Source organism: Aphidius gifuensis, linkage group LG2, assembly GCF_014905175.1.
Source record: "Aphidius gifuensis isolate YNYX2018 linkage group LG2, ASM1490517v1, whole genome shotgun sequence".
Lineage (NCBI taxonomy): Eukaryota > Metazoa > Arthropoda > Insecta > Hymenoptera > Braconidae > Aphidius > Aphidius gifuensis.
Window position 1 is genome coordinate 640,962 of NC_057789.1, and position 51,213 is coordinate 692,174.

A 51,213-nucleotide genomic window follows, 5' to 3' on the forward strand; every position below is an offset into this window, starting at 1 on the left:
AAAAGACAATAAATAATTAATGATAATTATTGCTATGAATTTAAATTTAAAATAATACAATGTTTTTTTTTTTTTTTTCTCATCGCAGATTTATCCATTATTTTACAATTGAATATATTCTATTTATAAAAAAAAACAACTTACACTTATTAGTTATTACTTATTACAGATGAGAAAAAAAAAGAGGCAGCTGCGAAAATGTGTTTGAAAGACAGAGCGAAATATATGATCATTGCCGCCTAAAATTATCTCACGTCAAGTTAGATATTAATAAATTTTTAATTGGTTGGTCAACAGAATATTTGAATATGGAATGGCCAATCAATAATCAGAGATTTTTGCGTTTTTACAAATGGCTGCTATAATTTTAAATGGCGTCTTTGCTTTGAATACCGATAAAACAGCGTACTTACTACCAACAAACAAAAAAATATATAACAAAAGAAAAACAATATAATAAAAAACAACAAAAAAAAAAGAGGGGCTGATTGATATAACTATTGAAAGTAATAACAAAGCTTTTTTTTATTTAAATAATTGGCTACTCCGGTAATTGTTTCCTTAAAATTTTGCTGATTTTAATTGATTTTTCTGTAGTTAGATGAATCAATATTTAGCTAGTGACAGAAAACACTTGTTTAGGTTATGTTTATGTCAATATTTTGATCAACAATTTCTTTATTTATAGTTGAAAAACACTCTCTATATTTAACTATGTTCATTTGATTGTTTAATTATTTGGCATAAAAAATTTAATAATCTTGATAGTCCAATAATATGTATTGTTTATATTTACAGTATATTTACTCATAAGCCATGATGGGTGCAAAGAGGATATGTATTGACAAAGATCAACAAACCTCTACAGATAATGTTGACGAGAAAATGGATCTCATCAACTCTCTTGATAATGATTCCTTAGCACAAGTATTTATGATGCTGCCAATATCTGAGCGAATAACTATGGATCAAGGTATAATCATTAAAATATATATTATTTAGTTTGTTGATATTAATGTTTTAAATTTAATATTTTCTAATTTAGTCTGTTCCAAATGGAAAGAGGCCTGTCAACTAGCTTGGCATGACATTAAAAAATACAAATGTACCAATACAATTGTTCGCAATCATGAAAAATGTATTTTAACACAATCATATGTAGAAAAAATATTATTCAATTGTGGTATTTATTTAAAAGAATTGATTCTTTCAAAATTTTGTAACTCAAGTATCATGCCAGTAATTGCTGAATACTGCAAGGATTTAACAACACTTGAATTTGAAATTATCAGATTTGAAACTTATGATACTGATTACTTTGGTGAAGCATTTAAACAGTTGGATCAATTGAAAGTCGTTAAAATACATATATCTGGATATATATTTCAATTTCAAATGCTGAATAGTCTTCCAAAAGATATAACTGAAATTCATTTATTTTTTGGACTTAAAGTTGTATACCCGGAACAATGTTTTTGGGTAAGCAGCTATCGTTAGCCAATTATTTTATTTTTTTTGTCGTTAATATAAAAGTATACTAACGTTTAAATTTATTTTTTTTTCAGTTATCACCATCACCAGTATCACCATCACTTTTCGTAAATACTTATTAGTAGTCAATAATTATTTTTATCGTCATTCATAAGAAATAATATTAACTATGTTAAATTAATTTCGTTTTAGTCTTTGAGAAAATTAACTAATCTACAAAGCTTGACAATACGTTCTTACGATATCACTGACATTATCGAAGAAATATCAAAAAAAACAACACTTGTTTATCTCGATCTCCAAGAATGTAAGACTGAAAATAAGATTTTTACATTCAATGAACTTTCAAACTTGGAACACCTCAACATTAAGGACGTGTTCTTCATAGATAGTCAATCGAAAATTATTCCAGATCTACTCAGTGGTATTTTCAATAAATGCAAAAAGCTAAAACATCTTGATGCACCAGATTTTGATGTTGATCTAGCTGAAATTGAAATGGAAAACTGGGTAAACTTGGAAAACTTGGTATATTTAAATAGTCGCTGGCGAGCTAGTGATGCTTTAATCGAAAAAATCATCGGGTATTGCAATAATTTAGAATTTATAAATACTGATACATTAAATAGTAAATCTATTATAAAATTAACAAAATTAGAAAACCTCAATTATTTAGACTTTGAGAGGACAAATAATGTCAATAAAGAAGTAATGGTTGCAATTTCAAATAATTGTAAAAAACTAAAACATCTAGTACTTCCAATGTATAATAAAGTGGAGGCATCACTTTTTGATGATTTATCAAAATTGCAATATATTGAAAGTTTAAATTTGGCATTTAGTTACAAACTTGAAGATAGTGCTATTATTGCTATTGCTAAAAATTGTAAGCTCTTAAAAAGTTTGAATCTTCGAAGGTGTCACTCTATCACTTCAACTGCTTACATTGCTTTAGCGAGTTTAAAAAATTTGAATGAACTAGACGTTGAATCGAATGAAAATGTTGAAGACACTTTTATTGTCAAATTAAGAGGAATAAAAAGTTTAAATTGTTCTGAATGCAACAATCTTACTGATGCTGGTGTCATTCAATTTATAAAAAATAATCCAGATCTTGAATTTCTTGATATCAGCTGTAACAAAAAAATTACAATTGATACGATTTTTGCTGCAGATGAGGCAGTTAAAAATCGTACAAATGACACTTTTTTATGTATAAAAACTCGTGATCCAGTTCTGAAAGAAGCTTGCATTAAATCTCAATGGTTAACTTGTGATTAGAATGGAATTGGAGTATTTTTTTCTTCAGCAGGTACATCTTGTATCTTTTCTACATTCCTACAAAAAAATCACATTTAAAATAGTGAAAATTCAATCAAAATCATTACAAAGCTGTTGTATTATTATTTTTCTAATTACATTGACTATCATATTAATTATATTATATATTATATTATGTATTATATTATATCATATATATTATTATATTATTCTCATGTTATTATATATATTATATTATATTATATTAATTATAATTTATATTAACTGTTTCTATATTTGTTGACTTTTTTTTTAAACAAAAAGATGTAGTTATGGAAAATTAAATTTAAAAAAAATCTAAGAGATGATGAGTTGTTGAACTTATTAAATAATCTTGTAACATAATGAGTCTGATTATAATGATAATTTATATGACATTAATAAACAAATGCCAAATAAACAGCATTACATTGACAAGTCTAGGTAAATCATTAAAGTTATAACTATAGTTAATTAAATAAGACTCGAATTTAAAAAAAAAAAATTTTCTATTTCTGAAAAATTGATAAATAAAAAATAATTTCATATAGCTAATTACTTTTTGATTGATAATTCTTTGTCTTGTTATTTTTTTTCACCTTGTAAATTTACATATAAAAAATATAAAAATTTTTATCTTCGTCGTTACAGTTATCATATACAGGTATAATAATCAATAATACAACAGAAAAAAATACTTTATAAAACATGTCTCGAATCTTTTGTAGCTGAAGAAGAGGGTAGCTACTTTTAATTTTTAAATGGTGGCTAAACAAAATTCACGAGGTTTAGTGGATAAATATGCATCACAGCTGCACTTGTAAAATACTATTGAATGACAGCTGTTATACAAATAACAAAATACACGTGGATATTTCAAGTACATAAATGGTTTGTTTCCTCTTTTTTTCATAATATTTACAATATATCATTATATCTAAATAAATGCATTTATTTTCAACAGGACTTATTTCTCAACGCCCTGGAGTATCTTCACATTTTTAATTTTATAATCAATTTCTCAATTTATTTATAAACATAATAATTAAAAAAAAAATGTATTACCCTTATAAAGGTAATTGAGTCAATATTAATAGCAATACAAGTCAATTAATCCAGTAGCATTAGTAGCTGAAATAATATGATTTATAAAACAGAAAAAAAAAATTAAATAAATAATTTTTAAGAGTAATATTTTCACTATAATTTGACTAGATAAAATAATAATTATTAACAAGATACAAAAATATTATTTAGAATAATTTTTCATATTTTTAACTTGCTGAAATAAAAATTTTAATTGTGGATTAAATAAATAAGACATTCTTTTTTATATAAATTATTTATACAAAAAATGTATATAATTTATTGAATAAAATTAAATTAAATAATTGAATTTAAAAAATTGATATTGTGATTATAATTTTTAAGTATATTTTTTTTTTTTTTTTTTCATTTTGTATTTTTTGTATTTTATTTATTCATTTATTTAATAACTTTATGCTTGAGACCAACAAGGACCTATTAGAGTACGTTGATAGATTTACAATAACTTTACATCATTGAAATAATTAATTAAATTGCAATTCAACAATAATTTAATAACAAAGTTAACATAATTTTTTTTTTTTATCGTACCATTTTGTTTAAAAAAAATCCAATATATATGGAACAGTTAATTAAAAAAAAAATAATACAACAGCTTTGTGATGATTTTTTTTTTCAATTTTTGTTATTTTAAATATGATTTTTTTGTAGAAATCTAGAAAAAATACAAGATGTACCTACTGAGGAAAAAGACACTTCAATTGCATTCTAACAATAAATTAACCATTGAGGTGTAATGCGAGCTTTTTTGAGATCTATATCAGATTCTATAGATAAAAAAGTATCATTTGTACGATTTTTAGATACCTCATCTGCAGCAATAATCGTGTCAATTGTAACTTTTGGGATATAGCTGATATCAAGAAATTCAAGATCTGGATTATTTTTTATAAATTGAATGACACCAGCATCAGTAAGTTGGTTGCATTTAGAACAATTTAAACTTTTTATTCCTCTTAATTTGACAATAAAATTGTCTTCAACATTATCACTTAATTCAACGTTTAGTTCTTTTAAATTTTTCAAGCTCGTTAAAGCAATATAAGCAGTTGAAGTGATGAAAAGACACATTCTAATATTCAAACATTTTAAGAGCTTACAATTTTGAGCAATAGCAATCATAGCACTATCTCCAAGTTTGTCACTAAATGACAAATTTAAACTTTCAATATATTGCAATTTTGATAAATCATTTAAAATTGATGCCTCCACTATATTAGACCCGTAAATGACCAAATGTTTAAGTTTTTTACAATTATTTGTAATTGCAACTATTACTTCTTTATTTAAACTATTTGTCTTCTCCAATCCTAAATAATTGAGGTTTTCTAATTTTGTTAATTTTATAATAGATTCACTATTGAATAAATCAGTATTTATGAATTCTAAATTATTGCAATACTTGATGATATTGTTGATTATTGCATCACTAGCTTGCCAGCGAATATTTAAATATACTAAGTTTTGCAAGTTTACCCAGTTTTTCGTTTTAATTTCAGCTAAATCAATATGAAAATCTGGTGCATCAAGATGTTTTAGCTTTTTGCATGTATTGAAAATATCACTGATTGGATTTGAAATATCTCCCGATCGATTAGCTATGAAGGACACACCCTTAATATTGAGATGTTCCAAGTTTGAAAGTTGATTGAATGTAAAAATCTCATTTTTAGTCTTACATTCTTGAAGATCGAGATAAACAAGTGTTGTTTTTTTTGATATTTCGTAAATAATGTTGGTGATGTTATAAAAACGTATTGTCAAACTTCGAAGATTGGTAAATTTTCTCAAAGACTGAAACAAATTAAATTTAACAAAGTTAATATTCTTTCGTATGAATGACAATAAAAATAATTATTGACTAACAATAAATACTTACAAAAAGTGATGGTGCTACAAAATCAGGCAAAAAGTGGTTCTGAAATGAATAAATTTAAACGTTAGTATTCTTTCATATTAATGACAAAAAAATATAATTATTGGCTAACGATAGCTACTTACGGCAAGACATAATAATGTGGTAAAACTCGACAGTTGCGGTTCAGCAAATCCAAAAAATAAATGAATTTCATTTATATCTTTTGGAAGACTATTGAGCATTTGAAATTGAGACTCAGATCCAGATATATGTATTTTAACGACCTTTAATTGCTTCAAGTGTGTGAATGCTTCAACAAAGCGGTCAGTGTAACTACTATCTTTCCATACGTCAATTTCAAATTCAAGTGTTGTTAAATTTTTGCAATATTCAGCAATTATTGGCATGATAGTTGAGTTACAAATTTTTGAAAGAATTAATTCTTTTAAATAAATACCACAATTGAATAATATTTTTTCTACGTAAGATTGTGTTAAAATACATTTTTCATAACTACGAACAATTGCATTGGTACATTTGTATTTTTTTATGTCATGCCAAGCTAGTTGACAGGCCTCTTTCCATTTCAAACAAACTGGAATAGAAAATAACAAATTTAAAACATTAATATCAACAAACCAAATAATATATATTTTGATAATTATACCTTGATCCATAGTTATTCTCTCAGATATCGGCAGCAACATGAATATTTGTGCTAATGAATCATTATCAAGAGAGTTGATGAGATCCATTTTCTCCTCAACATCATCTGCAGAGACTTGTTGATCTTTTTTAATATGTATCTCCTTTGCACTCATCATGACTTATGAGTAAATATACTGTAAATATAAACAATACATATTATTGGACTGTCAAGATTGTTGATTAAATATATTTATCAAAACCATAATAATAAATTCAAATTTTTTATATCAAATAATTTAATAATCAAATGAACATAGTTATAAATATATATTTTGTTTGATTATAAATAAAGAAATTATTGATTAAAATATTGACATAAACATAACCTAAACAAGTGTTTCTGTCATTAACTAAATATTGATTCACGTAACGACAAACAAATCAATGAAAATCAGCAAAAATTTAAGGAAACAACTACCTGAATAGTCAATGAAAATTTATATAAAAACTTCGTTCAACTTTTAACTTTGTTATTACGTTTAATCGGTTATAAAATATGTATATGTAACCGTTATAAAACGCGATAACCAGCGATAACAATCAACCTCTCTCTCTTTTATTTTTTATTGTTGTATATTACCAACAGTCAAAGTTTTTTTTATTCTAATAATTAACAATTCAGATAGCTGTTTGTTTAAATTTTTCGTTGTTTTTAATTGATTTGTTTGTGGTTACGTAAATCAACATTTATTTAGTGATAGAAAACACTTGTTTAGGTTATTTTTCATTCAATATTTTAATAAACAATTTCTTTTGATTTCTTTATTTACCATCAAAAAAAATATATTTTTACTATGTTCATTTGATTATTAAATTATTTGACATAAAAAATTTATTAATCTTGACAGTCTAATAATATGTATTGTTTATATTTACAGTATATTTACTCATGAGTCATGATAAGTGCAAAGAGGATACGTATTGAGAAAAACCAAGAAGTCTCTGCAAATTATGTCAAGAAGAAAATGGATTTTATCAACTATCTTGATAATGATTCATTAGCACAAATATTCATGCTGCTGCCAATATCTGAGAGGATAACTATGAAGGAAGGTATGATCTTTAAAATATATATTACTTAGTTTGTTGATATTAATGTTTAAATTTATTATTTTCTGTTTCAGTTTGTTCCAAATGGCAAGAGGCCTGTCAACTAGCTTGGCATGACATTAAAAAATACAAATGTACCAATACAATTGTTCGTAATCATAAAAAATGTATTTTAACACAACGATACGTAGAAAAAGTATTATTCAATTGTGGTATTTATTTGAAAGAATTGATTCTTTCTTTAATTTGTGACTCAAGTATCATGCCAATAATTGCTGAACACTGCAAAAATTTAAAAACACTTGAATTTGCACTTGTCGAATTTGGGAATAAAAATACTTATCGCTTTGTTGAAGCATTTACACAATTGGAGCAATTGAAAGTCGTTAAAATACATATATCTGGATATAACTTTCAATTTCGAATGCTGAATAGTCTTCCAAAAGATATAAATGAAATTCATTTATTTTTTAAACCTAATGGATCTCCAGAAATCTCATTCGATTCGGGCATAATAAAATCAACACTATTTGTAATTAGTTTCCATTAGCCAGTAATTATTTTTACTGTTATTCATAAGAAAGAAAAAATACTAATATTTACATTAATGTTTTTTTTAGACAACAATGTTATTCAATTCAGATCCAGTAGCACCATCATTTTTCGTAAGTATTGTTAGTCAATAATTATTTTTTTTTGTCATTCATAAGAAAAACTATTAACTTTGTTAAATTAAATTTGCTTTAGTCTTTGAAAAAATTTACCAATCTTCGAAGTTTGACAATACATCGTTGCATTATCACCGATATTATTCAAGAAATATCAAGAAAAACAACACTTGTTTATCTTGATCTCGAAAAATGTAAAACCAAAAAAGAGATTTTTACATTCAATCAACTTTTAAACTTGGAACATCTCAACATTAAGGATGTGTCCTTCATGGATATTCCAAATCTACTCAGTGGTATTTTCAATGCATGCAAAAATTTAAAACATCTTGATGCACCAGATTTTCATGTTGATCTAGCTGAAATTAAAATGGAAAACTGGGTAAACTGGAGAAACTTGGTACATTTAAATATTCGCTGGCAAGCTAGTGATGCAATAATCGAAAATATCATCAAGCATTGCAATAATTTAGAATTCATAAATATTGATGAATTAAATAGTGAATCTACTATAGAATTAACAAAATTAGAAAACCTTAATCATTTAGATTTCGAGGTGACAAATATCGATAACGAAGTAATGGTTGCAATTATAAATAATTGTAAAAAACTTAAACATCTAGTACTTCCCGAGTATAATATGGTGAAGGCATCAATTTTTTATGATTTATCAAAATTGCAATATATTGAAAGTTTAAATTTGGCATTTAGTTTCAAACTTGGAGATAGTGCTATTATTGCTATTGCTAAAAATTGTAAGCTCTTAAAATGTTTGAATATTAAAAATTGTAACATCACTTCAAGTGGTTATATTGCTTTAACGGGCTTGAAGAATTTGGAAGAACTAAATATCGAAATGAGTGTTAATGTTGAAGACAATTTTGTTGTCAAATTAAGAGGAATAAAAAGTTTATATTGTTCTGGATGTCACGAACTTACTGATACTGGTATCATTCAATTTATAAAAAATAATCCAGATCTTGAATTTCTTAACATCAGCTTCAACACAAATGTTACAATGGACACGATTATTGCTGCAGAAGAGGCAGTTAAAAATCGTACAAATGATACTTTTTTAGCTATAAAAAGTGTTGATTCAGATATTGAAAAAGCCTGCCGTAACTCTCAATGGTTAATTTATTGTTAGAATTAATTTGGAGTATTTTTTTCCTCAGCAGGTACATCTTGTTATTTTTTTACATTTCTACAAAAAAATCATATGTAAAATAATAAAGATTAAAAAAAAAAATCATTACAAAGCTGTGGTATTATTATTTTCGCTAATTAACTGTTCCATATTTGTTGAATTTTTTATATTCAACAAAAAGATGTAGTCATGAAAAATTAGATTTAAAAAAAAGTTTAAAGGATGATATCATATGAGTTGTTGAACTGATTAAATAATCTTGTGACATAATAAGTCTGATTATAATATCAATTTATATGACATTGATAATTATATGCCAAATAAATAACAATAAATTGACAAGTCTAGATAAATTAATAAAGTTATAATTAATTAAATAAGACTCAAATTAAAAAAAAAAAACTTTTTTTTTATTTCCGTATTGTTTTTTTGAGCCAAAAAATTGATAAATAAAAAATAATTTTGTGCACCTAATTAATTACATATTGATTGTTCATTGTTTTTTTTTTGTTTTTTTATTTTTTCACATTGTAAATTTACATATAAAAGATATAAAAATTTTTTGTTGTTACAGTTATCAATAATACAACTTCTCCTCTCTCTCTTTTATTTTTTATTGTTGTATATTACCAACGGTCGATATATTTATTCTATCAAACGAGTAAATGTCAAAAAGAAAACAATAATAACAATAGTAATAAATTTTTAAGATTAATTGTTAATTATTAAAATAATAATTTTAATAATTTTCATTATTAAAAGTAATAATAAATTTTTTTTTTTCATTCAAATAATTGACAATTCAGGTAAGTAGCTGCTTGTTTAAATTTTTGCTGATTTTCATTGATTTGTTGGTGGCTACGTGAATCAGTATTTAACTAATGGCAAAAACACTTGTTTAGGCTATGATTATGTCAATTTAAATTAAATCAATAATTTCTTTATTCATCATCAAACAAAATATATATTGAATACTATGTTCATTTGATTATTAAATTATTTGATATAGGTAATTTATGAATATAAAAATGTCATGAAATATTTAATTCATAAAAATCATAAAAATTTAAACTTATCATTATGATTTTAATAAATTTTCAATCAACAATCTCGACAGTCTAATAATATGTATTGTTTATAATTACAGTGTTTACTCATAACTTGTGTCATAACTCATAAGTCATAATGAGGGCAAAAAGGAAATATATTAAGAAAGATAAACAAGTCTTTGTAGATGATGTTAAGGAGAAAATGGATCTCATCAACTCCCTTGATAATGATTCCTTAGCACAAATATTTATGCTGCTGCCAATATCAGAGCGAATAACTATGGATCAAGGTATAATCACTAAAATATGTATTATTTAGTTTGTTGATATAATTGTTTGAAATTTGTTACTTTCTATTCCAGTTTGTTCCAAATGGAAAGAGGCCTGTCAACTAGCTTGGCATAACGTTAAAAAATACAAATGTACCAATGCAATTGTTCGTAGTTATGAAAAATGTATTTTAACACAATCATACGTAGAAAAAATATTATTCAATTGTGGTATTTATTTAAAAGAATTGATTCTTTCAAAAATTTGTGACTCAAGTATCATGCCAATAATTGCCGAACACTGTAAAAATTTAACAACACTTGAATTTGAAATTGACGTATGGAGAGATAATAGTTACACTGACCGCTTTGCTGAAGCATCCACACAGTTGAAGCAATTGAAAGTCGTTAAATTACATATATCTGGATATAACTTTCAATTTCAAATGCTGAATAGTCTTCCAAAAGATATAAATGAAATTCATTTATTTTTTAAACCTAATGGATCACCAGAAATGTCATTTGATTCAGACGCAGTACTATCATCACTTTTGGTAAGTAGTTTTCATTAGCCAATAATTATTTTTATTGTCATTCATAAGAAAGAAAGAATACTAACATTTAAATTAATTTTTTCTTCAGTCAGAAAGATCATTTTATTCACACCCAGTAGCACCATCTTTTTTCGTAAGTATTGATAGTCAATAATTTTTTTTAATGTCGTTCATAAGAAAGAATATTAACTTTGTTAAATTGATTTTGCTTCAGCCTTTAAAAAAATTTACCAATCTTCAAAGTTTGACAATAAATTCTTGCATTATCAGCGAGATTATTCAAGAAATATCAAAAAAAACAACACTTGTTTATCTCGATCTCCAAAAATGTAAGACTACAAATGAGATTTTCACATTCAATCAACTTTCAAACTTGGAACATCTCAACATTAAGGGTGTGTCCTTCATGGCTAATCGATCGCGAAATATTCCAAATCCACTCAGTGATATTTTCAATACATGCAAAAATCTAAAACATCTTGATGCACCAGATTTTCATGTTGATCTAGCTGAAATTAACATGGAAAACTGGGTACACTTGAAAAACTTTGTATATCTAAATATTCGCTGGCAAGCTAGTGATGCAATAATCGAAAAAATCATCAAGTATTGCAATAATTTAGAATTCATAAACATTGATGAATTAAATAGTGAATCTACTATTAAATTAACAAAATTAAAAAACCTAAATTACTTAAAATTTGCGAAGACAAATAATATCACTAAAGAAGTGATGGTTGCAATTTTAAATAATTGTAAGAAACTCAAGCATCTGGTGCTTGACAATTTAAAATTGGCATTTGGCATTGGCAAACAAATTTAAATTTGGCATTCAGTACCAAACTTGGAGATAGTGCTATTGCTGCTATTGCTAAAAACTGTAAGCTTTTGAAATGTTTAAATATTGGAGAGGTGTAATTCATATATTTCATTAATTCTATATTTAGTGGTAACACTGCAGATGAGGCATCTAAAAATCGTACAAATGATACTTTTTTATCTATAAAAACTAATGATCCAGATCTTGAAAAAGCCTGCAGTGAATCTCAATGGTTAATTGATTGTTAAAATGAAATTGAAGTATTTTTTTCCTCAGCAAGTGTATCTTGTATCTTTTCTACTTTTTTACAAAAAAATCATTTTTAAAATAATAAAAGCTAAAACAAAATCATTACAAATATGTATTTTTGCTAATTAACTGTTCCATATTTGTTGAATTTTTTTTAAACAAAAAAATGTAATTATGGAAAATTAGATTTAAAAAAAAGTTTAAGGGAAGTCTAGGTATATTAATAAAGTTGCAATTAATACAATAAGACTCATATTTAAAAAAAAAAAATTTTTTTTATTTCCAGATTGTTTTTTTGAGCCAAAAAATTGATAAATAATAAATAATTTTGTATACCTAATTACAATTTGATTAATAATTTTTTTTTTCTGTTTTTTCTGTTTTTTTTTTTTTTTTTTTCACATTGTAAATTTACATATAGAAGATATAAAATTTTTTATAAAACATGTTTCGAATCTTTTGTAGCTAAAGGAGAGGATAGCTATTACCCCTCGTAATTTTTTTTGAAATACTTCGTATACAACGCAGTAAAATGTATTATGGATTACCAATTTATTTTATATAAAATTTATAAAAAACAATAAATAATTAATAATAACTATTGCTATGAATTTAAAATTAAAATAATACAATGTGTGTGTTTTTTTTTTTTCTCATCGCAGATGAGTTACAATTTTCTTTTTTATGTGACCTTCAAACGAATGATAAGTTTCTATCATTCTCAGTCGAATAAAAAAAAATACCAGTACAATAATTGTGGTGGTATTTAAAGATGTTCTAACATCTAAAACAGCCATTATGATTAATTTATCTAATTAAGTATCGATCAACTTTATGTTTATATTAACATGTAAAAAATTTTTTTAAGTTCACATTGATCTTATTGAAATTTGTCACTAATTAAAGGTGTCAATTTGCTAGTTCATATGGCATTATTATTTTGTAAATAATTTTTTTTTTTTAGTTTGATTTGTTTAAAATAATATGGCTTTACATTTTTAAATTTTTTTGAATTTTTTTTTTTTTTTTTTACGAACGTATAAAAATAATAGAAAAAAAACGGTAGGAGTAGGGGTAAGAGTTTGTGACCATTTTGATTTAATTTTCGTGGTATTTATTTATGTAGAATTAATTTTACGATTTTTAATTTATCCTGTACCTCGTGAATACGTAGTTAAACAATTTTATTTCTTTGGAGTATTGTAAAATTTATCTACAAAAGTAAAGACCACGAAATTTAAGAACACAGCTTTTTTTTCTAATCTAATTATGTAAATGACGTAAATAATTTTAAAACTGTCTAAATATTATTATACTGCATGTTTTAGATAGATCACAAACTCTTACCATTTACCATTACCTTAGAGAGAACCTGACAAAAAAAAAGCACTGTTGGTATAGCTGGTGTTTTGGTTGACAGAAATTCATACAAAATTGTACGAATTTAATACAGTCTTAATACTTCGATGATATATATTTTTTAATTATAATATCTAAAATAAAATGTAAGACCAAATCATTTGTGTCTATATAGTATATTGTGATACAGACATTAAGTACAACCATTAAACATATAACTATGAATACTATCATAAAAAAACAATGCAAGTCAGTCAAATGCTGTGGCATTAGTGATTTCATAAATATGTGCATTACGAACATGACGACGAGCACAATCAGACAGAGAATTGTATAAAATTTGACTTCATCATAAAATGAACGTGAATATAAATTAAAAATGATGGCAAACAGAAGGGTCTTCAATGTTGGCCAACAGAAATTGTATAGTTTCGAAAAAATAATTTTAATATTGTTTCTTTCATTACCAGGATGAATAGTTACTTCAGAGTTATCCATTTTTAAGAGATATATTAAATTTTTGCGATATTCAAAAATTTAAAGCTCTCGAATTTCGTTTCTGTAATATAAAATTAAAAAACATAATTTAATATTGCATATATATTTTTCTTATTTTTATTTTTTCTCACTCAATTTGAATTTAATTTGATAGTGACGTCACTATTTTGTTGGTTTTAACAGGTTTTAAAAGTCTTGGAGCACGAGGTACAGGAGCACCTGAATCAACAGGTTGACAACAAACAACAAGTGAAATTATACTGACACGAGCGCCGGCAAAAAAAATAATTATGCCGGTGATTTAATTTCGAGAACGTTCGAGAGCATTCTATAGAACAAAATAAGAGAGAGAAACTGCGAAAGTGCTAGAGAAAGAGAAAAGAGATATTGTCGCGCTATTACGTGTGATTGCGTGTGTGCAAAAAAACACGATTCAGCATACGCAATATGCAAATAAGCCTTTAGCTTTGAATGATTAGAATTTCGGAGCCATTTTGCTTTAACCTCTTGAAAATATTTATAATTTTTTAATACCGGTGTTATTTTATTAAAAATATTTTTATAAGTTTAATTGTTTTTCTCATTTTATATTAAAAATTTAAATTAATTTATTTATTCATTTCTTATTTTTGCAAATTATTTGGTACTTTAAAATGCTGGCTAAACGAAATTCACGAGGTTTAGTGGACAATGTCACAGCTGATCACAGCTGACACTTGTAAATATTTACTATTTTTGACAGATGACAGCTGTTATACAAATAACAAAATACACGTGAGTATTTCAAGTACATAAATGGTTTGTTTCCTCTTTTTTTCATAATATTTACAATATATCATTATATCTAAATAAATGCATTTATTTTCAACAGGACTCATTTCTCAACGCCCTGGAGTATAGCATCCTCGGCATCTTCACACTTTTAATTGTGTAATCAATTTATCAATTTATTTATAAACATAATAATTAAAAAAAAAAAATTATTACCCTGATAAAGGTTGAGTCAATATTAATAGCAATACAAGTCAATTAATCCAGTAGCATTAATAGCTGAAATAATATGATTTATAAAACAGAAAAAAAACAAAAATTAAATAAATAAATTCTAAGAGTAATTTTTTTACTATAATTTGACTAGATAAAATTATAATTATTAACAACAAGATACAGAAATATTATTTAGAATAATTTTTTATATTTTTTAACTTGCTGAAATAAAAATTTAAATTGTGGATTAAATAAATAAGACATTCGTTTTTATATAAATTATATATACGAAAATGTATATAATTTATTGAATGAAATTGAATTAAATAATTAAATATAAAAAATTGATATTGTGATTATAATCTTTAAGTACATTTTTTTTTTTTTTCCATTTTGTATTTTTTGTATTTTATTTAATAACTTTATGCTTGAGACCAACAAGGACCTATTAGAGTACGTTAAAAGATTTACAATAACTTTACATTATTGAAATAATTAATTAAATTTCAATTTAACAAATTTGTTTAATTAATAATAACAAAGTTAACATAATTTTTTTTTTTTTTTTCATACCAGTTATTTTATTTTATTTTATATTTTTTTTTTTCAGTTTTCAAAAATTACGTTTTTTTTTGTTGAAAAATAAATGAATAATAATTATGAAAATTATAATATCAATCTCTTGCTACCAACTCACGTCTCACATAACAAAGTATTACAATTTTTTCGACGTTAGTTCGACGTTGAAATAATTGATTTAATATAAATTAATTAATTATTATTGTTAATGAATGATATTTGTTTATATATAATAAAACAAATAATATTTGAAATTACCGCGCTTACTGATAAAAAAAAAGCGTCTCTGATATTCTGATATTGATATTTTAAATTTCAATTCATAGCAATATTATTATTAATTATTTTTCTTGTTTTTTTATAACTTTTTTATAAATTGAATTGGTAATCCATAGACATTTTTAATACGCTATGTACGAAATATTTCAAAATAATTACGAGGGGTAATATCTACCCTCATCTTTAGCTACAAAAAATTCGAAACATGTTTTATAAAAGTTTTTTTTATTATTTGAGTCTTATTTCATTAATCATAACTTTATTAATTTACCCACACTTGTCAATTTTATTGTCGTTTATTTAGCGTATCATTATCAATATCATATAAATTATTATTATTATAATCCGGCTTATTATGTCACAAGATTATTTAATAACTTCAACAACTCATCATCCCTTGAACTTTTTTTTAAATCTAATTTTCTATAGCTACATTTTTTTGTTAAAAAAAGAATCCAACATATATGAAACAGTTAATTAGAAAAAATACTAATATGATTTTTTTGCAAAATTGTAAAAAAAAAAACAGGATGTACCTGCTGAGGATAAAAATAATCCAATTCCATTCTAATCACAAGTTAACCATTGAGATTTAATGCAAGCTTCTTTAAGAACTGGATCATCAGTTTTTATAGCTAAAAAAGTATCATTTGTACGATTTTTAGATACCTCTTCTGCAGCAATAATCGTGTCAATTGTAACATTTGTGATATAGCTGATATCAAGAAATTCAAGATCTGGATTATTTTTTATAAATTGAATGACACCAGCATCAGTAAGTTGCTTGCATTGAGAACAACTTAAACTTTTTATTTCTCTTAATTGGACAATAAAGTTATCTTCAACATTTTCATTCGATTCAATATTTAGTTCTTTCAAATTTTTCAAGCTCGTTAAAGCAATATAAGCAGTTGAAGTGATGCGACTCCGTCCAATATTCAAAATACATGCCAAATTTAAACTTTCAATATATTGCAATTTTAATATATCATCAAAAATTGATGCCTCCACTGTAGTATACCCGTTAATTACCAGATGTTTAATTTTTTTACAATTATTTAAAATTGCAACCATTACTTCTCCATTGATATAATTTGTAACCCCAAATTTTAAATAATTAAGATTTTCTAATTTTGTTAATTTTATAGTAGATTCACTATTTAATTTATCAATATTTATGAATTCCAAATTATTGCAATACTTGATGATATTTTTGATTATTGCATCACTAGCTTGCCAGCGAATATTTAAATATACCAAGTTTCTCAAGTTTACCCAGTTTTCCATTTTAATTTCAGCTAGATCAACATTAATACCTGGTGCATCAAGATGTTTTAAATTTTTGCATGTATTGAAAATATCACTGATTGGATTTAACATATTTTGCGATAATTCACTATCCATAAAGGACATGTGCTTAATGTTGAGATGTTCCAAGTTTGAAAGTTGATTGAAGGTAAATATCTCACCGGTAGAAATACATTCTTGGAGATCGAGATAAACAAGTGTTGTTTTTTCAGATATTTCTTGCATAATGTTGGTAATAATGCAAGAATGTATTGTCAACTTTCGAAGATGGGCAAATTTTCTCAAAGACTGAAGCAAAATAAATCTAATAAAGTTAATATTCTTTCTTATAAATGACAATAAAAATGATTATTGACTAACAATAAGTACTTACGAAAAGTGATGGTGCTACTGGGTCCCTATAAGATTCTAACTAAAGAAAAATAAATTTAAACGTTAGTATTCTTTCATATTAATGACGAAAAAATATAATTATTAGCTAATGATAGCTACTTACCAACAAAAATAATTGTCGGTTAAAACCCGACAGTTTTTGCGATTCACTAAGTTCAAAAAATAAATGAATTTCATTTGTATCTTTTGGAAGACTATTCAGCATTTGAAATTGAAACCTTTCTCCAGCTATATGTATTTTAACGATTTTCAATTGCTCCAACTGTGTGAATGTTTCAACAAAGCGATCAGTATAACGGTCATCTTTATTTACGTCAATTTCAAATTCAAGTGTACTTAGATTTTTGCAGTATTCAGCAATTATTGGCATGATACTTGAGTCACAAACTTTTGAAAGAATCAATTCTTTTAAATAAATACCACAATTGAATATTACTTTTTCTACGTATGACTGTGTTAAGATACATTTTTTATAATTACGGACAATTGTATTGGTACATTTGTATTTTTTAATGTCATGCCAAGCTAGTTGACAGGCCTCTTTCCATTTGGAACAAACTGAAATAGAAAATAACAAATTTAAAACAATCATATCAACAAACTAAATAATACATATTTTAATGATTATACCTTCATTCATAGTTATCCTCTCAGACATTGGCAGCAGCATGAATATTTGGGCTAATGAATCATTATCAAGAGAGTTGATGAGATCCATTTTCTCCTCAACATCATTTGCAGAGACTTGTTTATCTTTCTCAATACGTATCCTCTTTGCACTCATCATCATGACTTATGGATAAATACTGTAAATATAAACAATACATATTGTTGGACTGTCAAAATTGTTGATTAAATATTTATTAAAACCATAATAATAAATTTAAATTTTTATGTCAAATAATTTAATAATCAAATGAACATAGTTAAATATAGGTATATATTTTTTTTTTTGACGATAAATAAATAAATTGTTGATGAAAATACTAAAGAAAAAATAACCTAAACAAGTGTTTTCTATCACTAATTAAATATTAATTCATCTGAACACAGGAAAATCAATTAAAATCAGCAAAAATTTAAGGAAACAACTACCTGAATAGACAATGAAAAAAAAAAACTTCGTTCAACTTTGTTATTATTTGAAGAAAATTAAAATTTTTATTAAAATTTTAATAGGTTATAAGTTATCACCGATTAACCGTTATAACACGCGAATAAATGATAAATTACAATTTACAATCAATGAATCAACCCTTTTTCTTTTGTTTTTTTTTTTGTTTTTTATTGTTGTATATTACTAACAGTCGGTATATTTATCTCCATCTAGCGGTCACTCATCAAAGGAGTAATTATCATATTTACATTTTAGACATAAATGTCAAAAAAAACAATAATAACAATAGTAATAAATTTCTAAGATTAATTGTTAATTATTATTTTCGTTATCAAGAGTAATCACAAAACTTTTATTTCATTCAAACAATTGACAATTCAGATAGCTGTTTGTTTAAATTTTTGGTGGTTTTTAATTGATTTGTTTGTGGTTACATGAATCAATATTTAATTAGTGATAGAAAACACTTGTTTAGGTTATTTTTTCTTCAATATTTTAATAAACAATTTTTTTTGATTTCTTTATTTACCATCAAAAAAAAAAATATATTTTTTACTATGTTCATTTGATTATTAAATTATTTGACATAAAAAATTTAATAATCTTGATAGTCCAATAATCAAATATGTATTGTTTATATTTACAGTATATTTACTCATAAGCCATGATGAGTGCAAAGAGGATACGTATTGAGAAATACCAAGAAGTCTTTGCAAATTATGTCAAGGAGAAAAAGGATTTTATCAACTCTCTTGATAATGATTCGTTAGCACAAATATTCATGCTGCTGCCAATATCTGAGAGAATAACTATGGATCAAGGTATAATTATTAAAATATATATTTTTTAGTTTGTTGATATTAATGTTTTAAATTTGTTATTTTCTATTCCAGTTTGTTCCAAATGGAAAGAGGCCTGTCAACTAGCTTGGCATGACATTAAAAAATACAAATGTACCAATACAATTGTTCGTAATCATAAAAAATGTATTTTAACACAACGATACGTAGAAAAAGTATTATTCAATTGTGGTATTTATTTGAAAGAATTGATTCTTTCTTTAATTTGTGACTCAAGTATCATGCCAATAATTGCTGAACACTGCAAAAATTTAACAACACTTGAATTTGCACTTGTCGAATTTGGGAATAAAAATACTTATCGCTTTGTTGAAGCATTTACACAATTGGAGCAATTGAAAGTCGTTAAAATACATATATCTGGATATAACTTTCAATTTCGAATGCTGAATAGTCTTCCAAAAGATATAAATGAAATTCATTTATTTTTTAAACCTAATGGATCTCCAGAAATCTCATTCGATTCGGGCATAATAAAATCAACACTATTTGTAATTAGTTTCCATTAGCCAGTAATTATTTTTACTGTTATTCATAAGAAAGAAAAAATACTAATATTTACATTAATGTTTTTTTAGACAACAATGTTATTCAATTCAGATCCAGTAGCACCATCATTTTTCGTAAGTATTGTTAGTCAATAATTATTTTTTTTGTCATTCATAAGAAAGAATATTAACTTTGTTAAATTAAATTTGCTTCAGTCTTTGAAAAAATTTACCAATCTTCGAAGTTTGACAATACATCGTTGCATTATCACCGATATTATTCAAGAAATATCAAGAAAAACAACACTTGTTTATCTTGATCTCGAAAAATGTAAAACCAAAAAAGAGATTTTTACATTCAATCAACTTTTAAACTTGGAACATCTCAACATTAAGGATGTGTCCTTCATGGATAGTCACACTATATCACAAAATATTCCAAATCTACTCAGTGGTATTTTCAATGCATGCAAAAATTTAAAACATCTTGATGCACCAGATTTTCATGTTGATCTAGTTGAAATTAAAATGGAAAACTGGGTAAACTGGAGAAACTTGGTACATTTAAATATTCGCTGGCAAGCTAGTGATGCAATAATCGAAAATATCATCAAGCATTGCAATAATTTAGAATTCATAAATATTGATGAATTAAATAGTGAATCTACTATAGAATTAACAAAATTAGAAAACCTTAATCATTTAGATTTCGAGGTGACAAATATCGATAACGAAGTAATGGTTGCAATTATAAATAATTGTAAAAAACTTAAACATCTAGTACTTCCCGAGTATAATATGGTGAAGGCATCAATTTTTTATGATTTATCAAAATTGCAATATATTGAAAGTTTAAATTTGGCATTTAGTTTCAAACTTGGAGATAGTGCTATTATTGCTATTGCTAAAAATTGTAAGCTCTTAAAATGTTTGAATATTAAAAATTGTAACATCACTTCAAGTGGTTATATTGCTTTAACGGGCTTGAAGAATTTGGAAGAACTAAATATCGAAATGAGTGTTAATGTTGAAGACAATTTTGTTGTCAAATTAAGAGGAATAAAAAGTTTATATTGTTCTGGATGTCACGAACTTACTGATACTGGTATCATTCAATTTATAAAAAATAATCCAGATCTTGAATTTCTTGATATTAGCTATATGACAAATGTTACAATTGACACGATTATTGGTGCAGAAGAGGCAGTTAAAAATCGTACAAATAATACTCTTTTAGCTATAAAAACTGATGTTTTAGATCTTGAAAAAGCCTGCCTTGACTCTCAATGGTTAATTTATTGTTAGAATCAATTTGGAGTATTTTTTTTCTCAGCAGGTACTTCTTGTTATTTTTTTACATTGCTACAAAAAAATCATATGTAAAATAATAAAGATTAAAAAAAAAAATCATTACAAAGCTGTGGTATTATTATTTTCGCTAATTAACTGTTCCATATTTGTTGAATTTTTTATATTCAACAAAAAGATGTAGTCATGAAAAATTAGATTTAAAAAAAAGTTCAAAGGATGATATCATATGAGTTGTTGAACTGATTAAATAATCTTATGACATAATAAGTCTGATTATAATATCAATTTATATGACATTGATAATTATATGCCAAATAAATAACAATAAATTGACAAGTCTAGATAAATTATTAAAGTTATAATTAATTAAATAAGACTCAAATTAAAAAAAAAAAACTTTTTTTTTATTTCCGTATTGTTTTTTTGAGCCAAAAAATTGATAAATAAAAAATAATTTTGTGCACCTAATTACATATTGATTGTTACAACTGCTTACATTGCTTTAACGAGCTTGAAAAATTTGAAAGAACTAAATATTGAATTGAATGAAAATGTTGAAGACAATTTTATTGTCAAATTAAGAGGAATAAAAATTTTAAATTGTTCTGCATGCAGACAACTTACTGATGCTGGTGTCATTCAATTTATAAAGAATAATCCAGATCTTGTATTTCTTAACATCAGCTTTAACAATGAAATTACAATTGACACGATTACTGCTGCAGAGGAGGTATCTAAAAATCGTACAAATGATACTTTTTTATATATAAAATCTGATTTAGATCTTGAAAAAGCCTGCAGTAAATCTCAATGGTTAATTGATTGTTAAAATGGAATTGAAGTATTTTTTTCCTCAGTAAATATATCTTGTATTTTTTCTACATTTTTACAAACAAATCATTTTTAAAATAATAAAAGCCAAAACAAAATTATTACAAAGATGTATTTTTGCTAATTAACTGTTCCATATTTGTTGAATTTTTTTTAAACAAAAAAATGTAATTATGGAAAATTATATTTAAAAAAAAATTTTTATACAACATGTTTCGAATTTTTTGTAGCTAAAGAAGAGGATAGCTATTACCCCTCGTAATTTTTTTTGAAATACTTCGTATATAACGCAGTATAAAATGTATATGGATTACCAATTCAATTCATATAAAATTTATAAAAAACAATAAATAATTAATAATAAGTTATACACGTGTAGATAACAAAATACACGTGTATATTTCAAGTACATTAATGGTTTGTGTCCTCTTTTTTTTCATAATATATTTACAATATATTATTATACCTAAATAAATGCATTCATTTTCAACAGGACTCATTTTTTCAATGCCTTGGAGTAGTGCATCCTTGGCATCTTCACACTTTTAATTGTGTAATCAATTTATCAATTTATTTATAAACATATAATAATTAAAAAAAAAAATTTATTACCCTGATAAAGGTTTAGTCAATATTAATAGCAATACAAGTCAATTAATCCAGTAGCATTAGTAGCTAAAATAATATGATTTATAAAACAGAAAAAAAAAAATTAAATAAATAAATTCTAAGAATAATTTTTTTACTATAATTTGACTAGATAAGATTATAATTATTAATAACGAGATACAAAAATATTATTTAAAACGATTTTTTATATTTTTTAACTTGCTGAAATAAAAATTTAAATTGTGGATTAAATAAATATAAGACATTCGTTTTTATATGAATTATACATACATACGAAAATGTATATAATTTATTGAATAGAATTAAATTGAATAATTGAATATAAAAAAATTGATATTGTGATTATTGTGATTACAAAAGATTAAAAACATGTTTTATAAAAGTTTTCTTTTTTAATTTGAGTCTTATTTAATTATTATAACTTGATTAATTTACCTAGACTTGTCAATTTATTGTCGCTTATTTGGCATATCATTATCAATGTCATATAGATTGATATTATAATCAGACTTATTATGTCACAAAATTACTCATCATCCCTTAAACTATTTTTTAAATCTAATTTTCCATAACTACATTTTTTTGTTTAAAAAAAATTCTATATATACGGAACAGTTAATTAGATAAAAATAATAATACAACAGCTTTGTGATGATTTTTTTTTCAATTTTTGTTATTTTAAATATGATTTTTTTGTAAAAAAAATAAAAGATGGACCTGCTGAGGAAAAAGATACTTCAATTGCATTCTAACAATAAATTAACCATTGAGGTTTAATGTAAGCTTTGTCAAGATTTAAATAATGAGCTCTTATAGATAAAAAAGTATCATTTATACGATTTTTAACTGCCTCTTCTGCAGCAATAATCGTGTCCATTGTAACATTTGTGTTGAAGCTGATGTTAAGAAATTCAAGATCTGGATTATTCTTTATAAATTGAATGACACCAGCATCAGTAAGTTTTTTGCATACGGAACAATTTAAACTTTTTATTCCTCTTAATTTGACAATAAAATTGTCTTCAATATTATCATTATGTGCAACATTAAGTTCTTTTAAATTTTTCAAGCTCGTTAAAGCAATTAAAGCATTTGAAGTGATATCACACCCTCCAATATTCAAACATTTCAAGAGCTTAAAATTTTTAGCAATAGCAATAATAGCAGGATCTTTAAGTTTGCAAGAAAATTCCAAATTCAAACTTTCAATATATTGCAATTTTGATAAATCATTAAAAATTAATGCCTCTACTTTAGTAGACCCGTAGATTTCCAGATGTTTAAGTTTTTTACAATTATTCAAAACTGCAACTATTAGTTTATTACTGTTTACTTTATTGGTACTATTTGTCCTGTGCAAAATTAAATAATTAAAATTTTCTAATTTTGTTAATTTTATAATAGATCCACTATTTAATGTACCAGTATTTATGAATTCTAATTTATTGCAATACTTGATGATTTTTTCGATTACGGCATCACTAGCTTGCCAACGAATATTTAGATATACCAAGTTTCTCAAGTTTACCCAGTTTTCCATTTTAATTTCAGCTAGATCAACATCAAAATCTGGTGCATCAAGATGTTTTAGATTTTTGCATGCATTGAAAATACCACTGAGTGGGTTTGGAATATCTTTCATATGACTATCCACGAAAGACACGTCTTTAATGTTGAGATGTTCCAAGTTTGAAAGTTGATTGAATGTAAAAATCTTATCGTGAGTTTGACATTTTTGGAGATCGAGATAAACAAGTGTTGTTTTTTTTGATATTTCTTGAATAATATTGGTGATGTTGAAAAAACGTATTGTCAAACTTCGAAGATTGGTAAAATTTCTCAAAGACTAAAACGAAATAAATTTAACATAGTTAATATTCTTTCTTATGAATGACAATAAAAATAATGATTGACCAATAAAAAGTACTTACGAAAAGTGATAGTGATACACCATAAGTTGAAATATGATCCTGAAAAAAAAAAAAATTTAAACGTTATAGTATTCTTTCATATTAATGACAAAAAAATATAATTATTTGCTAACGATAGCTACTTACGGAATGGCATATTCCGGGATAACACGACGGCGGTGCATCATATCTCAAAAATAAATGAATTTCATTTATATTTTTTGGAAGACTATTCAGCATTTGAAATTGAAATCTTTTTCCAGTTATATGTATTTTAACGACTTTCAATTGCTCCAACTGTGTGAATGCTTGAACAAAGCGATCAGTGTAACGATCTTCTTTATATACGTAAATTACAAATTCAAGTGTTGTTAAATTTTTGCAGTATTCAACAATTACTGGCATGATACTTGAGTCACAAACTTTTGAAAGAATCAATTCTTTTAAATAAATACCACAATTGAATAATACTTGTTCAACGTATGACTGTGCTAAGAAACATTTTTTATAACTACGGACAATTGTATTGGTACATTTGTATTTTTTAATATCATGCCAAGCTAGTTGACAGGCCTCTTGCCATTTAGAACAAACTGGAATAGAAAATAACAAATTCAATAATCATTAATATCAACAAACTAAGTAATATATATTTTGAAGATCATACCTTCCTTCATAGTCATCCTCTCAGATATTGGCAGCAGCATGAATATTTGTGCTAATGAATCATTATCAAGAGAGTTGATGAGATCCATTTTCTCCTCAACATCATCTGCAGAGACTTGTTGATTTTTCTCAATACTTATTCTCTTTGCACTCATCATCATGACTCATGGATAAATACTGTAAATATAAACAATACATATTATTGGACTGTCCAGATTGTTGATTAAATATTCATTAAAATTATAATGATAAATTTTAATTTTTTATGTCAATTAATTGAATATAATCAAATGAATATAATTAATAATACCTATATATTTTTTTTATGATAAATAAAGAAATTGTTGATTAAAATATTGAAGAAAAAGTAACCTAAACAAGTGTACTCTATCACTAATTAAATATTGATTCATCTTACCACAGAAAAATCAATTAAAATCAGCAAAAATTTAAGGATACAACTACCTGAATAGACCATGAAAAAAAAAAACTTCGTTCAACTTTGTTATTACTTGAAGAAAATTTAAATTTTTTATTAAAATTTTAATAGGTTATACAATAACCGATTAACCGTTATAACACGTTTTATAACACGCGAATACAAACAAGTAACAACGAATCAACCCTTTGTTTTTTTTTTGTTTTTTATTACCAACAGTCGGTATATTTGTCTCCATCTAGCGATCACTCATCAAAGGAGTAATTATCATATTTACATTTTAGACATAAATGTCAAAAAAAAATAATAACAATAGTAATAAATTTCTAAGATTAATTGTTAATTATTATTTTCGTTATCAAAAGTAATAACAAAACTTTTATTTCATTCAAACAATTGACAATTCAGATAGCTGTTTGTTTAAATTTTTGGTGGTTTTTAATTGATTTGTTTGTGGTTACATGAACCAATATTTAATTAGTGATAGAAAGCAGTTGTTTAGGTTATTTTTCATTCAATATTTTAATCAACAATTTCTTTATTTATCATCAAAAAAAATATAAATATTTTACTATGTTCATTTGATTATTAATTTATCTTGAATATTAAAATTCGTTTATTTATTATTTTTAAAGGTTTATACTTGAAAATGTTGACTGAACAAAGTAGTTCATCAGACTCAGCTGAGACAGTGTCACTGACACTTGGTACTGTACCAGTTGGATTTATTATTTCTGATGATGGTCATGCACTTCTAGCTGTTATAGGTAAACCAAATAATTTTATTTTAATAATTATTTTTCTAAGCAATAAAAATATTTAAAATTTCAGAAAATGAAGATGGAAATTTGGAAGTTATGTCAACACCAGTTGCTTTTATACAGCCAAACAATATAACAGCATCAACAAAACAAACCACTGAAAATATAAATGAAAAACAATTGTTTCAATTGAATATTAAAAACGAACTCACACCAATAACTAATACAGAAATTCAACAAATAGAAACACAAAAAATAGAAGAAGAAAAAGAAGAAGAAAATATAAATTTATCTGAAATTGAAACAAATGAATATATTATAACAGAAATGCTGGACGATTCTGTTACACTTCAAGATAATGAAGAGCCAATTAATTTATCACCAAAAAAAGGTCCAGGTAGACCAAAAAAAGATGAAGAAAAAGATTCACCAACAAAAAGTATTTTAAAATGTGAAATATGTGGTGAAGAATTTAAAAAAAAAAATATTTATCATAAACATATGGATCATCATGCTGCTGAAAAGCCTCACAGGTGTCCAAAGTGTCCAGCATCATTCAACATACCAGTAAGTGAATTGAAAAAAAAAATAAAACAAACAAACATGAAAAAATAAATAAAACAAACTAAATTGATAATTTTTACAGTCAAATTTTACACTTCACATGGCAACACACAGTACAGGTGACACAAAATGTCCAGAGTGTGGTAAAAAATTTTCAAGGATAGCTAGTTTTAAAGCCCACATGATGATCCATCAAAAAGAGGACAATTTATTTTGCACAGAGTGTGAAGATTTATTTGCAACAAAGGTGAGTAATAAAATTCCTCAGCAAGCTTACAAGAAAAAAAAAAATCCAATTGTTAAATTGATCTCAATAATAATTGCATCTCAAGATGTCACATATAGGCACCAATTTAGATACCACCAGATACAGAAACAAGTTGAAAAATATATATAAATTTTTAACACTAAGATCGTAAAATTCCATTTGAGCGATTTGAGCGTTAAGTGGAAACTCTTCCGGTGTGTGTTGCTTGGCTTATCATCATCACCATGAAGTGATTCTAGAGTGTCTTATTATTATTAGTTTTATTTTTCTTTTCCTCTTTACATTCAACAGATAAATGTCTGTTTTTTTTAACAAGAAAAAAATAAATACAAGCAATAATTAAAAGACCAAAAAATAAAATTCATATCAAGGAATTTCAGTCATGGTCCAGTTTGGCAGGGTCATTCTCCTTGACCTATCTTATCATTCAAAAAATAAAACATAAGCAAATGACGACGTGACAAAATTAAATAATACAAAATGATGAAAACATATGAATAAAAAGATAAATAATTTTATCGATTAATATGAATTGAGGCTTCTTCATTTTATCATGTGGGATGTTGTTAATAATATTGCAAGTATTACAAGTAGGCGGTTAAATAAAAACTTGACAATGTTACGCAACTTAATTGCATGATCTCATAGATCTCACACTGATTGATATGACAAGTGTACTTTATAAAGAAAAATATGAAAATAAAAAGAAAAGAATTCTTTTTCTTTAAATAATATCATCAGCAGCATCAACAGCATCAACAGTATCATATTATGATTTTTTAAATTGTTTATTTAAATATATATTTGAGGATTTCATTTATCACGTACAGGGGGTTAAGTTTATATTTTTTTTTCCCATAAATATTTATCATCTGACAGTAGAAAAATCACCCAAGTGTTTAAACACATGTGCTCCATTCAAACTACCAAGAATGATTTTAAACTTTTTAACAGATAAACTGTTTTTTTTTCTTCTTTTTCTTCCTCATTCTCGCATTTTTATATTTCCCCTCTTGATATCATGTTTCACCGAAATATGTCGGCTCTAGAAAAAAAAAATAGCTGATACAAATAAATATAAAATTTAAGATACAAAAAAAATAATTTTATTTTCTATTTTAATAGCTTTGAATTATTTTTTATTTTTTCGAAATTTATAATTGTCCTAGTGCATTTCTATGAGGGGCATTATTATTTAGTATTTTTTTTTTTTCAATGATGACATCATTTCGAATTAAGATGTATAAAATTTTATTAATAATCCACAATATCATAAAACTATTTAATTTTTTTAAAAGATAATAATTTAAACAGTCGTAAAAAATTATTTTGTGATGATTAATTTATTTTTATTATGAGAATGTGTGTCAAATTGTCTTTGAAAATAATGTAGGTAGTTTTAAATAATTGTTAAAAATATTTTAATTAATTCAATTCATATGAGGTTTATTATTATAATTTAATTTAAATAAATTATATTGTTGTTTTATTATTTATTCATTGATGAATCTTCTTGATGATATTTATAATAATTAATTTGTATTAATGGCAGTCAGTGTAATATGATAATTCAAACGAGATAATATTTATTTTCTCAAATCGTTGCTGCTGTTGCTGATGCTGTTAAAAGTATCAGTGTGTTGATTTTTATACATTTATATATGTATGTTTATAAGCTTGATGATTTGACTGTATTATATTTAAAGTGTGGGCTTTTGGATGGGATCCAGTGGTCGTCATTGTGGTAGTGGTAAACGAGATCGCGCAAGGCACACACGTGCTTAAACATTGACAGTTTATTTCTTTTCTTTGAAATTCAAATTTCAATTTTCAATTTTTTTTAAATATACATATATATTGAGGGTATTTTTTTTCCTTAAATTTTTACTCCAATTTTTATTGAGTGATTATTTTTTTATCACTAGATAATTAATTAATCAATTTTGTTATTTATTTTCGTGAAAAAATTTCGTGTGGTTTTAAAAATTTCTTAAATAATATTTAAATTTATTTATTTTTTTTTTAATTTGAATTAATTAATAAAGTGTATTGCGTTTTATTTATTGTTTAAATAATTTTATCAATAATTAATATTTTTAAAATTTTTTATTTCGATTTGTTGTTTCAATGTGAATATTTTATTTATTTTTTATAAAAAAAAATTCTTTTTTATCACTAGTTAATTAATTAATCAGTTTATTTATGTGAAAAAGTGTCTTGTGAATTTTTTTATAAACAAATAATATTTAAAAAAGTTTAAATAAATAATATTAGTTTTTTTTTTTATTTAAATTCTTAGAATTCATTTATTTAAAAAAAAAAAATTATTTTATATGTATTTTCTTATGACAAAAATCATTATAAATCGAGGTCAAAAATCATTCTTATCAATTTGAAATATTATTATTAATTATCAGTTATTATAAATAACTAAAATAATTATTTATTCATAAAAAAAAAAACTCCAGCTTGATTGAAACCTAATAGAAATAATAACAAAAAAATTTTCAAGTTTATTATCAATTTTTTTTCTTCTTTCTTTGTACAAAGTGTTAATATTTTTTACACAATTTATCAAACCCCCCTTTGATTCACCCAATGTTAAAAAAAACTGATAAATCTCAGCACGTGTATCTTCTTTTTTTGTATTCAATTTTTTTCGTTAGAGTTCATTCATTCATGTGTACAAAAATAATACAAAATAAAAAACATCGAATTAAATAAAGCACTGAGATAACAAAAATGTTAAAAATAAAATTAGCAGTATATAGTATGATAATGTTAATCAAATTCGAATCAAAGCTCCATGTGATTTTAGAATTGAAAATGTGAATAACTGGTTTTGATCGAGGTCCCAAAATATATTCGCTGACGTAACGCATAAAAATCATCCTGAAATGTTTCAAAGGGTTTTACAAGCAAAATGTCCACTCCCTCATTAAAAAAAGGACTAAATTTTTTATCGAAATCATTCTTTTTTTCCATCGAAATTCCCTTTTTTTTCCATCGAAATTCTCCCCTTTTTTTCTATCGAAATTCTTTTTATTTTTTTATCATCTAAAACCCTTTTTTCTTCCACTCAATCAATATTATTTTTATTTCAATAAATGTCTTTGTTTTATTTTTTCAATCTTTAAGTATTTCTTTTAAAATTATTTTCGTCTTGATTGATCCTTGTCTGTAGCTTCAGGACCTTATTTAAATTCATGTCAAATGTCAAATGTCCCATAAAAACGATTTTTCTCTCCATACACATAAATCCAATAATAATATTTTATTTATTTTAATATTATTTGCAAGTATGAAGAGTGTTTCTAGTTGTACTGACTTAACTGTCGGTTCTTGAACTCCCTTTTGAAATGAGAGAAATCTGAGTAATGTTCCCTTATCGTCTCGTTCATGACTTTCAACCATAAGACTTCAATAATCATATATTTTTTTTTTCTCTTATAATTCAATTGTTCATTCATTCATATTCATAAATAATTTTTTTCAAATTATATTTACATGAATTAAAAATCAAAAAAATAAATACTCATTTTTCTTTTCCCTTTTTTTTCAATTAAATTTTCAATTCATTGTCGTATGTGTGCGTGTAAAGTGTGATTGCAATTTTATTTTATTTATTTTTTTCCAGTGAAAGTTGTTGAAAGAAATTGCAATAAAAAATATATATTTAAAAAATAAAAAGGGTAATATGAAGATGGGATGTGCAAATATCGTTTACCTTTTAAAGTCATGATCCTGTTGAAGATTTTGGGCTTTTTTTTTTGACGTGAATATTGCCACAAGGTTGACGTAATGTAATGTATATTTAAAAAAAAATACTGTTAAAAATTATCCCCTCAAACACATACTGTGTTATAAAATTTTTTTAAATTTATTTTTATGTTTATAATGGTCTTGGTTATTGTGTTAAGAATACACACTTTTCTCTTGGTATTTTTATTTATTTTATTTTTTTTTTTCGATATAATAACACTTTGTAAATTTATAGGGGTTAATGCCATCTTAAATAATTCTTTCGATATACATAAGCTGTTATTTAATTCTCAAAATATAAAATATAAAATCATAACATTATAGTATTTATATTTTTTTTTTAGTCGATAAAGATGTTAGTTTTTTTTATTTTTTTTATATCGTTAAATAATTTAAAAACAATCTAGAAATTCGTTTTTATAAAACACCATCATTCTAGATTTATTTTTTTTATTTTTTTTTATTTTTTTCAAGACTATTATTATACTCGGTTGTCGGAATTTCTATGCTGATAATAATAGTATTTTTAAATTTATATAATTTTTATTTTTTTGTAATAAAAAAACTATACAATATTTGAAAAAATAAAATTTCTAAATTTAATATTTTACATACAAACAATTTATTGATCAAATAAAATATTGAATTATATTTTTTTTTTTTTTTGCATTTGCTTTCTTAGAATACGACAATTATTATTAATAGAATTTTAATATTTTACAATGAATTTTTTTCATCTTTTAACTCCATCATAAATAAAATCTATTTTTATTTTTTTTATTATGAGTATGAGTCACGTTGCAGTTTAAATTACTTTGGCCCTTTTTTTTTTAAATACATTTAACAAACATGCCAAAAAATTAGCAGATTTATATTGCAATTTTTTTTACAAAAAATTACAATTGAACTGATAAAAAGTCTGATAAAATCCACAAACTTTATTCATCAAATTTAAATGAAAAATATTTTAAAGAAAAAAAAAAAGTATATTCGTGGGTGAATCTCATATCATTTCCTGCTTGATAATTTCTGTCATATTTTTCATGATTAAAAAATCACTGCAGTCACTCTTGTAAATTATAAAAAATAATAATTAAAATATTTTTTTTTCTATATAGATTTAAAAATAAATAATTTTTGTTTGAAAATAAAAAATATGTGGGAGATCTCTTGTGGAGATCTTGAAACTAATAACAATGTTAAAAATTATTATTGTTTATATGAAAAATAAAAAAAATAATAAAATAAACATTAGAGACCAACTCTGTGATGAATTTAATTTTTTAAAAATATCAAAAAGTGTTGAAAAAACTTTAAATCAATTAAAGTGATTTTATTTGTGTTCAGCTTGTGTATCATGTGTTCAATAGATTTTCTAAAAATTTAAAATGTTGATAAAAAATACTGCCACTGGAAGAGTTTCCAATTAGTCAATATAATTTTTTATATTTAATAATAGTTTTTTTTTTTAAATTTAACAAATAAACAATGACGCTTGCTGTTGAGTGTATGAATTTTGCTCTTCTTGCATTATGTTCACGTATTTTTCATTTTGCTCTTGGCATTAGTGCCCAATATTACAAGGTACATTTGGTTAAAAAAAAAAATACATTGTTTAAATAAATTGATAAATAATGATAATTTTTTTTTTGAATGTTAAGGCCCAATTGGATGCCCATTTGAAACTTCACAATGAAAAATGGTCAACTGATGATGTGAGAAAGTGCAAACTATGCAATAAACAATTTACCCAGCCTGCTCTTTATCGTCTTCATATCCGAGAACATTACAGAGTAAGTTTTTAATATCATCTCATGTTTCGTCTTTAAATTTTGATATTTTATATTATTTTTACAGCTTCAAACTAAAATTATGAAACAAACAAAACGTGGGACAAAACAAAAAACAATATACAAATGTAAAATTTGTAATTTTAAAATTTTCCAAAAACCAAGTCAATTGGTTAGACATTTATTAGTTCATACTGGTGAAAAACCTTTCAAGGTAAAAATTAAATTAATTATTTATTCCTTAAATATATTACTAACAAAAGGGCGTAACTATTTTTTTTTCTTTTTAATTTTTCCTGTATAAATTCAAGAGACAATTTCTTTGCATTTTAATTTCGAAGCTTTTTTAAATTCAAGCCCTTTTTGTGTTAGTGAAAAAAAACAACAAAAATGTATATAATTAAATAAAAAAATTCCTTAATTTACAGTGTTCCCAATGTTCACGTGCATTTTCACAAAAAAGTTCACTAAAAATTCATATGCTTAGACACATTGGACTTCGTCCATATGCATGTGATCAATGTGATGCAAAATTTAGTCAAAAAGGTAATTTAAATGCTCATATATTAAGAGTACATAATATAAAAGAAGGTGAAGAAAAATATAGTTGTACCCATTGTCGTTGTACATTTAAAAAAATTGGTAATTTAAGTGGACATATTAAAAAAATGCATCCACATTTAACGAAAGAATCAGTTGATTGTGACAGTTCAACTGAAATGACAAATGATCAGTCAAATATAACACCTGATTCAAATGCTATTACTGATAATAATAATGCTGATTCAACAGATAAAGAATCACAAAAAATCATTGATAATGATATACTACAACAAGCATTAAAAAATAGTGGTTTATCAGTTAAAAAAAAAAGTCCAGAATCATCAACAACATCAACAACAATAACAAAAAAGCCAGATGGACATACGTCATATGTAACACTTGTTGATCGTTCACCAGATGGTTCATTACGTAATAATATAACAATAAAACAACGTAAAATTGGTGGTACAAGATGGTATGCATGTTCATATTGTCAAAAAGAATTTAAAAAACCATCAGATTTATTTCGTCATCGTCGTGTACATACAAATGAAAAACCATTTAAATGTACATATATTAATTGTAATATTTCATTTGCACTTAAATCAACAATGAAAGCACATGAAAGAACACATAATAGTATTAAAAAATATTCATGTACAATGTGTGATAAAACATTTTCATGTACAGCTAGTTTAAATTCACATATTAAAACTCATTTAAAACCATATAAATGTGAAATTTGTAATTCATCATTTAGTACAAATACAGTATTAAAAAGTCATATTAAAAATCATAATAAAATTAAATTAACTGATGATAATATTAATGATGATTCTTTACCAAAAATAATATTGGGTGAGCCATTGTTAATAAGTGATACTGGTGATAAAATAAGTGTTGAAGAAATACAATCGAAAAAACGACATGTACATGATATTGATGATAGCATTGGACGACCACATAAATGTTGGATATGTCCAGCTGCATTTAGAAAAATAAGCCATTTAAAAGCACATCAAAGAATTCACAGTGGTGAAAGACCATATCAGTGTAATAAATGTGATAGAAAATTTATATCAAATAGTGTATTAAAAGCACATTTAAATACACATGATGAAACAAGACCATATCCATGTCCAATTTGTAATGCTAAATTTTCAACACACAGTAGTCAAAAAAGACACATGGTTACTCACAGCAATAAAAGACCATTCATGTGTCCACATTGCCATAAGACATTTAAAACAACAGTCAATTGTAGAAAACACATGAAAATTCATCAAAATGAACTTGCACAAAAAGTTAGTTATTTTTTTTTTTTTTTTAATATAAATTTAATTTTTTCAATTTAATTAATTACTTGGTTATATTTTTAGGAAATGGAAAAATTAAAAAATGATGATAAAATTATTGTTTTAAATGAGGAAGAAAAAAAAGATATGCCTGATGAAATTTTGACAAATAATCTTAATTTGTCTGATGACATTAGTTGTAATTTTCAATCAAATATAACGTCTGATTTTGCACAAGCATTTTCAGATCAATATCAAGCAATTACTCATGAAAATAAAGATACATTTTTGAATGATAATAATCCACAAGACAATATTAATGGTAAGTTATTATTATTGTTAATTATTAATATGTTTAAATGATATTTAAAGAAGATATTTTATATTTTAGATAATGATAATTTAACAACAACACAAACATTACATGCTGATGAAACTGGAACAATAACACTTCCAAATTATTCAGGAGATCAATCACTCACTCCAGTAAGTAAATTGTTTAAATAAAATATGAAAATGTAAAAATTAATATGCTTGAATTTTGTATTAAATAGGAGAGTATTCGTGAAATTGAAGAGACACTTAATCAGCAGTTATTTAATATTGGAATGAATCTTGGTTTGGATAATAATTTGTCACGTCAAATGAATGATTCAGACAGTGGAATTATGGAAGAATCACGTGAACAATCATCATTGAATATAATATATGAAGATCAAAAATCACTTGAAACTTCATCAGCAATAAATCAAAGTATATTTGGACCGTCATCTCATTTTGATACGTTTGACATGAGCCAAATAAATTTACAGGCAAGTTTTTTTTTAATTTTAACAATTTTCTTGATATATAATCCATGTACACACATAAATAGAATGCGTATATTTAACTTGAATTATTTTTAAAATACATAAAACAGACGGATACGGAAATTGACATGGGTATAAGTTCTGAAAATTCAACGAGTATGGCAAGTATATTACCAAGATCAGCACAAGAAGAACAAATATTTATTCCTGTAACAACTTGTGAAAATAATCATCAAATAACATCACACATGGTGGATGCTGCGAATCAAATACAACCATCAAATGAAATAACATCAATAACAAATTGTCAAAAATATCAAAAAATTATTGCTAAAGCTGATACAACTGATACATCATCATTTATTAATCAATTTATAAATGAAAATGATATTAATACACAAATTAATTCACCAACAATTAATAATATTGATAAACAAAGTAATAATTTAAATTATTTACTTGATAAAAAAACACTTTTACAATGTCATATATGTTACAAAAAAGATTTTACAGCTGATTTATTAAAAATACATCTTAAAACACATAAAAAAAAAGAATTTCAATGCTCTGAATGTGGACAAAAATGTTTAACAAATGGAGGTTTAAATAGACACATAAAAACTCATAAAAATAAAACATTAAATGATAAAGTATCATATGACATATTTGATAATGAAGAATTTAAGCTACAAAATAATATTAATTGGAATAATCAAGGAATTGATGAGCCTGATAGTTCACAAAAATCACCAATACAATTGGATAATTTATTAGCATCAAATGAACAAATGATTAATGATGAAAAACAAGATGATAATGATAGTAAAATAAAATCAACAAAACGACAAATTAAAAAAATTCATAAATGTAATTATTCTGATTGTAATAAAAGTTTTCGTAAACCATCAGATTTAGTACGTCATGTTAGAACACATACTGGTGAACGACCATTTAAATGTGATTATTGTACAAAAAGTTTTGCTGTTAAATGTACATTAGATTGTCATATACGTGCTCATGCTGGTGAAAAATCATTTTATTGTGAAATTTGTAACAATCAATTTTCAACAAAAGGCTCATTAAAAGTACATTTACGTCTTCATACTGGATCAAAGCCATATAAATGTACAATTTGTGATCAAAGATTTCGTACATCTGGTCATAGAAAAGTGCATCTAATAAGTCATACAAAAGATAAAAATAAAGATGATAAAAAAGCTGGAATATATAATGAAACAATGATTAATAATGATTTATTAAATATTGATAAAAGCATTGAACAACAACAGGAAAATAATGTACAAATAATTGATAATACAAATGACACATTAAATACAATAATAAATGAGTCACAATATCAACAACAGCAACAACAACAACAACAACATCAACAAGAACAACAACAACAAACAACAGACTATCAAAGTTTAGATGCAATAACAATTGATACAAATTCATTGACAAATCAATTATCATTTAATAATGATGGTACAATAATTAATAACAGCAATGTATTGTCAGTTAATGATAACAATGATTTTGTAACAAATTTACAATTATTATTAGCAACTGGTCTTGTTACTTTAACAACTGATGATGCAATATTACCAAATGGTATTAATAATTTAAATGAACAACAAGAATTAGTTACAAATGTCATTGATCAATGTAATAATATACAAATTGATAATATTAATACACAGTTGAATGATTGTATAACACTTGAACAATTGTCACAACAATCAACAACGTCATATGAATCAACAAATTTAATTGATACAACATTAACACCAACAGCAACAACAACAACAACAACAACAACAGTGCCTTTAAGCCAACAAAATAGTAAAGTTAATAAAAATACTAAAGTACCAGTTAAACATGAATGTGATTATTGTGGTAAGACATTTAAAAAACCATATTTATTACAACGTCATAGAAGAATTCATACAAATGAAAAACCATTTAAATGTGAGCTATGTGATAAATCATTTTCACAAAAATCAACACTTAAAATACATGGTAAACATCATACTAATGATAGACCATTTAAATGTGAACTTTGTGATAATTCATTTACACAAAAATGTAATTTACAAACACATTTAAAGAGGGTACATCAAATTGATACAAGTGAAGCGAAAAAATCAAAACGTGGACAACAGTTGTTGAGTGATAAATTAACACAAGATAACTATTGTCAATTTAATGATAATAGAATATTAAATTTTGACGATGTGTCATTTGTTGAATTTCTTAAAAATTAAATTTTTTTGTTCATTTAAAATGACAACAATGTACTGAGATTTTTTTTTTTATTTTTGTCAAATTCAATTCTATTAATGTAAAAAATTTAGTAACATATTTTTTATATTTAAAAAAGCAATTTATTATTAAAGTTATTAAATTTAATGGAATTGTGATATAATAATAATGATTTTTTTTTTTAATAAACTAGTTAAATTGTGTTGATAGTCTTCAGGCAATATTTTTTTATTTTGTAATTATTATTAAACGTTGTACCTACAAAATAAATATGAAAAAAAAAACTTTATAATATTCATTTATATTTATGTATTTTATTAATGTTTAAAATTACATTTTTCATCACTAACAAAGCAACCATCTGGATGATTATTAAAAAACCAACAAGGCTTAACTTTAAGTATAACAGATTTACGTTTTTTTTTATTATTTATAATCGTTTCACTACCAGGAATTTTAAATTGTACGATACCATTATTAATTTGAAATACGTGGCTATGATTTCTCAATAATGTTTGTAATCCACCACATTCATTTTTTAATTTTTTCAATAAATCATTTGGTATTATTGTTGCTAGCTTAGCTAGTTCTAATTGTCCACCAGCATTCCATTTTTTATTATCATCTTCATCAGAATTAATAATACGTACTTTAGCTAATAATTCAGATTTAACTATATTAATTATTTCGTTTTGAATATTTTTATCAATTTGAGTACAATTTCTAACTTTTTCAACAGAATCTCTTGGTTTAAAATCATTTGACCATTTGTCATTTGTTGTTTCATTATTATTATCATTATTATTATTAATTGATTCATCTGTTTTTTGTAAAGAACGTTCGTTAATTATTTTTTCAATTTTTTCATCTTGAATGTTTGTCTGATCTCTTGGATAACTTCTTCTTTCACCAATAAAACAAATACGTTTTGTTGATGGTATACGAAGTTTATCAATATTTGTTATAAATCCACATTCTTCACAAACATTTTTTATGTATTTTAAATATCCAAGATATTGACTGTGTGCTGCTGATGGTCGTTGAAATTTTCTACCATCAAATTCATGAGCACAACAGGGAAGTAAAAAAAATCTTGTTTTATAAGAACTACGAGCTGCAATAACTGGTATCCAAGGTGTCAATTCATCCGAGTGATTACCAATAATCCAATCGGTATCAGGAAATAATGATTTTGATGAAGGAATAATTGTTTTTTCCTATTAACAAAAATACAATCAATTAAATTAATAATACATATGCTTTTTTTAAAATAATTAATTACCTCTAGATGTGTTCCTGAAAATAAATCCCATATTTTACGTTTACGAAGATCAATACCAAAACCAGGATGTCCTTCACTGGTGAGAATATAAACTAACAATCCATTGCCACATCCTAAATCAACAAATGATTGTTTGTCTCCTAACATTAAATTATATCTTTCATTATCCCACAGTAAAATTAAATATGTTGCAATTGCAATATCTTCATAGACAAATTTTGCTGGATCAGTACATTCAGGCCATTTCTCAACAAGTTCTTTACCATATTTTTTTTTTAAATTGTTATATAAATCTGCATATATTTCTGGTGATACTAAATTTAATGATCCATCAACAAATGAATCATGTTTTGGATCAAATTCTATCCATTTTATTAATCTTGGAAATAATTTATCCTTCAACCATTCAGCACCAATGTCAACTAAATCATTTAAATGATCAACATGAATACTGACATTTTTAGCATTATAAATTATTTTATAAGCCAAGTGTAGACCAAGTCTTTGTTTAAAAAAATTTATTTTTTTACCGATGCAAATTAAACTGTTATCTTCTCTATTCAATATGGAAAATTCGAACGTCGTCGAAAATTCCCGTTGATTTCGTGGAAATAATTTTCTTATGTACAAATATATTCCATTTTCTTGTTCAAATGGATTCACCTCATTCGACAGTGCTTTTGTATGATCAAATATATTTTTAATGTTATCATCTTTATCAAAGAAATGAGTAATGTGCTGATTTGTTATGAGATCTATTAAATTATCAACATCATTGATTAATTGTCCAGTGTAGAGTGTTTTTGATGATAATACTCGACGATTTATTAAATGTGATTTATTTAAATATATTTCAATTGCTTTATTAAATTGAGATTCTGTTGCATTGACATCTTGACTTATTAATTTTTCAAAATTCATCATTACCAATTTTATAATATCTTTTGTATATAATTATTTAAATTTTATTCTTATTTCTTCAACAGGGATTCAAGATCTATCTTGTACTAAAAAAATACATAAACAATGTCAACAAAAATTCATAATATTTACATTATAACAATATGTCAAATATTAAAAAATTATTAATCATATAAAATACCTTTTTAAAAAGCCAATCAGCATCAATTATTGATTTTTCAATTATTTGTTTGACTCTTTCTGCATCTGGCTCATAAACATGTTGCTTAAAACTCTAAAAAAATATATAAAATTAACAAATTTCTATGGCGTAGTTAATATTTTGAGGTTATAAATGTAAAAAATGAAAGTTGTGATGTAAAATTTTTTAAAATTCTTATTAAATGTATTTTAAAGTTATTTTTAATTTATTTACTTGTTTTATTGAATGTTTATAATGTTCCTTTGGACCTTTTGGTAATTTATCACAAGATCTGAGCAAAAATTTGTACAATTCTTTTGGATTTTTGAGAGATTGTTGGAGTATCTTACTTGCCATTGTCAAACATATGACGTTTTAACAGGTAAGAACTGTGTTGATTATTATTTTCTTACAATTATTAACTCGTTAATTATATAAATGTAAATTGTTGCAAGTTTAAACAGCTGGCTTCATGTAGATTTTCTTTTTAACATTTTTCACCAAGTTGAACTGTTTTTAAATAAAAAAAATGTATATTTATTTTCAGGGTCAATGTCAACAAAAATAATAATAAAAAATCAAAATAAATCATTAATATTAACAATATAAAATGATTAAAAATTGTAAATTTATATTTCGTAATTTTGCAACAAGTAATTTACAAAAAATGGCATTAAAAAATTATAAAAAAACATTTGATAATCATACTGCTGGATTAATAAGTAAGTTGATAAAATTAAATTAAATTATCTATTTAAAATTGTTGTAATGAATTATTCTATTTAGTTATTGGTGATGAAATTTTAAAGGCACAAGTAAAAGACACAAATTCAAATTTCATGTGTTCACTACTTTACGAGTGTGGAGTCAAAGTTGAAAAAATATCAGTTATAAAAGATGACATTGATACAATTGCAAATGAAATACATGAATTTTCTGAAAGATACAAGTATGTTATAACATCTGGTGGAATTGGACCAACACATGATGACATGACATTTGATGGATTGGCCAAAGCATTCAACGACACCTTGGATTATCATCCTCGTCTCTTTGAAATTATTAAAAAATTATATAAAACAGATGACAAATCTTCACCAGCTTTTAAAATGGCAAATGTAATATGAAATAATTTTTTAATAACAAGAATTCAATTTATAATAAAATTATTTATTTAGATACCTGCAAGTTCTGTATTGAATTTTGGAAAAAATCAACAAACTGGAGAATTATTAACATTTCCATGTGTTAATGTTGAAAATGTTTATGTCTTTCCAGGATCACCAGTTTATCTTGAGCCATTATTTAAAAGTTTATACAAGGTACAGCAAAAATAATAATAATTTTAATTTGAAAAATTAATAAACTGTTAAATTTCGAATAGGAATTATTTAAAACATCACAGTCATTTGTTAAAAGCGAGCTATTTATTGATGCCAAGGAAGAATTATTTGCAGATGCATTAACAAAAGTGTCAAAAGAATTTAAAGATGTTGCATTTGGTTCTTATCCAGTAACTGATCAATGGTAAATTTAAAAAACAATATGTTAAAACAAAAAAAGTTTTAAAAGTTGATTTGAAATATTTATTCTAGTTATTACAAAGCTCGAGTAACAATTGAAAGTAACAATGAAAATACAACGTCAAAAGCTAAAGATAGATTTTGCAGTCTTGTTTGTCAAAAAGTTTTTGTTAATTATGATAAATCACCAGAGATTGACGCAGTTGATAAATTTTATAATCTCATTAAAAGTTGTGAATATTCAGACAATTATACTGCTACAATTCAAGATATTAAGTAAATAAAAAAAAAAAATTTTAATTATTTATTTTGTTAATTATGATGGAATAATTAATGTATTATTTTTAAAAAATTATAGAGAAATTTTTAGTGAACCAAGTGAAGTTGCAATTGCATTTGATGGAAGTATTGAATCAACTGTTCTTATTCATCTTGCACATGTTGCTCTTGAACAATCGAAATCATCAGGCAAAATTAATGCAGTTGTATTTCGAAATGAAGAATTTTATCCAGAGACTGATAAATATATTGAAGAAATTTCGAATCGGTGAGTTGAACAATTTACAAATTTATTTATTTGAATCGATATTTTTTATTTTTTTAAATTTCGAAATTTCGAATTAATAAATGGCTTTTTTTTTCAATGAAAAAAATTAATTTATAACAAATTTTTTTGCTTTTTAAATAGCCTCATATTTTATTTGAAATATTAAATTTAATTAAAAATTAGTCTCGTAATTTACAGGTTGACTAATTTTTATAATTAATTTTAATTATTTTTATTAATTTATACAGATATAATTTGCAAATTAAAAACTTGTCAATGCCACTGAAAGATGCTCTAGAAAATCTCAAAACATTGGACAATAAAAATATAAAAATATTACTACTTGGCATAAAATCGAAGGACAAAACAACTGGTATTTTCCATAAACTTTATTCTGATTCAAAATTACCAATATCCATTGCATGCCCATTAATCGGCTGGACAAGTGAAAATTTATGGGCACTTGCTAAATCTCTGAGTCTTCCATATTGCCCATTATACGACAAAGGGTAAAATATAAATTTCGTAATTATAAATCAACTCAATATATACATAACATAATAAATTTCAAAATAGTTTCAGCTGTATCGGTGATAAAACCACAACAAAACCAGATTCAAAATTAATAATAGACAAAGTTGAAGGAAGAACAATATATCTGCCAGCTTGGAAATTACAAAATTAAATAAAAAAAAATATAAACAACAAACGAAATAATTTAAATATACATTTAATTTGAAATACAGTTAATTGAGTATTTAATCGTTAATTGCCACAAAGCCTCCACCGACAATAATGATAGATGGATGAAGCGTTCAGAACGATTATTGTAATAATCGTCAATACACCAAATAACAGGTTTTCGTGTATTAATTTTTTGGTTCTTAATTTGACCTAAAACAAAAGTAAAAAAAAACGAAAAAAAAACAATCATATAAATATGTTTTATATAAATAAATAATAGAAATAAAAAAAATAATCATAAAAATTTACATACCAAAATTTTATTTTTTATTGTAATATATCCTCTCGTTTTGTAGATCTTTTAAAATTATTTGGTTGTTTAATTAAATAATTTTTAGAATCATCTGTATTTGAGATGGCTTTATTTAACATATTGGCACTTGCATTGATGTCACGATTGTAGGTGATCTTGCAAAACCTACAATATTGGTACCTGTGTGGTGAGGTGCTGGTAATACACAAGTTATTGCATTGATTACATAATAATGTAGTACGGAATTCATCGACATAAACTACATCAATCATTGAATTATTATCTATTTTTTTTTTTAATAGAGATAGTGGTGATGATGTATAACCTCTGGTGGCATTTGACATTATAAATTGACCAGCACCTAAAAATGTTCTTTTTCCATCTTTTAATGCATTTATTTTTTTACCACAATAAGTACCACGTTCTAAAAAATTAACTTCACGAGCAGTTGCACGGTGAGTACGAATATATTTATCGAAATCGTGTAATCTCACATAACGTCTGCTGGCATAAAATTTTTGTGATAAACCAAATTTTTCTAAACGATATTTCGTTGTCAACTCATAATTTTCCGACTTATTCAACACAAATAATTCTAATGGACATTTTTTTTCTACCATTGTTTTTTTTGTTGATACAGTTGGTGCAATATTTGGTTCTTTAATAATAATTTTTGATTTTTCATCATCATCACCACCACTTTTTGCAAGTTTGTTTTGTTCTTTCCATTTTTTGTAATTTCTTTCTTTATCATCATCATCAGTTATCATTGGTTCAGTCATTTGTTTTAATTTATTTTTTTCTTTTTTACTTTTTTTCTTTTCAACATATTCTGTAACTTGAATTTTTTTACCTTTAATAAATTCAGCATATATATCTTCTTTTATTTTTAAATATTTATCATAAATTTTTCTTATTTTTATTTCAATGTCTTTCGTTAAGTTTTTTCTTATATTCTTGCGAGTATAATGTCCACATTTTGCAAGAAGTACTTTACTTGGTAAACGATAATGCTGTACTTTTCCTTTTACACCAATATCTTCAAGTTTATCAACAAAAACAGCAGCATATGATAATTTTTTACCAGCATCTAGACCACCCTTTCTACCATAAATTTGATCATTCACATTATGAATATTATTTTTTTTATTATTATGACCATCATCATCATCATCATCATCGTCATCATCAAAATCATTGTAGTTGAATAAATTCAAATCATCAAAATCATCTGCATCTTCATCATTATCATCATCATTGACTTTACTTTTACCATCAATTGATGTATTGCCACCAACTTTATTAGTTGTTTTTAGTTTTTTCTTTGTAATTTTTTTTTTTACAATTTGTCGTTGTAAATGAAGTGTTACAGTGATACCGTTGGTTGTGATGGTACTGTTGAAATGTTTTTTTTTGTATTTTTTTTTTATTTTAAAAAAAAAGCTCCAGATTTTTTGATAAGCATAAGGTATGCTCATTTGTTGACTCCAAACACTTTCAAATTGATCTGGAAATAATTTCCTCCCCATCTGCCATAAGCTCTGGGTATCATATAAAATATGTTTAAGACCAGGCTTCATAATGGGTGATAGGGGGAAATTCATTCCCTCAACATTTGATAATTGTTTGAAAAAATTTAAAAACAAAAACCATTTAAATTTTATTTTTGTAAAATCCAAATCATTATCAAATAGTTCCATTATTTTTGTATCATCATTTGGTTCTTTTGGTTTAATGTTTCTATAGAATAAATCATCTAAAATTCTTTTTCTTTTTTTTCTATTATAAATTTTTTTTTCCATTTTCAAGTATTTACCAACTCTTGGCCTCGCGTTGCGTGTAATGTTGGTGACAAAATTAGTTGAAAATTGTCTCAGATTCAACTGCATAACTTGAGATCTATAACTTACATTATATAATGGTATTTCAACACCAGCACTCTCTCGTAGTTTCATGTATTCTTCAAATAAATCGTCTATGCAACTTTTTTCTTTTTTCTTTTTTTTTCTATTTTCCAAAACTGTCAGTACTGATAGATATTTATTCAGACATAATTGTTTGTTATTGAGTTTTGATATTTCATCAATTAATTGATTGTCTTTATGTTGTAAGCAAAAATAAAAAAAATACGAAAACTCAATAAACATTTTTGATAACTCGTCAACATCATCTAGGGCTGGACCCGAGACCGAAATAATTTCGTTTTCGTTTCGTTTCGGTTTTTCGAAACAAAACGAAACGAAATTTACCTCTACACTGGCGAAACGAAATCGAAACGAAACTGTGCTTAAATTTCGAATTTTGCCGAAAGTTTCGGCCGAAACGAAATTTCGTTGAAAAATTTAAATGAATGTTTTAAATATTAATTTTAAATTTTATCCGCATTTTATCTCATCTTAATATTTATTAATTAAATTCTACGTATTGACTGTTTTTTCTATCAACTGTTTTTTTTTTCTTTTAACATGACACCTATTTAACGGACAACGACAGCTAGCACATATATTTTGTTTGTCACGTTCATTTGCTTATCTTTAGTTTTGTTTTATATCCAAAATATAAACTATCGTTCGTTAGCAGGTCAGAGCTTGTTTTTTTTTTTTTTTATTTTAGTACGCGTGCAGTGTTCACTGTGAAACGTATATATATTTTTTCATATTCATAAATTAAAAAAAAAAATTACTTTAGTAATAACGTGGTTACTAGTTATATATTAATTGAAAATCAATTAAAATACAACAAATATGTCTGACAAAAGCCGATCATTTTATTTGTATTCTAATTTCTATGTAAATTTTTTTTTTTTTTTAAATGTCTAAAAAAAAAAAAATAAATAAATAAAACAAATAAGTGATGAATAAATACTTCATATAACTAAAAATAGTTTTTTTTTTTTTATTCACAGTAATATTGTTATTGCATATTTTCCAGGCATTATTAATGAACAGACGAAACCAAAAAAAAACCGAAACGAAACGAAACGAAACCGAAACGAAATTAAGATTTTTGACGTCGAAACGAAACGAAATTTTATTTGACGAAACCGAAATCGAAACGAGACGAAAGTCAAATTTTTTGCATTTAACGAAAACGAAACGAAACTTACGAAAATTTCGTATCGTTTCGTTTCGTATCCAGCCCTAACATCATCAATAATTTGATTTTTAATAATTGGATTTTTACAAATCTGATTCAACCCCATCTTGATGCTCCATGTGGAAAAATCATTGCTGTTATCAAACTTTCTTTTTACAGCTGTTGTTTTTTCACCATCATTAATTTTACGTTTAACAGCAGGTTTTTTTTGTTCTTGATCAGCTGGTGTTTCATTATTTTCATCAATATTGTGTCTAACAGCACGTTTTATTGGACGATTTATAACACGTTTTTTATCATTATTGACTTGATTATTATTATTACCATTACTTGATGGTTTATCAATTTTATCTTGATTTTTCAACATCATTTTATTTTTTCTTCTTTCAGCTTGATATGGTCTGTTCATTTTTCTTAATATTCTCTCATCATTTTTGATATTTTCATCAAAATTTTCTTTGTTCATTGAACATTTTTTACTATTTTTAGTACCATGACTATATTTGCTGCAATCATGACATTGACGTTTTCCAACAATTTTTTTATTATTAAAAGATCCAGTACTTTTAATTGTTTGACTATCAATATCACTATTAGTTTTATCATTATTATTGTCACTAAACTGACTTGGAGTCATTGGTGGTGGTATTATTCTACGTGGTACAAAACTTATTGTTGATGATGATGATGATGTTGATGTTTTTTCACTTGATTTTTTTGATGAAGATGTTGTTGATAATTTTTCTGATAATTTATCTGATAATTCATCAACATCTCGGTTGCTTGAACTTGGTAATATAAAATCTGATAATTGTCTTGTTGGTTGTGCTGGTGTTCTTTCGTATAATTGACGTGGTTGTTGTTCGTGTGTATGTCGAGATTGTTGTGTTGATAATCTTCTCGAAGAAGATGATGAAGATGATGATGGTAATAATTGTTGTGCATGTGTTGGTTGTACATAATCACTGGATCTATTAAAATTAATATAAAAATTAAAAATTAATAAATAATCATGTCTATTTATATTTTTAAATTCAATTGAATAAAAAATAATAAAATACCTTGCATGTGATATTCTTGTTCGACGTGTTGATGGTACAACTGGTTGGTTTTGTATTGATAATGATTGTTGTATTGGCTGTGTTGATACTCTTCTTGAAAATGATGAAGACGATGATGGTAATAATTGTTGTGCAGGTGTTGGTTGTGCACAATCATTTGATCTATTAAAATTAATAAAAAATTAAAAATTAATAATCATGTCTATTTATATTTTTAAATTCAATTAAATTAAAAATAATAGAATACCTTTCGCCTGATCTTCTTGATCGTGTTGATGGTACAGTTGGTCGATTTTGTATTGATGATGATTGCTGTATTGGCTGAGTTGATAATCTCCTTGAAGATGATGATGATGATGCCACCACTTGTGCATATGTTGGTTGCTCACAATCATCAGATCTTTAAAAAATTAATATAAAAATAAAAAATTAAGAAATAATTTTTTTTTTTAAATTAATTAAATGAAAAATAATAATATACCTTTCACCTGCTCTTCTTGATCTTGTTGATGTTCGTTGTGGTTGAGACAACCATTCTGCACATCTGTTTATTCTGTGGGAAGAGCGAGAAATGATTTTATTTTCCGTAAAATCATCACTGCTGTTTTCATCACTATCATCTGCCATATTTTTTCACATCAATAGTTTTACGTATCTGCATATCCATAAACAAAAAAAAATATCAATAAATACTTCAATTTATTATCATCATCATTATTATTATTATTATTATTATCAAAATAAAATTAAATCTATTATTTTTATTAATTATTTTATAAATTGCGAATTAAAATAATTTTTTCGCGGTATTTTATCATTATTATTTTTTTTTTTTTTGTGGTTAGATTTACGATATTTTTTAACCCTTTTCAATAAAGAAATAATAATCCAAGTTTTTATTAATAATAATATAAATTTCTACAACTATAATTGTTACAATAATATTAAGTTTATAATATTGATAATAATAATAAAAATATTTTTATTGTATTAAACATTATTATTTTACCATTCACAAATGAGCCTGTATTCTTACCCACGCTATTAATTAAAAATGAAATTGATTCATCCGTGTTATATCAACACAAATATGCATAATTTAATAAAATAAAATGTATTATACTAATTTTAATTTTAATAATAATTATTTAATTTTAAAGATTATTTATTAAATAAAAACTGATTTTACAATCAATTATTTACTCGGTAGCTTTGATTTAGTTTGCAAAAAAACTCGAGGCTTGATCTACAATGCAATGGAAACAATGGAAAGATCGACTCGTCAGCTTAGAATATTCTAGAAAATTATTGAGTAAACGTCTTTTTCATTGGTGCAAACTGTAACGGTTAACTAATTCAACCAATCAAATAATCAGACTCTCTGGTCAAATTTTATATACAGCTTACCCCTTTCCCACTCCCCAATAAACCTTACTCTCATGAAATTAAAATTGATACTTGAGAATGGGATTTGCGTATGTGTCACTGTCGGTAATGAGCATCTCTTGAAATTATAACTTAATTTAATTGTAATATAAAGCCTGTATATACCTACATCTTTTCCTTTATGATCTCATCCAAAGTTTCGTGAATTGAAATAAAAAAATAAATCAACAAATTATTATTGATTACTTTTAAAGTTTCAATTAATTGCCACAAATTTAATTCTAAAATCCTCTCTAATCTTTAAAACTTATCAATTTGTAACAATTGTTTAACTTGTCCAACGATTATAGGACAAAGTTTCGAATTTACAATCTTGTGATTACATTTATATTTATATATTTCGAAAAGTAATTTATCAATTGGTCCAGCAGTATCATTTATTTTTTAAGCCAAAAATAATTATCATGGTTGAATGAAGATGAATGAATAAATATATAAATAAGATGAAAATTGTAAAGAAGAATTGAAAGGGGACAGTATCAGGTGTGGGACACCACAATGTAGCAGGTGGAATTGTCGATGAGAAAATCAACTATGAGAATGAGAAAGATGAAAATGAATAATGAGAGAGAAAGATGGTATTTGAAGGGTTGGTGCTACCATGGTTACTAAATGACGTATTGATTCCTCACTCTACCCAACAAGGCTTCAATTTCTTTTTCACCTCAGCAGAGTATTTTTTTTTTTTTTTAAATTCTTAATTGCTAATTTAATTATTTAGATATATGATTATTATATTTTTTATTCTATTGATTTTAATTTCAAATGAGTTTTTATATTTTTTTTTTTTGACAAAAATTAATGAATAAAATTTCAAATTAACTTGGGATTTTTATCATCACGTTTGCTGATGTCCTAGACAAGCCTAGGATTTTTTAAAAATGTTTTACATGAATTTAAAGTCTTTGTGAGATAAAAAAAAAATATATATATATTTTTTATGTATTAAAATTAGAAAGGCCCTGTCCCCTTTGATGTGAGAATTTTTTTTTCATTTTTTATTTACAAAAAAAGGTCTCGTTTTATAGGGATGTATGCCCTTTTGATAATAATTTTTTTTTACAGATTGAAAAAAGGCTCTTCTTCAATGACATGTGTCTTTTTTTTTTTTTTTTACTAATTTTTAATTAATTATGTCTCATAGAAATAATATTTAAAAATTAGAAATCGAAATTTTTTTTTTTCGATTTAATCTTGAGGTTTTTTGGTGGTTGAGATATTAAATGTATATAGAAAAAAAGTATATCATGAAAATATTATTTTAATAATGTAAAAAAATAAAAATTTTATATTCAATCAAGTGTAAAAAAAAGTTAGTATACATATTTTTTTTATGACTAAAAAATCTCATATTACATATTTTTTTTTGACGTAAAGAAAAACTTGTTTAAAAACTCACAGATATATTTTTTTTTATTTTATTTTTAGAAATTTCATTTCAACTTCTAGTTTTTCCTTTGAAAGTTGAAATGAGACTAGTGTGAGGAAGGCAAAAACATCAGACGTTGGTCTACCTTTTTTTCCTCTTTTTTCTCGTTTATTTTTCTTTATAAATTTTTGATATATTTTAGATGATTGTGTTTATATATATTTTCAATTTTCCGATACACAATTTATGCCTACATCATATACCTTTTCGTCCACTATTTATTTGACATTTTTTTTTTACATTCAAATACACTCAGTATTTTATAAAAAAAAAGAAAAAAATACAAAATAAAGTAATCGTTTTTTTATTTTAAATATATTGAAACATAAATTTTTAAATAAAAAAAAATTTTATATCCAAGTTGACTTGGTTAAATTGATATTGAATTTATATTGGCAGTCAAAGTAGATTTTTGATGTTCAAAAGATTAAAATAAAAACAAAGAATACAATTTAAAAGTATTTAAAAAAAATAAGAAATAAAAAATAGGTAAATAAAAAATAAATAACCCAATAAAAAAAAAAAAGCTCTACAAAAGAAAAAAAAAAAAAGATAAAAAAGAACAAAGGAAAAACGTGAAAATTGTTATGTTTATACTGTCGAATAGTGTTGAATAGATAAAAGCTCTCACATTTCCCGGTCGGGTTAAATGTCTGTCTTCTTTGACTTGGATAATCATAGAGAATAAATTGGTAATAATATTATTATTATGACAACATAAATAATGTCTATGTCGATATATAAATTGT

At 24.7% G+C, this 51,213-nt stretch overlaps 10 protein-coding genes and 2 long non-coding RNA genes across 18 annotated transcripts; 5 read left to right on the plus strand and 7 right to left on the minus strand.

The window, feature by feature from the left end:
* Positions 1-525: 525 nt before the first annotated feature.
* On the plus strand, positions 526-2,880 carry LOC122848084. Its single transcript, XM_044145910.1, has 4 exons — positions 526-973; positions 1,046-1,479; positions 1,566-1,598; positions 1,684-2,880. The coding sequence occupies exons 1-4, from the start codon at positions 817-819 to the stop codon at positions 2,770-2,772; spliced, it is 1,713 nt and encodes a 570-aa protein (XP_044001845.1). The 5' UTR covers positions 526-816; the 3' UTR covers positions 2,773-2,880.
* Positions 626-21,487, plus strand: LOC122848099 (dynein regulatory complex subunit 6-like). 4 transcript variants are annotated; one of them, XM_044145931.1, is made up of 4 exons: positions 626-642; positions 19,436-20,140; positions 20,228-20,272; positions 20,354-21,487. In XM_044145931.1, exons 2-4 carry the CDS (start codon positions 19,871-19,873, stop codon positions 21,440-21,442), a joined length of 1,404 nt encoding a protein of 467 aa, XP_044001866.1. In that variant the 5' UTR covers positions 626-642; positions 19,436-19,870; the 3' UTR covers positions 21,443-21,487. The 4 variants fall into 4 exon arrangements, with proteins under 4 accessions (XP_044001866.1, XP_044001867.1, XP_044001868.1 ...); XM_044145932.1 differs by lacking the exon at positions 626-642 and adding an exon at positions 19,082-19,126; XM_044145933.1 differs by lacking the exon at positions 626-642 and adding an exon at positions 19,091-19,264 and having other exon boundaries at positions 19,436-20,161.
* Positions 5,759-6,597, minus strand: LOC122849334. Its single transcript, XM_044148027.1, has 3 exons — positions 6,423-6,597; positions 5,899-6,350; positions 5,759-5,815 (listed from the first exon to the last, which is right to left on the minus strand). Exons 1-3 carry the CDS (start codon positions 6,577-6,579, stop codon positions 5,759-5,761), a joined length of 666 nt encoding a protein of 221 aa, XP_044003962.1. The 5' UTR covers positions 6,580-6,597.
* LOC122849336 (dynein regulatory complex subunit 6-like) lies at positions 7,085-12,268 on the plus strand. The gene is made up of 6 exons (XM_044148028.1): positions 7,085-7,179; positions 7,342-7,516; positions 7,588-8,045; positions 8,134-8,178; positions 8,261-9,299; positions 12,162-12,268. Exons 2-6 carry the CDS (start codon positions 7,360-7,362, stop codon positions 12,266-12,268), a joined length of 1,806 nt encoding a protein of 601 aa, XP_044003963.1. The 5' UTR covers positions 7,085-7,179; positions 7,342-7,359.
* Positions 13,265-14,989, minus strand: LOC122848140. Its single transcript, XR_006373443.1, has 2 exons — positions 14,258-14,989; positions 13,265-14,187 (listed from the first exon to the last, which is right to left on the minus strand). It is a non-coding gene; the product is annotated as an uncharacterized LOC122848140 (long non-coding RNA).
* On the minus strand, positions 16,476-18,880 carry LOC122848086. Its single transcript, XM_044145912.1, has 5 exons — positions 18,768-18,880; positions 18,303-18,478; positions 17,776-18,230; positions 17,653-17,691; positions 16,476-17,567 (listed from the first exon to the last, which is right to left on the minus strand). Exons 2-5 carry the CDS (start codon positions 18,460-18,462, stop codon positions 16,539-16,541), a joined length of 1,683 nt encoding a protein of 560 aa, XP_044001847.1. The 5' UTR covers positions 18,463-18,478; positions 18,768-18,880; the 3' UTR covers positions 16,476-16,538.
* A 2,128-nt stretch (positions 21,488-23,615) lies between the features above and the next one.
* LOC122849337 lies at positions 23,616-25,059 on the minus strand. Its single transcript, XM_044148029.1, has 3 exons — positions 24,967-25,059; positions 24,841-24,879; positions 23,616-24,755 (listed from the first exon to the last, which is right to left on the minus strand). The coding sequence occupies exons 1-3, from the start codon at positions 25,057-25,059 to the stop codon at positions 23,658-23,660; spliced, it is 1,230 nt and encodes a 409-aa protein (XP_044003964.1). The 3' UTR covers positions 23,616-23,657.
* Positions 25,060-25,332: 273 nt separating this feature from the next.
* On the minus strand, positions 25,333-25,897 carry LOC122848142. The gene is made up of 3 exons (XR_006373445.1): positions 25,858-25,897; positions 25,487-25,662; positions 25,333-25,412 (listed from the first exon to the last, which is right to left on the minus strand). It is a non-coding gene; the product is annotated as an uncharacterized LOC122848142 (long non-coding RNA).
* Positions 25,898-26,159: 262 nt separating this feature from the next.
* LOC122848143 (zinc finger protein 236-like) lies at positions 26,160-37,983 on the plus strand. Of its 3 annotated transcripts, none has more exons than XM_044145998.1 (11): positions 26,160-26,184; positions 26,560-26,691; positions 26,756-27,252; positions 27,332-27,496; positions 32,941-33,072; positions 33,137-33,283; positions 33,498-34,916; positions 34,992-35,229; positions 35,299-35,393; positions 35,462-35,719; positions 35,827-37,983. In XM_044145998.1, the coding sequence occupies exons 2-11, from the start codon at positions 26,574-26,576 to the stop codon at positions 37,981-37,983; spliced, it is 5,226 nt and encodes a 1,741-aa protein (XP_044001933.1). In that variant the 5' UTR covers positions 26,160-26,184; positions 26,560-26,573. The 3 variants fall into 3 exon arrangements, with proteins under 3 accessions (XP_044001933.1, XP_044001932.1, XP_044001934.1); XM_044145997.1 differs by lacking the exon at positions 26,160-26,184 and adding an exon at positions 26,291-26,426; XM_044145999.1 differs by lacking the exons at positions 26,160-26,184; positions 26,560-26,691; positions 26,756-27,252; positions 27,332-27,496 and adding exons at positions 29,183-29,380; positions 32,398-32,863.
* A 292-nt stretch (positions 37,984-38,275) lies between these two features.
* On the minus strand, positions 38,276-40,875 carry LOC122848144 (probable tRNA (uracil-O(2)-)-methyltransferase). The gene is made up of 4 exons (XM_044146000.1): positions 40,600-40,875; positions 40,366-40,458; positions 39,264-40,270; positions 38,276-39,198 (listed from the first exon to the last, which is right to left on the minus strand). The coding sequence occupies exons 3-4, from the start codon at positions 40,185-40,187 to the stop codon at positions 38,299-38,301; spliced, it is 1,824 nt and encodes a 607-aa protein (XP_044001935.1). The 5' UTR covers positions 40,188-40,270; positions 40,366-40,458; positions 40,600-40,875; the 3' UTR covers positions 38,276-38,298.
* Positions 40,631-43,423, plus strand: LOC122848145 (FAD synthase-like). 2 transcript variants are annotated; one of them, XM_044146002.1, is made up of 9 exons: positions 40,631-40,747; positions 40,913-41,087; positions 41,152-41,483; positions 41,544-41,687; positions 41,750-41,892; positions 41,961-42,164; positions 42,247-42,435; positions 42,684-42,944; positions 43,012-43,423. In XM_044146002.1, exons 2-9 carry the CDS (start codon positions 40,976-40,978, stop codon positions 43,118-43,120), a joined length of 1,494 nt encoding a protein of 497 aa, XP_044001937.1. In that variant the 5' UTR covers positions 40,631-40,747; positions 40,913-40,975; the 3' UTR covers positions 43,121-43,423. The 2 variants fall into 2 exon arrangements, with proteins under 2 accessions (XP_044001937.1, XP_044001938.1); XM_044146003.1 differs by lacking the exon at positions 40,631-40,747 and having other exon boundaries at positions 40,976-41,087; positions 41,175-41,483; positions 43,012-43,312.
* Positions 43,424-45,892: 2,469 nt separating this feature from the next.
* LOC122849338 (putative protein TPRXL) lies at positions 45,893-48,732 on the minus strand. Its single transcript, XM_044148030.1, has 6 exons — positions 48,626-48,732; positions 48,071-48,244; positions 47,837-47,989; positions 47,590-47,751; positions 46,920-47,499; positions 45,893-45,904 (listed from the first exon to the last, which is right to left on the minus strand). Exons 2-6 carry the CDS (start codon positions 48,214-48,216, stop codon positions 45,893-45,895), a joined length of 1,053 nt encoding a protein of 350 aa, XP_044003965.1. The 5' UTR covers positions 48,217-48,244; positions 48,626-48,732.
* Between the last annotated feature and the right edge of the window lie 2,481 nt (positions 48,733-51,213).

Excerpts from the sequence above, each read along its gene's own strand:
- LOC122848144 (XM_044146000.1), bottom strand. The coding sequence starts at position 40,187 with ATGATGAATTTTGAAAAATTAATAAGTCAAGATGTCAATGCAACAGAA. Across the intron at positions 39,199-39,263 it reads TTTCAGGAACACATCTAGAG|GAAAAAACAATTATTCCTTC; the intron begins GTAATTAATTAT and ends TTTTGTTAATAG.
- LOC122849338 (XM_044148030.1), bottom strand. The coding sequence starts at position 48,216 with ATGGCAGATGATAGTGATGAAAACAGCAGTGATGATTTTACGGAAAAT. Across the intron at positions 47,990-48,070 it reads TCAAGAAGAGCAGGTGAAAG|ATCTGATGATTGTGAGCAAC; the intron begins GTATATTATTAT and ends AATTTTTTAAAG. Across the intron at positions 47,500-47,589 it reads ACAAGAATATCACATGCAAG|ATCCAGTGATTATGTACAAC; the intron begins GTATTTTATTAT and ends TAATTTTAATAG.
- LOC122848145 (XM_044146002.1), top strand. The coding sequence starts at position 40,976 with ATGATTAAAAATTGTAAATTTATATTTCGTAATTTTGCAACAAGTAAT. Across the intron at positions 41,893-41,960 it reads TATCCAGTAACTGATCAATG|TTATTACAAAGCTCGAGTAA; the intron begins GTAAATTTAAAA and ends TATTTATTCTAG. Across the intron at positions 42,945-43,011 it reads TGCCCATTATACGACAAAGG|TTTCAGCTGTATCGGTGATA; the intron begins GTAAAATATAAA and ends ATTTCAAAATAG.
- LOC122849334 (XM_044148027.1), bottom strand. The coding sequence starts at position 6,579 with ATGATGAGTGCAAAGGAGATACATATTAAAAAAGATCAACAAGTCTCT. Across the intron at positions 6,351-6,422 it reads GAGAATAACTATGGATCAAG|TTTGTTTGAAATGGAAAGAG; the intron begins GTATAATTATCA and ends TTTCTATTCCAG. Across the intron at positions 5,816-5,898 it reads CCACATTATTATGTCTTGCC|AACCACTTTTTGCCTGATTT; the intron begins GTAAGTAGCTAT and ends TATTCATTTCAG.
- LOC122849337 (XM_044148029.1), bottom strand. The coding sequence starts at position 25,059 with ATGCTGAATAGTCTTCCAAAAAATATAAATGAAATTCATTTATTTTTG. Across the intron at positions 24,880-24,966 it reads ATCCCGGAATATGCCATTCC|GATCATATTTCAACTTATGG; the intron begins GTAAGTAGCTAT and ends TTTTTTTTTCAG. Across the intron at positions 24,756-24,840 it reads GTGTATCACTATCACTTTTC|TCTTTGAGAAATTTTACCAA; the intron begins GTAAGTACTTTT and ends ATTTCGTTTTAG.
- LOC122848086 (XM_044145912.1), bottom strand. The coding sequence starts at position 18,462 with ATGATGATGAGTGCAAAGAGGATACGTATTGAGAAAGATAAACAAGTC. Across the intron at positions 17,692-17,775 it reads ACCGACAATTATTTTTGTTG|TTAGAATCTTATAGGGACCC; the intron begins GTAAGTAGCTAT and ends ATTTTTCTTTAG. Across the intron at positions 17,568-17,652 it reads CAGTAGCACCATCACTTTTC|TCTTTGAGAAAATTTGCCCA; the intron begins GTAAGTACTTAT and ends ATTTTGCTTCAG.
- LOC122849336 (XM_044148028.1), top strand. The coding sequence starts at position 7,360 with ATGATAAGTGCAAAGAGGATACGTATTGAGAAAAACCAAGAAGTCTCT. Across the intron at positions 8,046-8,133 it reads TAATAAAATCAACACTATTT|ACAACAATGTTATTCAATTC; the intron begins GTAATTAGTTTC and ends TGTTTTTTTTAG. Across the intron at positions 9,300-12,161 it reads AGATATTGAAAAAGCCTGCC|ATGAGGCATCTAAAAATCGT; the intron begins GTAACTCTCAAT and ends GTAACACTGCAG.
- LOC122848084 (XM_044145910.1), top strand. The coding sequence starts at position 817 with ATGATGGGTGCAAAGAGGATATGTATTGACAAAGATCAACAAACCTCT. Across the intron at positions 974-1,045 it reads GCGAATAACTATGGATCAAG|TCTGTTCCAAATGGAAAGAG; the intron begins GTATAATCATTA and ends TTTCTAATTTAG. Across the intron at positions 1,480-1,565 it reads ACCCGGAACAATGTTTTTGG|TTATCACCATCACCAGTATC; the intron begins GTAAGCAGCTAT and ends TTTTTTTTTCAG.
- LOC122848099 (XM_044145931.1), top strand. The coding sequence starts at position 19,871 with ATGCCAATAATTGCTGAACACTGCAAAAATTTAACAACACTTGAATTT. Across the intron at positions 20,141-20,227 it reads TAATAAAATCAACACTATTT|ACAACAATGTTATTCAATTC; the intron begins GTAATTAGTTTC and ends ATGTTTTTTTAG. Across the intron at positions 20,273-20,353 it reads CAGTAGCACCATCATTTTTC|TCTTTGAAAAAATTTACCAA; the intron begins GTAAGTATTGTT and ends AATTTGCTTCAG.
- LOC122848143 (XM_044145998.1), top strand. The coding sequence starts at position 26,574 with ATGTTGACTGAACAAAGTAGTTCATCAGACTCAGCTGAGACAGTGTCA. Across the intron at positions 33,073-33,136 it reads ATATCCGAGAACATTACAGA|CTTCAAACTAAAATTATGAA; the intron begins GTAAGTTTTTAA and ends TTATTTTTACAG. Across the intron at positions 35,720-35,826 it reads TGAGCCAAATAAATTTACAG|ACGGATACGGAAATTGACAT; the intron begins GCAAGTTTTTTT and ends TACATAAAACAG.